At 44.0% G+C, this 72,089-nt stretch overlaps 1 protein-coding gene across 1 annotated transcript; it reads left to right on the top strand.

Moving 5' to 3' along the window:
- Window positions 1-24,261: 24,261 nt before the first annotated feature.
- Window positions 24,262-56,406, top strand: WSB1 (WD repeat and SOCS box containing 1). Its single transcript, XM_077482406.1, has 9 exons — window positions 24,262-24,459; window positions 29,373-29,541; window positions 32,037-32,305; window positions 40,690-40,821; window positions 48,724-48,824; window positions 51,263-51,435; window positions 52,951-53,064; window positions 53,544-53,651; window positions 55,430-56,406. Exons 1-9 carry the CDS (start codon window positions 24,420-24,422, stop codon window positions 55,590-55,592), a joined length of 1,269 nt encoding a protein of 422 aa, XP_077338532.1. The 5' UTR covers window positions 24,262-24,419; the 3' UTR covers window positions 55,593-56,406.
- Window positions 56,407-72,089: the final 15,683 nt, after the last annotated feature.

Raw genomic sequence — 72,089 nt, 5'->3', positions numbered from 1 at the left:
ATAACGTGTAAAAAAAATCTTTCCCTCTACCACCTTAAAGTTGATTTAAAGGCAAAAAGTTTTTTTTACCTTTTAAAAGCTGCCCAGCCCCCTTTTAAACACTTACCCGAGCCCAATCTTGATCCAGCGCTGTGCCCATCTGTAGCAGGCAGCGCTACTTCCCTCTGTCTTTACTCACAGGAGACTTGACAACAGCAAGGGGCCATTAGCTCTTGGTGCTGTTAGTCAATTCCAGAGGAAGCTGTCGCCATTAAAGGACCTAGCTACCGGAGACCTTGCTAACAGAGATCACAGTGAGTGAGCTGAGGCAAGTACCAGAGCAGACATCTTGCCAGCCGGGACAGTGCAGAAGTTTGAATACTTCAGCAAGTGCCAAGTCAGGGACCCAGCGGGACAGCAGAGTTGACACCTGTGGAATGCCAAGCCAGGGACCTAATGTATCAGCGGGGGTGAAGTTTGGAGAGTATCTGTGAGTGCAAAGCCAGGGACCCAGCAGTGAGGCATGGATGACGCTTGAGGAAGATACTGAGTGCCACAGTGACAGAGCTCAGGGGATCCAGTAGCTAGTGGATCTGAAGTCTAGTGAGAGAGACTGGGAGCTCATTGAGTGAAGACCCACAGAGAGTGAGTGTGTGGTAAAGAGAACTGTTTGTGTTTAAGATAGTTGAATACCTTTACCGTTAGTAACAGCTACAATATTGTTGCCATAGGAGACAGCAGTCCTACCTATACAGAAGTGGTGTCCAGCTGGAGGCCTTCACCTGCATAGTTGTCTACCTATAGAAGTCTCGGAGTCTGCAAGTTAACATTGCATCTACCTAAGGCTGTCCTGGCCCTAACCCTCTCTCCCACAGTTCTGTTTAAGAAACAATAAATCTCTTTGCATTCAAAAAGTGTCTGGCGCCCACCTGTTCCTCTTGCATTACACCCACCATGCCTTGTTACCCATTCTACACTGAAGGATGTCAGCTCTCCCTAACCCTGGAAACCAATCATCGCCTTCAGGCTTTATAAGGGCGTACATTTTTTATTTCACTCCTCATTGCCTATCACAGTTTTGGAGGCCATGAAATGCCCAGATAGCACTCTATTTGCTGAGAGGCATGTTGAGTGTTTTGCAGATCTCACTTTTTGTCACAAAGATTTGAAAATTAAAAAAAAAAAAAAAAAAATCTTTTCTTTCTTCATTTTCAAAAACAAATGAAAGCTGCAAAATACTCACAATGCCTCTTAGCAAATATCTTGGGGTGTCTAATTTCCAAAATGGGGTCATTGGGGGGATTGTGCTATCTGGACATTTCAGGACCTCCATAACTGTGATAGGTAGTGAGGAGTAAAATCACCATTTTACACCCTAATGACGCATACACACGATCAAACAATCGGGTGGAAAAGTCCGGCAAACTCAAGTCCGCCGGACAATGCCCCCGTGTGTAGCCTCCGGCAGACTTTTTTACCCAAAAGTACGGCGGACTTAGAAAGTAGTTTTGCACTCCAATCTTCCTGCCGGACTTGCATTTCGGCGGACAATCCGGCCGTGCGTATGCCAGTCCGCCGTACTTTTGAAATGAGCGGACTTTTCCCGCCCAGAGGAAAGTCCGCTCATTTCGAGCGCATCTCTAGGTAGGCGGGGCCCGCGAAGGAGACGTCGCTGGCCCCGCCACCTGGTATGGACTTAAAGGGGAACCCCAACGGCGAAAAAAATCGGCGTGGGGGTCCCCCCAGGGTCCACATCAGACCCTTGTCCGAGCACGCTACCCGGCCGGTCAGGAAAGGGGGGGACGAGCGAGCGGCGCCCCCCTCCTAAGCCGTACCAGGCCGCGTGCCCTCAACACAACATGGGGGGCGCCTTGGGGAAGGGGGGGCCGCGCGGCTCCCCCACCCCAAAGCATCTTGTCCCCATGTTGATGAGGACAAGGACCTCTTCCCGACAACCCTAGCCGTTGGTTGTCGGGGTCTGCGGGCGGGGGGCTTATGGGAATCCGGGAGCCCCCTTTAATAAGGGGGCCCCCGGATACCGGCCCCCCACCCTATGTGAATGAGTATGGGGTACAATGTACCCCTACCCATTCACCTGTGAAAAAAAGTACACAAAAAACACAACACAGGGTTAAAATAGTTTATTGCACAGCTCCGGGGGTCTTCTGTCTTCGGGGGGTCTTCTCGCCGGACTCCTCCACTATCTTCTGCTAGCTCTTTTACTAGCGGAGGAGCCCGGCTTTCTTCCTCGCCGCCGGCCTCTTCTTCCGACTTCGGGGGTCTTGTCCCCCTCTTCGGTTCTTCTGCCGGGCCACCGCGCCTTCTTCTAGCTCTTTTACAGGCGGTGGCCTGGTCTTCTGTCGCCGCCACCGCTGTCTTCTGTTCTTCTCTTCTTCTTTTCAGATGTTGCCTCGTCGCTCCCTCCGCTCACAATGACGGGGCCTGGGCGCGCGGCGACTTATATAGGGACATCACCGGATGATGTCCCCGCCTATTATGATGTCACAGTCCCAGAGGATGCTGGGACTGTGACATCATACTGGGCGGGGACATCATCCGGTGATGTCCCTATATAAGTCGCCGCGCGCCCAGGCCCCGTCATTGTGAGCGGAGGGAGCGACGAGGAAACATCTGCAGAGAAGAAGAGAAGAACAGAAGACAGCGGCAGTGGCGGCGGTGGCGACAGAAGACTGGGCCACCGCCTGTAAGGCTAGGTTCACATTGCTGCGATGCGGGAACGCCGCGAATCCGCGGCGTTTTCCCGCATCGCACACCTCCCGCCGGCAGTTCACACTGCCCTATGCGGACGGCTGGGGGTGTCAATGTTATGTTAATGACACCCCCAGATCCGTCGGCATATCGCAGTGCGATCTGCCGACTCGCACAGGAATCGGATCGCATGGTGTGAACCCCCATGCGATCCGATTCCGTTGCGGACCCAAAAAAGGGTCCCGTGCGAGTTTGCTGCGGGACCGCTGCGAGTTCAGCCATACTATCTGTATGGCTGAACTCGCAGCGCTACGGAGATCGGATGTGATTTGCTGTGCGAATCACATCCGGTTCTCCCCCCGCAGTGGTGTGAACCCAGCCTTAGGCCCCTTTCACACTAACGTCCCGTTCAGGCCCGCCTGTCAGTTTTTCAGGCGGACCTGAACGGGTGCTCCATAGAGCTCTATGGAGCGTCGGATGTCAGCGGTGACATGTCCGCTGACATCCGACCCGCTCCGATCCGAAAAAGTGTGACGGAGGAAAAAGCTATTTTTCCATCCGTCTGCGGATCGGATCGGGTGACGACGGGCACTGCGGTCCGTCGTCATCCGATCTCCCATAGGGGAGAGCGGCGCTGTGACAGGTCCGTCCCTGCACAGTGTGCGGAGACAGACCTGTCATCTCCCTGCTCAGCGGGGATCGGCGGAGTGATCCCCGCTGAGCAAACGGACATCCACGGGGCGGATCAGAACTGATCCGCCCCGTGTGAAAGGACCCTAAAAGAGATAGAACAAGGCGCAGTGGCCCGGCAGAAGAACCGAAGAGGGGGACAAGACCCCTGAAGTCGGAAGAAGAGGCCGGCGGCGAGGAAGAAAGCCGGGCTCCTCCGTTAGTAAAAGAGCTAGCAGAAGATAGCGGAGGAGTCCGGCGAGAAGACCCCCGAAGACAGAAGACCCCCGGAGCTGTGCAATAAACTATTTTAACCCTGTGTTGTGTTTTTTTTTGTACTTTTTTTCACAGGTGAATGGGTAGGGGTACATTGTACCACATAGGGTGGGGGGCCTGTATCTGGGGCTCCCAGATTCCCATAAGCCCCCCGCCCACAGACCCCGACAACCAACGGCCAGGGTTGTCGGGAAGAGACACTTGTCCTCATCAACATGGGGACAAGGTGCTTTGGGGTGGGGGGGCCCGCACCGCCCCCCTTCCCCAAGGCGCCCCCCATGTTGAGGGCACGCGGCCTGGTACGGCTTAGGAGGGGGGGCGCTCGCTCGTCCCCCCCTTTCCTGGCCGGCCGGGTAGCGTGCTCGGACAAGGGTCTGATGTGGACCTGGGGGGGACCCCCACGCTGATTTTTTTTGATGTTGGGGTTCCCCTTTAAGTCCATACCAGGTGGCGGGGCCAGCGACGTCTCCTTTGTGGGCCCTGCCTACCTGGAGACGTGCTCGAAATGAGCGGACTTTCCTCCGCGTGTGTGGGCGAGTCCGTTCATTTCAAAAGTACAGCGGATAGTACGGCAGACTTAGTACGCCGTATTAGTCCGCTGAAAAAGTGCCGTGTGTGGGCAAGTAGCCCGTTCGGAAAGTCCGGTGGGAAGTCCGCCGGATAGTCCGCTACGTGTATACGCGGCATAAGAAAGCCTGAAGGCGATGATTGGTTTTCGGGGTCCTGTACATCAGTGGTCATCAACCCTGTCCTCAGGGCCCACTAACAGGCCAGGTTTTATGTATAACCTTGGGGAGATGCATATCACTGCATAGCACTAATTATACTGCAATCACTGAGCAGCAAATATCACCTGTGATGTATTTCAGTTATCTTGCAAACCTGGCCTGTTAGTGGGCCCTGAGGACAGGGTTGATGACAACTGCTGTACATGGCTAGGCTCCCAAAAACTCTCACACATGTGGTATCCCCATACTCAGGAGAAGCAGCAGAATGTATTTTGGGGTGTAATTCCACATATAACCATGGCACGTGTGAGCAATATATCATTTAGTGACAACTTTGTGTATTTTTTTTGTCATTTTTCAATCACTTGTGATAAAAAAATAAAATATTCAATGGGCTCAACAAGCCTCTCAGCAATTTCTTAGGGGTATCTGCTTTCCAAAATGGGGTCATTTGGGGGGGGGGGGGGGGTTGTACTGCCATGCCATTTTAGCACCTCAAGAAATGACAGTCATAAACTAAAAGCTGCGTAAAATTCGAGAAAATGTACCCTAGTTTGTAGACGCAATAACTTTTGTGCAAACCAATAAATATACGCTTGACTTTTTTTTTTTTTTTTTTTTTTTTTTTTAAACCAAAGACAAAGACAAATGTGGCTAAATACATTTTGGCCTAAATGTATGACTAAAATTTAGTTTATTGGATTTTTCTTATAACAAAAAGTAGAAAATATATTTTATTACATTTTCGGTCTTTTTCCGTTTATATAGCAAAAAATAAACATCGCAGAGGCAATCAAACACCATCAAAAGAAAGCTGTGTTTGTGGGAAAAAAGGACGCAAATTTTGTTTGGGTACAACATTGCATGACCGCGCAATTACCAGTTAAAGCAGCGCAGTGCCAAGTTTTAAAAAGTGCTCTGGTCATTGAGCAGCCTAATCTTACGGGACTGAAGTGGTTAAAACACGTAAACATTTAAAAAAAAAAATGGGGCTTTAGTCACACCATATTACTATATGGTGCTTAAGCCCACTTACTGCAACAAAGTACCCATAATTAGTGGGTCCTACATTATCCACGGAATGGAAGCTCCTGCTTCTCTGAAGCATACACTCCTCCATATGGGAGAACTAAAGGACTCCACCTATGACATAGGTGGACACTAATGAGAGGCAATGATGAGGGAGTGGGGTGCTCTAGCCCAAAAGGATTCAGAATCCATACAATAGACAAAAAAGATATTTGTTTAAGTGTGGCCTTGCAGGAGGTAAATGTCTTTTTTGCATGTGTGTTGTAAAATTTTGTTCTGTTTTATGGTCTTATGGCTGCAACATCTTTAATGCATCTTTCAGGGTGTGACCCCCAAATATCTTGTTTATCTATTGTATGGATTCTGATCAAATCCTTTTTGGACTGGAGCACCCCACTCCCTTATCAGTGCCTCTCATTAGTATCCACCTGTATCATAGGTGGAGTCCTTTAGTTTTCACATATAGAGGAGTGTATGTCTCCCATGGTTTGGAGAAGCAGGATTGAGTTATGGCTAGGGAATGAGCCACTAAGTATGGAGTGCTTTGTTGCAGTAAGTGAGCTTAAGCACCATATAGCAATATGGTGTGACTAAATCCCCATGTTTTTGAAAATGTTTAGGTGGTTTGAATACCCTTGCAGGAGGTAAATGTCTTTTTGCATGTATGTGCTGTAATATTTTGTTCTGGTCTTATGGCTGCAGTATCTTTAATGCATCTTTTAGGGTGTGCCCCCCCCCCCCCCAAATATCTTGTTTGCCACCTGTATAGCTGTCTACCTAATAGAGGTCTTGGCATCTGCCAATTAACATTGCATCTACCTAAGGGTGTCCTGCCCCCTAACCGTCTCTCCCACAGTTCTGTTTAAGTGACAAATATAGCCCAAAGAACCCACCCTGGGGTAGGCCTCCTATGTGACCAACACTTGGCACCCAAAAAGTAAATGGGGAACATGGAGGAAGTGTCAGCTGTCTGCCCTACACACGTGCCAAATGTGGCTGTGGTGCAGTAGTTTAATGTAAAATCCCCAGGGGGATTGAAAATCGTAGGCATTCAGGAAGCAGCCGTATCCAGTCCATCTGTAAGCTGGCTCTGCATTTCAGAGGGGTAGTGGTACTTACTACTTGAATCCATAGTGCGAATGAGCCAGTAAGATAAAGTGTTTTTCTTTTCAGCTGGGGGGGGGGGGGCATTTCAATGCAACACATTAGGCCTCCTGCACAAATAAATATATATATATATATATAAATTTATTTTTTTTCAGCCTGGAAGATTTGGCTGCTCAGTGACCAGGCAATTTTTTATTTATTTTTTGCGATATGATGCTGCGTCGCTTTAACCACTGGGCACTTAAACCCCCTTCCTAATCAGACCAATTTTCAGCTTTGTGCTCTCACACTTTGAATAACAATTACTCAGTCATGTAACACTGTACCCATATGACACTCCCCCCCCCCCCCCCCCCCACACACACCAGTGGAGCTTTCTTTTGGTGGTATTTTCTGCGCTATAAAGCAAAAAATACTGCAAATTCTGAAAAAAAGTCTTTTGTTTCTGTTAGAATTTAGCAAATTATTAATCTTTTCATAAATTTTAGCGAACATTTATACTGCTACATATCTCTGGTAAAAAAAATTATCAAAATTGGCGTATATTTGGTTGTTGAGAAAGTTAGCGTTTGCGAGCTATGGTGCCCATCTCTGAAAATTGATCACACCTGAAGTACTATCTCATTACTTGAGACCCTAACATGCCAGGAAAGTACTAATAGCCCCCAAATGACCCCTTTTTGGAAAGTAGACATTCCAAGGTGTTTAGAAAGGGGCGAGGTGAGGATTTTGAAGTTGTAATTTATTTTTTCCCCACAATTCTTTGCAAAATCAAGTAATATTAAACTTTTTATTTATTTTTTTTATTTATTTTTTTCACAAAATTGTCATTATCAGGTTATTTCTCACATACAGCATATGCCTGCCACAAAATACATTCTGCTATTCCTCCTCAGTATGGCGATGCCACATGTGTGAGACTTTTACACAGCGTGGCGACATACAGATGTCCGACATGCAGGGAGCACTAGCAGGCGTTCTAAGGGCATAAATTTCAAGTCTAATTTGACTATCTAATTACACTTTGAGGCACTCTAGTAGCATGGATGCAAACTGATGTGGATGGCTGAGTATTGCAGAGTATGGATGTGGCTGGAATGGGCACTGAGCAGAGCTGTGGGCACTACACATTCAGCCCACAGCGCTGCTGCAAATGATCTCTCTCCCCCTCCCCTCACAGTGTACTGATCAGTACAGAGAGGGGAGGGAGGAACCGGACGTGACACTGGTCTGTTGTGATGGCTCCGTCATTTGACAGAGCGATCACATGGTAAACGGCCAATATCAGGGCCATTTACCATGATGCGCTGGGTCTTCCGGACCAAGATTCTGGGAGGACATCCATGGACGCCCTCCCAGAATAAGATGACTGCGCTGTAGCCGTCTTTCAGCTATGGCCCAGTCGGCATTTGCTTAATGGACAATTGCGCGTCATGCGACGCTGTGTCCAAACAAAATTGACACCCCCCCACAAATAGAGGTTTATTTTGGTGGTATTTGATCGCCTTTTTATTTCTTGCGCTATAAACAAAAGTGACTATATATATATATATATATATATATATATATATATATATATATATATATATATATATATATATATATATATATATATATATATATATATATATATATAATTTAAATAAATGCATATTTTTTTTCCCCTCAGTTTAGGCCGAAATATATTCTTTGACATACCTGGTAAAAAAACAAATCGCAATAAGTGTAGCTTGGTTTGCAGTGCTATAAAAATACACTGATTACTGTTTAACCACTTGACCACTGGGCACTTAAACATCCTTAATAACCAGACCAATTTTCAGCTTTTGGTGCTCTCTCACATTTTGAATGACAATTACTCAATCATGCAACACTGTACCCATATGAAATTTTTGTCCTTTTTTTTTTTCCACACAAATAGAGCTTTCTTTTGGTGGTATTTAATCACCTCCTCAGTTTTTTATTTTTTGTGCTATAAAAGAAAAAAGACCGAAAATTCTGTGAAAAAATGAATTTTTCTTCGTTTCTGTTATAAAATTTAGCAGATTAGTAATTTTTTTTTTCATACATTTTGACCAAAATTTATAATACTACATATCTTTGGTGAAAATAAGTACAAATTGGTGGATATTATTTGGTCTTTGTGAAAGTTATAGAGTCCACAAGCTATAGTGCCAATATCTGAAAATTGATCACACCTGAAGTACTGATGGCCTATTTCAATTCTTGAGACCCTAACATGCCAGAAAAGTACAAATACCCCCGAAATGACCCCTTTTTGGAAAGAAGACATTCCAAGGTATTTAGTAAGAGGCATGATGAGTTTTTTTGAAGTTTTCATTTTTTCCCACAATTCTTTGCAAAATCAAGATTTTTTTTTCCTATATTTTTTATTTTTTTTTCCCCACAAAATTGTCATATTATCAGGTTATTTCTCACACACAACATATGCATACCACAAATTACACCCCAAAACACATTCTGCTATTACTCCCGAGTACGGCGATACCACATTTGTGAGACTTTTACACAGCATGGCCACATACAGAGGCCCAAAATGCAGGGAGCGCCATCAGGCGTTCTGGAGCACCCAGGACAATTCTGACATTTCTCTCCTACATGTAAAAATCATCATTTATTTGCTAGAAAATTACACATAACCCCAAAACATTATATATATTTTTTTTAGCAAAGACCCTGGAGAATACAATGTTGGTTGTTGCAAATTTTTATCTCACACGGTATTTGCGCAGCAATTTTTCGAACACGTTTTTTTGGGGGGAAAAAACAGTTTTGTGCTTAAAAAAAAAAAAAAAAAAAAAAAAAAAAACAGTAAAGTTAGCCCAATTTTTGCATAATGTGAAAGATGAAGTTATGCTGAGTAAATAGATATCGAACATGTCACTCTTCAAAATTGCACATGGCCGTGGAATGGCGCCAAACGTCGCTACTTAAAAATCCCCATAGGCCACGCTTTAAATTTTTTTTTTTTTTTACTGGTTACATGTTTTGAGTTACAGAGGAGGTCTAGGGCTAGAATTATTGCTCTCGCTCTAACAATCACGGCGATACCTCACATGTGTGGTTTGAACACCGTTTTCATATGTGGGCGGGGCTTACATATGCGTTCACTCCTGCATGCGAGCACATGGGGACAGGGGCGCTTTAAAAAAATTTTTTTTTTTTATTGTTCATTTTACTTTATTTATTTTAGTTTGACATTTTTTTTTTTTCCCCAAAAAAAAAAATTTTGATCACTTTTATTCCTATTACAAGGAATGTAAACATCCCTTGTAATAGGAATATGGGATGACAGGTCCTCTTTACAGTGAAAATTGGGGGATTGGGTAACATCTCACCTCTAGGCTGGGAAGCCTGAAATAAAAAAAAAAAATAAAAAAAAAAAAGATTCTGGCTTTGATGGTATTGGCGAGTTGGTAGAAGCACCGGAGGGCGGTGAGGGGTGGGGGGGGGCGTCTATGGCTGGGTATTGCAGAGTATCACCGAGTATGGCTGGGTATCTCCAACTATGGCGGGGTATTGGCGGGGTATTGGGGGGTACTGCAGTGTAATGGCTGGTATTGCAGAGTATTTGCAGGGTATTGCAGTCTATTTGCAGGGAACTGAGGGGTTAAATTCGGTGAGCAGCGATGTGGGCACTGCAGATGCAGCCCATATCACTGCTTACACCGATCTCTTTCCCCTCCGCTGTACCGATCGGTACAGAGAGGGGGAGGGAGGAACCGGCGTCATAACATGACGCCGGTTTGTTTACAAGTGATCACTCCGTCATTTGACGGAGCGATCACGTGGTAAACGGCCGCGACGAGCGGCCGTTTACCACGATGCGCCGGGTCCAATGGACCCGGCGGTCACGGATGATCTCGTGTACGCGCCCCAAGGGGCGCGCGAGAGCAGAATTCTGGGAGGCTGTTAATTAATGGCCTCTCAGAGTTAAACAACCGCCCTGAAGCCGTTAATCGGCAATGGGCGGTTGTTAAGTGGTTAAATGTCACTGCCAGGGAAGGATTAATTAATTAATTAAATGTCACATTAGGGGCGATCAAGGGTTTAACTGTGTTTGCTAGGTGTGTTCCAACTGTAGGGGGGTGGGACTGTCTAGGAAGAGAGAGATTGTGTGTTCATACAAGGTATGAACACCCGATCTGTCTCTCTTCCCCCTGAAAGAACCCGGATCTGTGTGTTTACATACAGATCCCGGTTCTCGCTCTGTCACGAGTGATCACAAGAGCCCTGCATGCACACATGAGCATTTTACAGGCATAGTGAACGAGGAGCGTTTGGAGGCTGAACAAAAAATCACTTGCACGTTCAGGAGAGAAGCATTTAGGCAGGTAAAAATGCTGAATGTGCCCAAATGTTGGCTGTGTTTAGGTCTTGAGCAATTTTTCCAATGGCCAGAATAAATTAATATTCTGGCCAGTGAATGGAATGAGTGCTGAAACACTTGACCCACAAAAAAAAATAAAAAATCCTGTTCCCTTTATAGCGGGTTAAACAGCGCAGTGCTTGTGCTGTCTAATCTGTCCCAATCTATGCTGTAAAAAAAAAACCTGGTTGATCCTGCTGGTTCTTGTGTACCCCTTAATGTGCTGATCATGGCTGCTAATCCAGGTTATTTGCCTCAATCATCCTGCTGCTCTCCTCACCCTCCCTACCTGTCAGTTCCTGTGTGTGAGCCACCCCTCCTGCTATTAATACCTGGTAGTAAAGTTCTAGATTACTGCCAGCCTCTCTGTTCTATCAAGCCATCCTACAGTGTACAGGTTTGTGTACATCTATGCCTCTAAATACCTTATCTCAGATCTTTTCTGGCTACTCTCCTCCACCAATCTAAGGGCAACAGCGGAAGGGGCTGAGCAGACAGCACAGGGGTTACATGACTTCCCGGCTGATGTCAGAGTGGATCTCTGCCCCTCCTGCTGTAGCCCTTATTGGAGGAGGAGAGCGGCTGGAGGACATGTGACCGGCCAGAAAAGATCTGTACACTGTGTAGGATGGTTTGATAGAACAGAGGGGCTGGCAGTAATCTTTATGTGAGTTTACAACCACTTTACATGTCCCTATATACAGTGTCCCCTCTACAGGCCCCATCACCTCCTGCACCGGACGGATTTAGCACTTGAGCATTCATTCCAAGGGCCAGACTGAATCAATATTCCGGCCAATGGAATGAATGAATGGCCAAACACTTGACGCGCCTAAATGCATTTGAAAAACACAGCTTTAGACTGGCCATTGGACAATGAACAGTCTCTTAACCACTTTCAGACCGGACCAATTTGCTGGTCAAAGACCAGACCACTTTTTGCGATTCGGCACTGCGTCGCTTTAACTGACAATTGCGCGGTCGTGCGACATGGCTCCCAAACAAAATTGACGTCCTTTTTTTCCCACAAATAGAGCTTTCTTTTGGTGGTATTTGATCACCCCTGCGGTTTTTATTTTTTGCGCTATAAACAAAAATAGAGCGACAATTTTGAAAAAAACGCATTATTTTTTACTTTTTGTTATAATAAATATCCCCCAAAAATATATAAAAAAACCATTTTTTTCCCTCAATTTAGGCCGATACGTATTCTTCTACATATTTTTGGTAAAAAAAATCGCAATAAGTGATTATTGATTGGTTTGCGCAAAAGTTATAGCGTTTACAAAATAGGGATAGTTTTATAGCATTTTTATTAATAATTTTTTTTTTTTTTTTTTACTAGTAATGGCGGCGATCTGCGATTTTTATTGTGACTGCAACATTGTCGGGGACCCATCGGACATTTTTGACACATTTTTGGGACCATTGTCATTTATACAGTAATCACTGCTATATAAATGCAGTGATTCCTGTGTAAATGACACTGGCAGTGAAAGGGTTAACCAGTGGGTGGCAGTGTAGGGGTTAAGTGTTCCTAGGGGTGTGTTACTAACTGTGGGGGGGTTGGGCTTTCATTTAGTGTACACTGATCTCTGCTCCAATCACATGGAGCAGAGATCAGCGTCACTAGTTGCTAGGCAGAATGGAAAAATGTTGTTTATACAGCATTTCCTCCATTCGGCCGCTCCGTGAGACGATCGCGGGGATGCCCGCGGCGATCGAGTCCGCGGGTCCCGCGACCGGACTCACGGGGGTCCCGACCAGCGCGGGAGCGCGCCGCCGGCGGCGCGCTCCCGATGGCAGGGCGGCATTGAATATTGGACGTACATGTACGCCAATATGCCTGCCCGTGCCATTCTGTCGACGTACATCGTCGTGCGCTGGTCGGGAAGTGGTTAAAATAGTATCAGAGGGTTAGGAAGGAAGTTCAAGTACTTAGTGTCAAAGTCAACAATGAAGGACTTGCTTACTTTGACTAAATCCCCAGAGAATAGCCGTTCGCAACTGGATGTTCACTCAGGTTGGATAGTCCCTCTCTCACAAGGCCTAGCAGCCAACAAGGTGCTTTACTCAGGAACAAGGCTCTGCCACAGACGTTGTTGTAGAACTTGTAGCAATATGTCTCTGCCACAGACAGTGATGTAGAACTTCAGGAAACTAAAACTTGTGGAACACTTGTGATACCTGAATCTTTCAGCCAGCTTGGCGATACCCACAAGACTGGATTCACTTAGGTACTTCAGCCCCTCCAGGCTCTTCCTCAGAAGAAGGCCACGTATGGGTTGGCTTCTTAAGAGTCCTCCCCTCAATAGCTACGAAGTTACTGGGCCTCTCCAACTACCGGAGACGGCACCGGATCACCTTGGAATTCTTCTTTAGTTTCCTTGCCTCGGGCTAGCCAGCCCTGAGACAACAAGTCAGGTGGATCCACACCCCAGGCCATAGCCTTCCTGGGGGCTGGTCAGGAGGACCAGGACCATGGAGTCAGAACGTACTTCTGGACTGGAACCCTGAACCACGTGACATCCGCATCTTAAGTACCCTCTCCCAGAAAGCACAGCAAGAGTGACACTCCCACTGGGCGGACTCCGAGAGAGAGTAAACTTAACCACTTACAGACCGGACCATTTTGCTGGTCAAAGACCAGACCACTTTTTGCAATTCGGCACTGCGCCGCTTTAACTGACAATTGCGCGGTCGTGCGACGTGGCTCCCAAACAAAATTGATGCCCTTTTTTTCCCCCACAAATAGAGCTTTCTTTTGGTGGTATCTGATCACCCCTGCGGTTTTTATTTTTTGCGCTATAAACAAAAAATTTTGAGCGACAATTTTGAAAAAAAACGCATTATTTTTTTACTTTTTGTTATAATAAATATCCCCCAAAAATATATAAAAAAAATTTTTCCCTCAATTTAGGCCGATGCGATTTATTTTTTTTTTTTTACCAAAAATATGTAGAAGAATACGTAATAAGCGATTTTTGATTGGTTTGCGCAAAAGTTATAGCATTTACAAAATAGGGATAGTTTTATAGCATTTTTATTTATTTATTTATTTTTTTTTTCCCTGTGGGGGGGGGTTGGGCTTTCATTTAGTGAACACTGATCTCTGCTCCAATCACATAGAGCAGAGATCGGAGTCACTAGTTGCTAGGCAGAATTGAGAAATGCTGTTTACGCAGAATTGAGAAATGCTGTTTACACGGCATTTCCTCCATTCAGCCGTCCCGTGAGACGCTCGCGGGTATGCCCGTGGCGACCGAGTCCGCGGGTCCCGCGACCGGACTTACGGGGTCCCGACCAGCGCGGGAGCCCGCCGGCGGCGGCATGCTCCTAATGGCAGGGCGGCATTGAAGATTGGACGTACCTGTACGCCAATATGCCTGCCCGTGCCATTCTGTCGACGTACATCGGCGTGCGCTGGTTGGGAACCGGTTAAAGCACCCAACTAGACTATGGCTCTATGCCTGCCAGAGGAGACGGTGCCCCTTGTGGCCAGGCTGAACATCCTATAGTCCAGTCAGACTGATGCTGAGGTCCAAGTTTAGAACAATTGTACCCAAACCAAACTGCAGTTCAGGTGTAACCTTAACATTTCAAAACACAGCGCATGCTCTCCAGGAGCTGGCGCTACAGGTGCATAGTGTGTACTGCACATGGGCCCCGAGGTTTAGTGCTCCAACAGACACAGCACAAATGGATGATACATGTCAGGCATTACAGCTGCAGCATGGGTTAAATGTCCCTTCTACTGGCCCCTCCCTCTTAGCTTAGTCAGTCTCTCCCCAGTAGGGTGACCACATTTCCAGACTTCCATTCAGGGACAACCACCCCCCCCCCAAAAAAAGATCATTTTTGATACTTTTTTTTTGGCCAATTTTTGAGGCTGGGGCAGTGGCATATTATTAAATCAGTGGGACTGTGTGCAAGATCATAAGTGGGTGCTAGGATCACTTTTCATAGGTACTACCGCAGGGAGTACAGCAGGCCTATCCCCCCCTTACATCCTCCTCCAGGGTGCCCCCTTAGTACTACTGTACTAAGTGGCACTCCCAGGGTTGTAAGGGGACTCTCTGGAGGATGTAAGGGGGCACATTAGTGTGCCCCGCTTCTTACATTAGTGTGCCCCCTCCTTACATAAAAGCACCCCCACCTTACATTAGTGTGCCCCCTTTCTTACATAAGAGCGCCCCCTCCTTACATTAGTGTGCCCCGCTTCTTACATTAGTGTGCCCCGCTTCTTACATTAGTGTGCCCCGCTTCTTACATTAGTGTGCCTCTTCCTTACATAAAAGTGCCCCTCCTTACATAAGAGCGCCCCCTCCTTACATAAGAGCGCCCCCTCCTTACATAAGAGCGCCCCCTCCTTACATAAGAGCGCCCCCTCCTTACATAAGAGCGCCCCCTCCTTACATAAGAGCGCCCCCTCCTTACATAAGAGCGCCCCCTCCTTACATAAGAGCGCCCCCTCCTTACATAAGAGCGCCCCCTCCTTACATAAGAGCGCCCCCTCCTTACATAAAAGCACCCCCTCCTTGCATTAGTGTGCCCCCTCCTTGCATTAGTGTGCCCCCTTCTTACATAAAAGCACCCCCTCCTTACATTAGTGTGCCCCATCCTTACATTAGTGTGCCCCCTTCTTACATAAAAGCACCCCCTCCTTACATAAGAGCGCACCCTCCTTACATAAGAGCGCACCCTCCTTACATAAGAGCGCACCCTCCTTACATAAGAGCGCACCCTCCTTACATAAGAGCGCACCCTCCTTACATAAGAGCGCCCCCTCCTTACATAAGAGCGCCCCCTCCTTACATAAGAGCGCCCCCTCCTTACATAAGAGCGCCCCCTCCTTACATAAGAGCGCCCCCTCCTTACATAAGAGCGCCCCCTCCTTACATAAGAGCGCCCCCTCCTTACATAAGAGCGCCCCCTCCTTACATAAGAGCGCCCCCTCCTTACATAAGAGCGCCCCCTCCTTACATAAGAGCGCCCCCTCCTTACATAAGAGCGCCCCCTCCTTACATAAGAGCGCCCCCTCCTTACATAAGAGCGCCCCCTCCTTACATAAGAGCGCCCCCTCCTTACATAAGAGCGCCCCCTCCTTACATAAGAGCGCCCCCTCCTTACATAAGAGCGCCCCCTCCTTACATAAGAGCGCCCCCTCCTTACATAAGAGCGCCCCCTCCTTACATAAGAGCGCCCCCTCCTTACATAAGAGCGCCCCCTCCTTACATAAGAGCGCCCCCTCCTTACATAAGAGCGCCCCCTCCTTACATAAGAGCGCCCCCTCCTTACATAAGAGCGCCCCCTCCTTACATAAGAGCGCCCCCTCCTTACATAAGAGCGCACCCTCCTTACATAAGAGCGCACCCTCCTTACATAAGAGCGCACCCTCCTTACATAAGAGCGCACCCTCCTTACATAAGAGCGCACCCTCCTTACATAAGAGCGCACCCTCCTTACATTAGTGCGCCCTGCTTCTTACATTAGTGTGCCCCCTCTTTACATAAGAGTGCCCCCTCCTTACATTAGTTTGCCCCCCTCCTTCCCCTTTACATTAGTGTGCCCTCTACCTTAAGCACCATGGCTGTAGCTCACATTGGGAGATTGGATGAGGAGCAAGTGTGTAACATGGGAAGTTCTGCCCTCCTCTGGGAGCTGGGGGTTAGGACCCCACAGTGGACTTAGTATCCAATAACTGGAGGGAGAAGGGGGAGCACAGAGGTGTTCAGAATTTCAGAGCCCTCTCTTAGGCAGTGAATAGTGATTACAGAGAATGGATCTTTCAGCTGTTTTTGTCTGTCGGCTGATGCTAAAAGATCGGTTCTCTGTAATCACCATTCACTGCTCAGGACTCCAGGAGAGCTCAGCTATGATGGCATTCCTCCATGTGCAGTGTAGAAGCATACAGTGGGCATGGCACAGGCTACAGGAGACAGATTTATAACTGCACAGATAAGAGACTGAGAGATAAGAGTGAGGATCGTTACAGTGCCCAGAATGAGGGAGAACAACAGTCACTCCTGTCAATAAGGCAGGAGAACCATGGAAGCTCCCAATGCACCCCCCTCACTGCATATTGGAAAACAACCCAGGGCAGGTGCCCCTTCCATCCCCCTTGTACTGCCCCTGCCTGTGTGGCTTACTGCAGCTCCTTGTCGGTGCCACCTGCTCTCAGTCTTTGCGGTGAAGTGCAGGGAGGAGGAGTTCCGGGACTGGAGTCTGGATACATTTTGCTCCTCTGGGGTTAGCCTGGCAGCCTCTGCCACTCCTGCTTCCTGGCACTGTCATCACTGGTAACCAGACCCACCGCCTGCCACCCCATCAGTAGCAGCAGTGGGGCAGGCTGACACACAGCAGGTGGGCTGGTCAGGGACTCCGGAGACACTGTTCTGACTCCCTGCTGCATGCCGAAGAAGGAAGAAGTGCTGATTGCCGAGGTGGGTGGAAAGAGCAGGGCAGCATTAGGCGCAGGCGTCGCTCCCGACCTTACTGTGCTGACGTCACTGGTTACTAGACGCCAGGCGGGGCCAGCCCTAGCAACCAGTTCAGCAAATGAAGTTAATAGGGTGGCTGAACTGGCTGTGTTCACTACTTCATTCCGGGACACTATATTGTCCCGGAATGAAGGTGCCCGGGACCAGGGACAGAGATGTCCATTGCGGGACAATCCCGGGCAATCCGGGACACGTGGGCACCCTACTCCCCAGTCATGTGCTGTTCCCCCTCAGTGGGTGGTTGACAGGTGACTCTGCTCCTCCCAGTGAGTAACCAAAGCTCCCTGATTTCAAAGGGCTGTCCCTGATTTGGAACAAAGTCCCACTTTCTTCATTTGTGCCTCATTTTGGTCTGATCTATGTAGTTGTATATAAAATGCACTATTTATCTTTCAAAAAAGGTTTACCACTAGCAAACACTTCATCTGCATTCTAAAGTTCTGCATTTGGTAAATTTCAAAAGAAAGTATAAATGAATAGTAGTGGTTTAAAAAAGCACTTGTGGGTTTAACTAATCTTCCCTTACAAATAACCCCCCACCCCCAATCTCTCGACGCTAAACAAATACCCCTGTGCCTGCCTCTCCACCCTCAACAATAACTCTCCTTCTCTCCCCCCCCCCCCCCCCCCCCCCCAAACAAATAACCTCCTCCCTGCCTCTCCTTCCTCAACAAAAAAAAAAATCCTTGCCACTCTAGCAATATCCCTCCCACCTCTCCACCCTACCACCCTAAACAAATAACTCCCCTCCCTGCTTCTCTACCCTAAACAAATGGGGGTAGTATGGAGGAGGTGGAGGAGAGTCCTACGTAATGATGATGGGGGGGGGGGGGGTGTTGCAAAACAAAATGCATCATGTCCAGAAGGCCACCAAGGAGAGGCAGACACTCACTGGCCACTAAAAGAGGGCAAGCGGCCTCTGTGTCTACACTCAACAGTGGTGGTCGTGGACATGGTGGATCCTCTGCAGGTGGGCATGAACGCTTGTCGTTTATTTTTCTGCTGCTGGCTGTGTTATTGAGCCACAACATGCAGAAGCATTGGGGTGGATAATGAAGCCGTCCTTATCCTCCTCAACCTCTGTCACCCAGGCTCAGAGTATTTTTCCTTCCAATGCAGCTGCCAAAGCAGCCTATTCTACCGGCTCCTTGTGAAGTCACTCTTTCCGTAGTCCCACCATCATGCATGGAGGAGTCCCCAGAATTATTCAACCACAGGGTTGGGTACATGCTGCTGGAGGATGCACAATGATTTGATGGCTCCAATGTTTGTTTCCAGGTTGAGGAAGGGAGTAATGTGAGCCTAGAGGAAGGGGGTGCCAGACCAGGACAAGAAATTGGCAGCCATGTCTCCCCCCCCCCCCCCCCCCCCAGCTTCCGCATACTGCCAAGTTTTCTCCAGTGATAGGGAGGGGATGATGAAGTCACTGACTGTACTCGGGTGCCAGGGAGGAGGAGGCAGAATTCCAATGGGGCAGGATGTCCTTTAGGGGGGCAGCCACTCTATTGCAAAGTTCCGCAGGCACAGGGCACTGGTGACTCCCCGCTAACCTTTTAAAAGTTCCTTGGTGTGGGCCTTTTTCTATGTGTCCAGTAGATCACACTGTTTGCAACCTATGTCTGAGGAGGATCAAGCATGGCCAGAACAGCAGCCGCTTGGGCACCATTTGCTTGTCCAGACATGATGACCTGCCATGCAGTCCGTTGGCAACAGCACTTGACAGACCCACATCAAAGAAAAAAGTGGACTTCTCCTTGTTCCTCCATATGGGATCTCCAATGCCGCGTGCACACGATCAAACAATCTGGTGGAAAAGTCCGGCGGACTAAAAGTAGTTTTGCACCAAAATATGTCCGCCAGACTCTCAGTGAATGTTGGGACTGTGACATCATAATGGGCGGGGACATCACCTGGCGATGTGCTTATATGACGCTGCGTGCCTGTCATTGTGGCCAGAGACAGCGACGAGTCAACAGCTCAAGAAGAAAACGGAAGAATAGAAGGCCGGGCCACCGCTTGTAAAAGAGCTAGAAGAAGGCTCGGAGGCCCGGCAAGAAGAACCGAAGAGGGGGACAAGACCCCTGAAGTCGGAAGAAGAGGGCGGCAACAAAGAAGAAAGCTGGGCTCCTCCGCAGAAGCTAGCAGAAAAGTCCGGTGAGAATACCCCGAAAGACGGAAGAAGACCCCGAGCTGTGCAATAAACTATTTTTAACGTGTGTGTGTGTGTGTGTGTGTGTGTGTGTGTGTGTGTGTGTGTGGGGGGGGGGGGGGGGGGGGTTTCTTTTTCACAGGTGAATGGGTAGGGGTATTAAAGGGGGCTCACGGATTCCAATAAGCCACCCGCCCGCAGACCCTGACAACCAATGGCCAGGGTTGTCAGGAAGAGGCCCTTCTCCTCATCAACATGGGGACAAGGTGCTTTGGGGTGGAGGGGCATGCGGCCTGGTATAGCTCAGGAGGGGGGGGGGGGCGCTCGCTTGTCCCCACCCCCTTTCCTGACCGGCCGGGTTGTGTGCTCGGATAAGGGTCTGATATGGACCTAGGGGGGGACCCCCATGCCGTTTTCCTCCGTGTGTGTGTGGGCAAGTCCGTTCATTTCAAAAGTACGGCGGTAAAGTCACATGTGTGGGCAGGTCCGCTCGGACTTTACGGCGGTTTGTCCACCGGATAGTCTGATCATGTGTACGCGCCATAACCCTACTATACCTCCAGTCCTATTAAAAACCTGCAAGGAATGACTTTATAGCAATAGGTGTCCTGAGTACTTGCATCCAATCTGCTAGCAGTACACCACCAATTAATTTTTACAGGCAAATTTCCCTACCCCTAGTCACTGAACCGTAAAAAGAAATTTGGTCCCAGACATCCACATGTATTCCACCATACACTCCTGCTTGAGTAACTGTGAAGGGTTACAGTGTTCTGGTATCACCTAAGGCCCAGATTTTCTGCAAAGTATATAGGGCAGGCTGTATTTTTTTTTATATATTATTTACTCACACTGCTGTTCAGAGTATATAGTGCCTGGGGGACCCCCACGCCATCGTAAAATAAATTGCTGCGGGGTGCCTGGTATGGATTTTGGGGTGGCGACATCCACACCTTTTTTAAAAAGTATAATACATATCAGCCTAAACTGAAGAAAATAATTTTTTTGATATATGTGTGTGTGTGTGTGTGTGTGTGTGAAAAACCGCAGAGGTGAAATATCACCAAAAGAGAGCTCTGTTTGTGGGGGGAGGGGCGGGCAGGACATCAATTTTGTTTGGGTACAGCGTCACACAACTGCGCAATTGTCAGTCAAAGGGACGCAGTGCTGTATTGTAAAAAACAATGGCCTGATCATTGAGCAGCCAAATCTTCCGGGGCTGAGGAAATTAATCCGTAAAGGTTCAGAGTTGAAAGTCCAACTGCAAATTCCAAAAGGAAAGTGCTGTAACAGGTCTTCCACCAATAGCAATGCACACACTGACTCTTACCAGCAGTGGTGGACCACTCTACATAAAGCAATCAAATTCGCTCAATACAACTCTACTCCAAACCGCCATATCCACAAGGAAAATTGATGTCTAGTCTTCACAAACATAAGGAATTCCACCGAGAGGGGCCCATAATGGGCCAAATGCGTGCAGGTGGACCTGGGAGCTTGCTGATTGGACACAAAACCGCTAAACAGATTGGAGGATGAGTGACAAACTGCTGGAAACCAAGCCCTCTACTGGCAGTATGTATATGCACTCCTCTCCTGCACATTTTACACACCACCATGTACTCTGTATCTCTCTCCTGCACCTACTAACCACCGCTGTACATTCCAAACTCCTTCTGCACATTACCCACTGCCATATACTCCTCTCCTACACATACTACCCACTGCCATATACTCCACACTTCTCTCCTGTACAGAATACTTACTGCTATACACTCTGCACTTCTGCACTTCTGCACTTCACACTCCTCTCCTGTACATATCACCCACTGCCGTACATTCCCTACTTAACATTATCACATTCTGCACCATCTAGAGGAAAAAATACAGAGAGGTTTCTTCGCAGTAAGAGCTGTGAAGGTGTGGAATAGACTTCCTCCAGAGGTGGTTGTGGCCAGCTCAGTAGATTGCTTTAAGAAAGGCCTGGATTCTTTCCTAAATGTACATGCCATATTTATCGGCGTATAACATGCACTTTTTTTTTTCCCCCTTTTAAAATCAGGGGAAAATCGTGGGTGCATGTTATACGTCAATCCCTGCCGAACTCCTGCTGATTGTGGGGAAAGGAGCGAGCGGAACCAAGATGCACAAAGCCGAAGTACACTCGGCTTTACTTGGCTCCTTTCGCAGTCCCGCCCACCTCCACTGATTGCGAGAGGAGAGAGCGCCTCTGACATACAGAAAGCCGAGTGTACTTCGGCTAGTCTCCGCTCCCCTCCTCTCGCAATCCTACCTCTGACTGTGAGCAGAGCCGAGTCTAGCCGAAGTACACTCTGCTTTCTGTATGTCAGCGGCGCTTGCTCCTCTCACAATCAGTGGAATTGGGTGGGACTGCGAGAGAAGCCGAGTGCTTCGGCTTTGTGCATCTCGCCTCAGCTCGCTCCTCTCCGCTCAGTCAGTGGGGGGATCGGGGCAAAGCTGCAGATGGACACTGGGCAAGGGTGCACTGATGGACAAGGCTGCAGATGGACACTGATAAGGCTGCATTGATGGACATATAAATGTAAGATTTATTTATTTTCTCCTTAAAATTACCTCCTAAACTTGGGGTGAGTGTTATACGCCAATAAATACAGTAATGTAACTGGGTACTGAAGTTTTATAGGTAAAGTTGATCCAGGGAAAATCTGATTGCCTCTCAGGGGTTCGGGAAGGAATTTTTTTTTTTTTTTTTTCCTTCTCGATCTTTTCTGTCTCTTTTCAACCTGACTATAACCATATAAGTAATCTCAGCCTCTATTTAACCACACACCCAATATCTAGTACAATTTTACTTATGGGCAGCCTGTCTCTGTATTTTGGCTGTTTGAGGAGGAATACCTATCCCCTTCAACAGTGAGCAGTCCGCTTTCAGATAAAAGTGGTCTCAGTGGTGGATTCGCTGTGAGATCACTTTTATGGAGGTGGGAGAGGACCCCCCCTCCTCCCGCCACACTCCGGTTATCTCTGCCGCTTACCAGAGCCATCAGCAGCAGCGGAGGACTGGGTCCTCTCTCATCACAGGCTGGATGCTGAATGAGGGAAAGGTTGGGCCCCCACTCGGCTCCACACCAGTTCAACTGACAATTGCCCGATTGCAATGCTGTACCCAAACAAAATTGATGTCCCTTCTCCCCCACAAATAGCTTTCTTTTGGTGGTATTGATGTATTATTCTACATAGTTTTGGTAAAAAAAAAAGTCGCAATAAGCGTATGTTGATTGGTTTGCGCAAAGTTATAGCATCTACAATATAGGTGATCTTTAGTTTTATGGCATTAAAAAAAAAAAATTGGGACCGTGACATTATGGTGGACACCTTTTGACACTATTTTTGGGGCCATTGTCATTCATACAGTGATCAGTGCTATAAAAAATGCATTGATTACTGTGTAAATGGCAGTGTGTCTTAGGTAGTGATTCTAACTGTGGGGGTGAGGGGGTACAACACACATGACAGAGCAGTGATCTCTGTCCCGTTCACTAGGCAAAACGGGGAAATGCTTTGTTTACAAAGACCTCCTCTGTAACGCCAAACAGTGTCAAAGTTTGTCGCCATTCCACGAGTGGACGCAATTTTGAAGCGTGGCATATTCTATATTAATTTATTTGGCGTAACATTATCTTTCACAATATAAAAAATAATTGAGCTAACTTTACTGTTGTCTTCATTTTTTAATTAACAAAAAATGTTTTCCCCAAAAAATTGCTCTTGTAAGACCGCTGTGCAAATACAGTGTGACAAAGGATTGCAATGACTGCCATTTTATTCTCTAGGGTGTTTCTACTGCATCTATGACTTTTTTTTTTTTTGTACCACCACCCCCTCCCTTTAGAATGTAAGCTCGACGAGCAGGGCCCTCCTGTCCCTTCTGTATTGTACTGTAATTGTGCTGTCCCCCCTCCTACATTTTGTTAAAAAAATAAATAAATTATATTTTAAGTAATTTTCTAGCTGGAAAAAAAAAAAGTTTTAACTTGTAAACACAAAGTGTGAAAAAATAGGCACGGTCCTTTTAAGTGGTTAAACCATGTCCAGCTTTCTTTTTTCCCAAAGCCTAGGGCCCACTCTTGATCTTGCACATTCATGAGCCCACTGATTTCATGATGCCTCCCAACTTGTACTATGTAGTGAAAGGGCCTGTCTGATCACATAAACGTTGAAAGTGTTTCGATATTACCTCATATATTATATTGTTATGGTAAATCTAAAGGACAATTGTATAATATATGGCCAGCCTTGCATGCATTTTTAAAAGCTGCCTTTTCCTCCCCTTAAGCAAAAGGTGTCCAGAGGAGGAAAATGACATGGTGTGTCCTTGAGGGCTGTAACACTTATGTGCCCACTTATGCCTCTATCTCCTCATGCCTTTTGTTGCCACATCATCAACCAATTTATTTGACATACTGGTTCAAGTAGCGCACTAGGCCAGAGTGCATATGTGTTTCTATATGTTCCTTATTCTAATAAACCCTAATAACCTTTGGATATTGTGTGCTAAGCGCCCCTGCATTCCATACACATTACTCAAACGTCTTAGTTACTGGCAGCCTGCCCACAGAGAACATGGCGGCAGTCTTTACAACATTCCCCAGGGAGCGGCCAACGCCTCGGGCGCTTCTTGCATCCAATAGGAAGGAGACGTGCTTGCTCCGCCCAGTTGGCCGGGTTTTCCGGACTGTATGAGCCATTTTGCAATCAGTTGTTAGCGTGTGAGTTTGTGGAACGGCCGGGAGGGGGAAAGCATTTGCTTGGTGGAGATTGTATTGCGAGCGGTGTGTTTTGATATTATCAGGAATATTTCTCGAGACACCTTCTTCCCTCGACGTCTGGTTCCTATTTAGATGGCAAGCTTTCCCGACTTTGTAAACGAAAATGAAATAGGTGAGTAAAGCCTCGGCGTTTGAAAGCACCGTGTGACGTCACGCTAGAGGATTTCATTTATAATGTGTGAACTATGGTTTGTATTAGGATGGTATGTGCATGGTTTCCTCCATGTATGCTGCAATGCCATTGGACAGTGCTTCCACCCTGGGGGATTTACTAAGGCTCGAGTACAGAATCAAGGCTCACTTCTGCATAGAAACCAATCAGCGTCCAGGTTTCATTGACGAAGCAAGCTGAAGCTAGAAGCTGATTGGTTTCTATGCAGAAGTGAGCCTGATTTTTGTACTCCAGCTTTAGTAAATAAACCCCATACTGTCCATTTAATATAAATATACATTTTTTTTATTCTAGCCATAGATTTAGTGTCTGTTCTGTAATGTGATTAAAAAGATCGAAGAATGCATCATACTCTTAACAATTCAATTATTTACTTGCCTACTAATAAACTTTTCATCTAGGCTAATCGAAATCCTCTTGCTGAAATGGATCGCTGGCACAGTATGTCTATGATGATTCCTAGCTATGATCATATTACTCGATTGACCAGGTCCTCATGCGTATGGCCGACCTAACACACAGCTGTCGGTAACAACGATGAGCCTAGCTCCATGGTCAGTGCACGACTGGAGCAGCTGTGTGAGATCAGCTTCTGGTTTTTATCTTCAAAGCTAAAGATTGAAGATGATTGGTTAGATAGCACTGCTGCTCCATTCTTAAAGTGATTGTAAAGCTACTCTTATATTTATTTATTTTTAAATCACAAACCCATCATACTTTCCTCCACTGTGTAGTTTGTTTTGCACAGCGTGGCCCCGAACCTCATCTTCAGGGTCCCCTGGTGGTGCTCACAGCTCCTTGCATTGTATAACCCCCTAGGAGAAGTGCTTTCCCTTGGGGGGGGGGGGGGGGGGGTTACCTTGTGGGGATGCTCCCGAGTCCAGCATTTGCATGCATAGACGCAAAATGTTGGACTCGGCGCCTGCATTGTTGGATTTGATTGACAGCAGTGGGAGCCAATGGCTGTTCTGCTATCAATCTATCCAATCGAGAACCCCAGGCAGAGAGCTAGAGCACGTCTCTGCTGAAGGAACGAATGGGGGTCAGGTGAGTTAGACCAGTGGGGGTTTGGTCGGTGTTCTGTGCATTAAGGTGGAAAAAAAGGGGTTGTAAACCCTTGCGGTTAAGTCTGACTTTGACAGCAGCGGGAGCCAATGGTGCTTCACCGCTGCCTCAGCCAATGAGGGTGAAGCAGCTAAGTCTCTTGTGCAACCTCACTGGATCAAAATGTGGCTCAGGTAAGTATTAGGGGGGCCGCTGCACAGAAGACTTTTTATCTTAAGGCAAAAAATAAAAACTACCTTTACAATCATTTTAATGCATTCACCCACATCCATTTATTGAAGAGATGACCTACACATGCCCCTCCTGGCTCCATGTCACATATGTGTTTCACTCTATGTAGAAGAGGCAAGGAGCCAGACGGCAGATAGTAAATGGATACACGGGTTGATTTGCTATCAGTGCAAAACCTGGTGTAAGCTGTGCATACTTCAGCTTGTTCAATTAAGCTTTGAAAGGGGGGAGAAAAAAAAACTGGAAGCTGATTCGTTTCTTTGCACCAGATTTTTGCACTTTCCAGTTTTAGTAAATCGCTCAGTGACTTGCTGTATGTGGATAATAGCAAGACTCAGCGATCCTGTCTGTGCGTTTTGGCACGTCCATGGGTAGGTGGGGAAGATTAGATGTCAGAGTTGGTGAGCTGTCTGCTGGCTTTACTTTCTGACTTCCCTGAACTGTACACTTCAATAAATCGAAACACACTTTTTTTTTTTTTTTTTTTTTTTTTTTTTTTTTTTTATGGCCTTTGATTTTCTAATAAGGACAAATCAACCATCATTCATTGCCTGGACAACATGTGAAGGCATGGGATGAAAAATGATTGACGGAAAATCTGTTAATGTGGTCGCCAGTCAGGAAAAATCATTGGCTTTGTATACTGCTGTAAGAATTGCAAACCAAATGTTAAAGTTCTGTATGCTGGTATTGTCATATGATTGAATTTAGTTTCCTAAATTCTAACGGTTTACAGCGAGCTTAAGTTTCTCTTCATAAAGCTTTAACACACAAGTATGGATCTTTTATAACAGATAACTGTTATATATATATATATATATATATATATATATATATATATATATATAATATAAAAAAGAGCTTTTAATGTTCCGCTTTCTATCATTGGTACACTGACACAGTGCTTCATCTTATGGCTTTGTTTTTTCTATACACTGACCCTTAATTACAGTGATAATTACAATTCATTTTCAGGCTAATCACTTTATCACAAGGCTTTAGTTTTATTTTGTTTGCCGTAAAGATTACATTTTTGTATTTTTAGATGCTTGCATGAGTTGCATGTAATTTTAGGCATGACTGTAGCGCTTGTCATGGTCTGAGATGCCATTGTGTATGTTATGTTTCCCATGTCTCCACACTGTATGCTCCCCTCCCCCTCTTTTAAGTGGAATTTTTTTTTTCTTCACCTATTTCTGCTGCTTGACATTTGTCCAACCAAAGCCCTTTATTTCCACCCTTCCCCCTACCCTCCCTTCTCCCATCCCCCATATGACACACACGCACACACTCCCCTCCCTGAACACCACCCTTTTCAGAGCAGTAGTGCTAGCCTGCTGTATGGAGGATGGAAATTGCTACGTTGGTTATCGTGCCCTTTAGTTTGCCTTTTTTTTTTTTTTTTCCTTATACAATACACATTTTCTTAATGATTGTTCATTGAATCCTGTATTGCCACATTAATTAGCCATGATTGGAACTTATTAAGCTCCATACCTTACCTTGTTTGGATTTACCTTGTTGCTTTTGTTCCGTGTAATTAAAGTTCATCTCCCAGGTATGAAAAACAATGTATAATTTTTTATCTTTTTGTGCATGGTTACATTAGTCCAGCTTGGCACAATGTAAGTATGCGTAGCTCATACCTAAAGGGATCCCAGTGGAAAGTGGTCATCACTGTAGTAGATGGTACGTCTACAGTGATCGCTATCTTCTGGGTTCTGTGCCAGGTGGCTGCCCCACTTTGCACTAACAGGGGTTGCCCACTTGGGACTGTTGCCATTACCAGAATATTCTATTCTATTCTATTATATACACACATTATATATAAATAAAAAATTGTATTTTCTTACTGATTGTATGATGTGGGGATTGTGACGTCACTGCCCTATTTCTCCAAATCTGAGGATGCTTTGTATGTAAATGACTGCCAGATGTTATTCGCTTTAGGAATAAAGCCTGATTGAGCACAATGAATTAATTTTTATAATCTAATTGCCAATACCTTTGCCAGCAACTTGATGTCTGACAGTATGAATCAGGATTACTTGGATATTCTTACCAGGTTTCAATGAGACAATTACTGCTTCAGTCATGGATGGGGGGGGGGGGGGGGGGGGGTTGGTAGTTAGTGAACCTACCTCCATGCCAACTAACCAAAACCTCCTCCTCCTCACCCCTAAATCCCGCTACAAAGCAAAGGGAGAACGAAGATTTGCAGTTCAAGGACCATGGCTATGGAACGCTCTACCCACTAAAATCCTCATGGGGGGGGGGGGGCCTCAAGACCCACCTCCTTCTAAGGAACAGGAAGTGCACGATGGATCGAGTGCCTTGAGGCGATTTCAGTTTGTAGCACTATAAAAAATCATTCATATTTAAAGACATTCAGATTATATTGAAGAGATTTTATTGAAAAAGCGCTTATGTTCTTTGTACACGTGAGTTTGATAATTTTTTATTAAATTACTTGAAATGAAAAACGGAGTTACACTATTGTGGTCCCTGCTTTCTTCTTTTATATCTATCCCATTACCTATGATGATTTATGTGGATGGAGACATACTGTAGAGGAAATAGCCACACTTGAAATTCTTCCAGAAAAGGACAACACCGAAAAAGCCTATGTATATCTACAAGCATATATGATCCTCCAAATATAATTTTGAGTAGGATCCATTAAATCTGGTAAGCCCCCATTTTATGTGGTGGAGGGTCCACGCGGTGATTGTGCGATCATTCCTTGGAGAAGGTGTAGGACTGTTTTCACTTCATCGTATCATACACAGAAAATTTGGAGAATTTTTCACTTGTTTTCACGTTTTCCTATTTGATATATTTTTTTTATATATTTGTTTGGACATTCTAGCTTTAATTATCATATATAGCAAAGAGTGTTTAAATATATTTCTTTGTTTGCACAGTCTAATGTATGCACTGATTACATTGGTCACATTGTAATGTGGTAAAAACAAATAAGCGCTACACTGTTTTTCACAAAATTTATTTATGCCACATTTGTACACCTAGATGTTGTGTTAGCTGCTGTTTGTATACCGTCTACACATTTGAATAGCGCAGTGTTTTTGGTTCCTGCTTCAGGTCCCCCCCCCCCAAACACAGCTATTACCTTTTTGTATCAATTGACCCTCCCTCCTAGATTGTAAGCTCTAGTGAGCAGGGCCCTCAGATTCTTCTTATACCAGATTGTAACTCTAATGTCTGTGCAGTGCTTAATAAAATGAAAAAAAATTGCTTGTTCTGTGAATGGCAGCAGCGCCAAGCGAGTGTCCCCCCCCCCCCCCCCTTTTGGTTACTATGAAGAAAGGCAGCTGCTCGGCGTTGGAACAAGAAGATTGCGGTCATCATTTAGTAGCATTAACTACTGTAGTGATTTGTAAGCTTCACTGTAATCCCCCAGGTTGTGATGAGTAACACCATCATAGTTTTAATTTGTAGTAAAGGGAATCTTTAAGCATGCAAAGAGTGTATAGACTTCGTTTATTTCTTTGACTTCAAATTAAACATCTCTGATTTCACTAAATATCTCATTTCAGCAAGATCACGGGCCATTGGGGAACTTATATCACCAACTTCTCCGTTTGAACAGAAGTATGGCCGTGAAAACTGGACAGTGGCTTTTGCTCCAGATGGCTCCTATTTTGCTTGGTCTCAGGGTCAACGAATTGTGAAACTGGTTCCTTGGTCTCAGTGCCTTAAGAATTTGTAAGTTTTTCGTGTGTGTCCCATTTATTTATTATTATGCATGGAATCCCTTTTAAGTGGGTACCTTTTTTTTTTTTTTTTTTTTTTTTTTTTTTATAAAGCCTAATTCCAAGAAAATGAAAGCCCCCCCCCCCCCCCCCCGCATACCTCCCACTGCCCTACATGTCAAGGGTTAGATGCTTGCTTAGTCATGGGGCAGAGGACTTGGGCATACATACCGGTACTTGTCTTACACCTTGCTCCAACAGGCTCTTGAGTGCTGCAACCAGTTGCGGTTGACTCTAGCTTCCTTTAACCATTTTCACCCCCTTCCCACCCAAGCCAGCTTTCAGCACTGTCACACTTTGACCATTGTGCAGTCATGCAACGCTGTACCCAAATGATTACAATTTAACATTTGAGACTGCTTTCTTTTGGTGGTATTTAATTACCGCTGGATTTCTTTTTTGGTTAGGAAAAAAAAAAAAAAACCTGGAAAAAAAGTTGCTCTTAGTTTCTGTTTTATAAATAAGTTAAAGCAGAGTTTCTGCTTTAAAAAAAAAAAGTCAGCAACTACAGATACTGCAGCTGCTGTCTTTTAATAATCAGACACTTGCCTGTCCCAGGGTCCAACAATGCGGGTGAACGAAGCCCCACTCATCTCCCCCCTCCTCTGTGGAGCTGGCATTGTAATTGTGGGTAACCGGCTGTGGCTTTGGCATATGCGATCCGTGTTCCGTGACATCATCTGGGACGTGTGTTCCAGATGATTGCCGAGGGGGAGGGGGTAGAGGTGATCTCCCTTTCTGGTGCGCCAGAAGGGAGGAAGTAGGAGCTGGGACCCTCTGGCATATCGGGGGGGGGGGGGGGGGGGTCACCTCCCCCTTAAAGCGGAAGTTCTATTTTAGGGTGTAACTCCTTCACTGTTGAGGCAGCACTGATACATTTCCTGATTGAATACAGTGTTTACTGCTAGCAGCTGTTGCAGTGAAAGTGGGGTGGGTGTCACTGCAAGGGTGGAGTTTTTGGGTTGTGCTTTAAAGTATAAACTGAGTGAGTGGTATAAAAGTGCAGCCAAGCTGTCTGTCTGTCTCTTTTATCCCTTTACAGAAACTAGGGTAAGGCTAACCATACATTATACAAATTCCTTGTACAATTTTTAGATTTACCAAAATCATCTAATATGAGGGAAAACCTAAACTTTCAATTTGTAGGCAATCAGGCAGGCCCTTACAATACATAGTTGATGGTAAATTGAATAAGAAAATTGTATAATGTATGGCCAGCCTTAGTCAACGATAATGGCAGTTTCTAGTAGGTTTGGTGCTTAATGTGCTCAAATCACGGTTGGTCATTTTCATAAGCCATTCAATTGCTATTTGTAAACAAAAAAGGCCAAAAATTGTGGCCAATTGGTTGGATAAGTTCAGATTGTATGTTTAAAAAAAAAAAAAGCATGCAACAGTGGCAAATATTAAGTTTGTGTAACAGGAAATATGTGTTCTATGTACAGCAATTTGGTTATTTCCAGATGGGGAGTGGAGCAGCAGTCTAAACAGTTTTCCTTCTCGGGGACATTGACAGAAATGTTGTAATCCGTGAAGAGTGATCTCTCATATAAACCATTTCCTTAACCACTTCAGCCCCGGACCATTTGGCTGGCCAAAGACCAGAGTGCTTTTTGCGACTTCGGCACTGCGTCGCTTTAACTGACAATTGCGCAGTCGTGCGACGTGGCTTTCAAACAAAATTGACTCCTCACTCTAAGCGTATATTCATAGGTTTGCACAAAAGTTACAGGGGATGGTTGTATGGCATTTTTATTATCATACTCTGTATGAACAGACTGTCTGTTCTCCCCTCAGAGAACCGGAAACTGTTTACACACACAGATTCTGGTTCTCCGTGTGCCCCCGAGCGAACGCGGGAGCACGGCAGTGATCGCCGGGCACTCGCATCAACTCTGTGGGCGAGCAGGTGGTGCCCGTGGGCCCTCTACTGGCCATGCACATTACCGTCGTAACATAATGGTGATTTTCGCACAGCCGAGCAATGTTGCCACAGTACAACTGCAGCGGCTGGTGGGCATGTGGTTAAATGACTGAAAATACCATTTGAAATTGCCTTTTTCTTTTGCAGTCCTATATCAAATGGGTTTTTTTTTTTTTTTGAACTTGTTAAAGTTTTCAATAAAATGGAGGATTAAAACAAGTTTTGGCTATAATTGGGCAGATTAATGTAGGCTTGTCTAATGCAATAGATATGCTTCCATGATATGTTAATCCTACATTATGACAAGCTTATGTTGTGCACATAGAACAAATAGAACTACATCAGTTGACTCTCCCTGTTAAGAATGAGGGTGGTTCTCATAAACAAATTGCTTCCTTTCGTTTACATGGTGCAGTCGGGGGCAAAAAGCAGATTCTTGTAGATATTGTAGTATGACCTTTTTAACTGTGTGTTTTATTATTATTTAATAATAAATATTATTATTTTTTTATTTATTTTTTTAGTGCTGCTGGCAATACAAAAAATAGTGTTAACTTGACAAATGCAAGGTTGTCGCGACAGAACAGTGATGTAGCACAGAGGAACAAACCACGGGAGCATACAATAGACTGTGGGGATATCGTGTGGAGCCTGGCTTTTGGATCATCTGTGCCAGAAAAGCAGTCTCGTTGTGTGAATATAGAATGGCACCGCTTCAAATTCGGTCAGGACCAACTTCTCCTTGCCACAGGGCTGGGCAATGGGCGAATCAAGATCTGGGATGTTTATACAGGTAGCCTGAGTTCCTATTTTTTTTTTTTTTTTTTTTTTTTATCCTTCATAGATATGTTTTCATATACTGCAAGTTCAGTGGTAAAACTTTGAGTTCTGTATACGGTACTGTGCAAAAGTTTTAGCTAGGTTTTACAAAAGGCTGTAAAGTAAGAATGCTTTGAAAAATATTGTTTCCATCACTATGCAAAATGAGCGAACCAGAAGAAAAATGCAAATCAATATTTGGTGTGGCTACCCTTTTGGCTTCAAACCAGCATTTTTTCATTTGAACACTTTGTATAGGAAGTTGAGGATTTTGTAGGATTAGTCAGGTGTATGATCAATTATAACAAGCAATGCCGGTGATCATCATCAATCTTTTTATATGTAGGTTAAAACTGTTTTCAAACACAGCTGTGTAGGAGGCTTAAAACTGGGTGAGAAACAGCTAAATTTTGCTACTAAAATGAGGTTGTGGTAGACGGTTTCATGTCACAGGTCATACCCTATTACAAGACTGAGCACGGTAGCTATACTGCGTCAACAAGGTCTCTCTCAGGCAAAGATTTCAAAGCAGACTGGGGTTTTAGGATGTGCTGTTCAAGCTCTTTTGAAGAGGCGCATGGTAATGGGCAACACTAAGGACTGTAGATGCTGTGGTTTGCCAAGCAAAACAAATTCAGCAGATAAAACATATCCGTGCTTGCTTCGCTTCAGCATTGGAAGATGTCCAGCTGTGCCTCAGCATAGAACTGGCAGAACCCAGTGGAGCCCAGTATACCAATCTACTGTCGGGAGGAGTCAGGCCTGAAGTGGTCTTCATGGAAAATTTTGCTGTCAAAAGCCATACATCTGATGTGGGAACAAGGCTAAGTGACAGCAATTCACAAAATTGGGGGGGGGGGGGGGGGGGGGGTGCAGAGAAATGGCAGCAGGTGCTCTGGACTGATGAGTAAAAATTGCTTAAGACCTGGGAAGTGGTACAATGAGTGTCTGCAGGCAACTGTGAAGCATGGTGGAGGTTCCTTGCAAGTTTGGGGCTGCATTTCTGCAAATGAAGTTGGAGATTTGGTTCGGGAACAATAGTGTCCTCAATGCTGAGTAATACAGGCAGATACTTATCCACCAGGGAGGTGTGTGATTCACTGGCCCCAAATTTATTCTGCAGAATGACCCAAACAGCACGCCAATGTCCTTTTTTTAAAGTGGAGGTTCACACAAAAATTTAACCTCCGCTTTTCGGAACACAAACCTAAGACGGGTAATTGCACCCACTTCCAGGCATAGACTCCCATGGCAGTCTATGCCTCTTTATGCCCCCTCCCCACCCCACCGACCGCACTGTCTGCTGGGACAAACACTGGGCCCAGGAGATAGTGGGGACCAGTTTGGATGTGCAGCGTGACACACGCATGTGCGGTAGGGAACTGGGAAGTGAAGCCGCCATGCTTCGCTTCCTGGTTCTCTCACCGAGCATGGTGGCGGCATCTGCCGAGGGATTGATCGGCTTCGGCTGCCGACATCCCTGGGACAGGTAAGTGTCCATTTTATTTAAAGTCAGCAGCTGCAGCATTTGTAGCTGCTGGCTTTTTGGTGGACCACCTCTTTTAAAAACTATCTTCATTGTAAAGAACAAGTGGTGGTTTGGGCCCCCACAGAGCCCTGATCTCACAGTCTGCCTGGGATTACATGTAGATACAGAAGGATTTGAGGCAGCCTACAGCCACAGATCTGTGGTTAGTTCTCCAAGATGTTTGGGACAACCTACTTGTTTCTTCAAATACTGTGTGCAAGTGTACCTTTTAACGGATGCTGGTTTGCTGGCAAGAGGTCACACATTTATCCTCTGTTCAATTTACTTTCCAATTTTGTTAATTGATGATGAACCATGAACACCAGTTTTTTTTTTTTTTTTTTTTTTTTTAACAGTAGCGTACCTATGAGTGTCACAACATCCTTTCATGGCCTAGAGCAACAGCTAGCAACAGATGATTTACGGTGTTTCAGTCTTAAAGTGGAGGGCCACCCTGAAAAAAAAAAAAGCATTAAAAAAGAAAAAATCTGAAAAAAAAGAGGAATTTTTTTTTTTTTTTAAATTTACCAGAAATGCCTGTTGCTAGACATATCATCCTAATCTAATCTGCCTCTTCCTCCTCCGCTGAGATCTTCTGTCTTCTCTCCTCTGTGCGGCGTCTTCTGGGTAAATGGGTCGTGATGCGTGACTCACGCATGCGCAGTAGGAAACTGGCAGTGAAGCCGCAAGGCTCCACTGCCTGTTTCCCTTAGCCAAAATGGCGGCCCCGAGACCGAGGGACGGGTCAGCTTCGGGCGGCCGACATAGCGGGTGCCCTGGACAGGTAAGTGTGCTTATTAAAAGTCAGCAGCTACAGTCTTTGCAGCTGCTGACATTTTATTTATTTATTTTTTTTTTATTTTTTTTTTAAACCGGCCCTCCTCTTTAGGACTAGGAGGGATACACTATGAACTACAACATATTTGAGCTGTCCACTCCCTTCTCTTGTAGAACATATAAATTCTATAAATCACTTAATTGGTATGACACATATCTTAGCTGGCAGTAAATCCTGATTGTTGCTACTTCATAATTATTGAACAGGAAATCTGGATCATGTGACACAGTATGCCTGTGTTCAAGCCCCCTGTGACTCACTCGCCACAAGCATGTTGTCATGTTCTTGTGACCATTATGTCATACTGTTCAGTCACGTATGGATCTTCAGCTATAACTAATGTTCAATTGCAGCCCAAGCTTAAAAAAAGTTTGTAGAACTTCTTGGCTTTAAATTGCTGTCTGTGTTCTAATTTCTTGTTGGAGAGCTTCTTCCTTTTTGGTGAACATGTTGTCTTGAAGGTAGTAAGGTGAAATCTCTCTTCCTGGAAAGATCGATGTACAGTGTTAAAAGTAAAAAGGCAAAACAAGTTTTCTTAACCACTTTCAGACCGGACCAATTTGCTGGTCAAAGACCAGACCACTTTTTGCGATTCGGCACTGCGTCGCTTTAACTGACAATTGCACGGTCGTGCGACGTGGCTCCCAAACAAAATTGACGTCCTTTTTTTCCCACAAATAGAGCTTTCTTTTGGTGGTATTTGATCACCCCTGCGGTTTTTATTTTTTGCGCTATAAACAAAAATAGAGCGACAATTTTGAAAAAAACGCATTATTTTTTACTTTTTGTTATAATAAATATCCCCCAAAAATATCTAAAAAAAACATTTTTTTTTTTTCCCTCAATTTAGGCCGATGCGTATTCTTCTACATATTTTTGGTAAAAAAAATCGCAATAAGCGATTATTGATTGGTTTGCGCAAAAGTTATAGCATTTACAAAATAGGGATAGTTTTATAGCATTTTTATTAATTTTTTTTATTTTTACTAGTAATGGCGGCCATCTGCGATTTTTATTGTGACTGCGACATTGTCGGGGACCCATCGGACATTTTTGACACATTTTTGGGACCATTGTCATTTATACAGTAATCACTGCTATATAAATGCAGTAATTCCTGTGTAAATGACACTGGCAGTGAAAGGGTTAACCAGTGGGTGGCAGTGTAGGGGTTAAGTGTTCCTAGGGGTGTGTTACTAACTGTGGGGGGGTTGGGGCTTTCATTTAGTGTACACTGATCTCTGCTCCAATCACATGGAGCAGAGATCAGCGTCACTAGTTGCTAGGCAGAATGGAAAAATGTTTACACAGCATTTCCTCCATTCGGCCGCTCCGTGAGACCGTGGCGATCGGGTCCCGCGACCGGACTCACGGGGGTCCCGACCAGCGCGGGAGCGCGCCGCCGGCGGCGTGCTCCCGATGGCAGGGCGGCATCGAATATTGGACGTACCTGTACGCCAATATGCCTGCCCGTGCCATTCTGTCGACGTACATCGTCGTGCGCTGGTCGGGAAGTGGTTAAAGGGGTTGTAAAGGTAAATGCTTTTTCACCTTAATGCATTCTATGCATTAAGGTGAAAAAACATCTGACGGTGCCTGCGCTCGTCCCCCGTCGTCCTTTCCACCGTTCAGCCTGGCCGCTGATTGGCTGGAGTGGATGGATGGAAAGCGGCGCAGCCATTGGCTCATGCTGCTGTCAATCACATCCACTGACACGGGGGGCGGGGTCGTGTGATACAGCAAGCGGCTATAGCCGCCGGCTGTATCACGGGAGCGCGCCCGCAGATGCTTCTCACCATGCGAGGGAGCTTGCATGAATGTGAGAAGCACCTGCAGGAGGAAGCCAAGACACCCGCCGAGGGACCCCAGAAGACCAGGTTCGGGGCCACTCTGTGGAAAACTAACTGCACAGTGGAGGTAAGTATAACATGTTTTGTTGTTTAAAAAAAGTCACTTTACAATCCCTTTAAGTTTTGGGTAGTGGAGAGGGATTAGAACACCAAGTGTGTGGTGGTTTTATATATTTTTCTTTTCAGTGTACTTGTTGGAAATTCACCCTCTTTGTTTGCCCTGTTTTACTGTTATCGCCAAGAGTGACAGTAGAAGTAAAGCTCCAAATTTGCATTTTTTTTTTTTTTTTTTTTTTTTTTTTTACCCAACAGAACAGGAATTTTGGAGAGAGGGGGAGAGAGAGACTTCCAGTTAAGAGGTCCCTTCTGGTGATAACCAGGGATTTCCTAACTTTTGGAGCCATTTTCCTTTCACTTATAGCTATGGGACAAGAAGTAATGGGGAAACACAAGTGTGTGTCTCCCAACCCCCCCCCCCAACAGCATTTTGCATGTAATATATAGACCTGCGTTTTGCTTATAATGTGGGGTTGTGTTTTTATTTTTATTTATTTTTTTTTATTTTTTTGTCATTGTGACTCCAAAAATATAACACTTTAATGCTTTCTTGCTGCATTTCAATGCATTTAAACTGGGAAATGCGTGCGTTTGTTGCACCAATCTGGATTTTTAACATCACAATGGAAGCTAAATGGACCAGTGTGCAGACGTACATAGTATTTTTAAAGGGATACATTTTTCTTGAGCTTTTCTTGCGCTAAAGGTGCCAATAATAGCCAACAACAAATTCATATTTAACAACTTCAATACAGGGCACTTATACACCTTCCTGCCCAGACCAATGTTCCGCTTTCAGTACTGTCGTACTTTGACAATTGCTTGGTCATGCTACACTACACCCAAGCTACATTTTTATAATTTTGTTCCCATAAAGCACTTTCTTTTGGTGGTATTTGATCATGATCACCTCCTGGGACTTTTATTTTCTGCAAAAAAACGTATTTAAATTTTTTTTTTTTTTTTTTGTATGGGTGGCACTAATGGATGGTATTGATGGACATTACTGGCTGGCATACCCGGTGGTGGGCATCAATCGGCACAGACATAGGCTGTGATCTTCGAATTGCACTCATGTTATCCGTATGTTTTGTACTCCTGTAACCCGTATTCAGCGGAGAATGGTCTGAAGTCCACTGTATGCTGACGTCCCTGCCATCTGCCGGAAGTGGGGACGTGGCCTCAAGTCTTGACGGCAGTCTCAGCGAGCCATAGAGATGGCCGCTTCCTGTCCCTCCACAACTCAGCGCTCCAATGAGCATGGAGAAGCAGAGAGGAGACCTGCTGACTGTCAGCAGCTCTCCTCTCGGATCTGTGAGACCTGAGCCATTTGATGTTCAGTGAAGAGGGTGTAGAGACGGCGGGGGGCAGATGCAGCATCGGTCTGATGCTGCAGCCACCTAGGCAAGTATGAATCTTTAATAAAATTAAGACTAGTATAAAGTGTGTGTGTGTGTTCCCCCCCCCCCCCCCCCCCTTAAAGGTTTTGAAGCCAGTGGACCAGTAAGATAGATGGGCAGCTTTAATTATAGGCAGGGGGTAGGTAATGGCAGCCTTCTTCCTCCTTTCCCCCCATGAAGTAAATCTAGAATGGAGACCAAGTGATAGGGAACGTACTGTAGGCTCACTCATGACATTCTGCAGTTTTTATGAGGGGAAAATCCTGCAAAAGACCATCTGAAAGATGGAAAGAACTTCTTAAGTTTCAAGGTGATTCTCTTTGACTTAATTTTTAAGGTGAACCACAAAGTAACTGATAAATGTATTGTTTTTTAGTTTCATTGTATTCAAGGATTTCATGATAAACTTTTTTTGTGCCTACTGTTTGCAATTCAATCAGCCTGATAACCTGGAGGTATCTGAAAGTAAATAGTATGCGATGCACTTTGAGCTTTGGATTATTTGAATGTTTGACTACCGAAGTGGCTAAGAACTTTTGTTTCCTTTTTATTGAGGTTGGCCAGCATCTTTCTTCATATTGATTTGCTGTCTGCTACAATCTGTATTGGGGGACCAATCAACTCCATTATATAGTTATTTAAAAATGTTAGTTTTCTAGGGTACTTGGTTTGTGTTTAACTCCTGTAATCTTTGCTATTGAGAACCTTCTGGTTGGGGTCAACCACTTCAGCCGTCTGGAAGGATTTACCCCTTTCCTGACCAGAGCTTTTTTTTTTTTATTTTATTTTTTTTTTTTTGGGGGATTTAGCACTGTCGCTTTAGCTGAAAATTGCATGAGCGTGTGACATTGTACCCAAACAAATTTGACTTTATTTTTTTCTCTTTTCCCCCACAAATTGAGCTTCCTTTTTGGTGGTACACACTAAGTGTGTGTATATCTCTAAGGGCCTGGTAGCCCACTTTTTCTTTAAAAGAACAAGAAAAGTTTAGACATCGGTACCCACGCAGGAGGTTCCACCAATACTTTAGCCTCCTGGCTTGCATTCTTCCCATACGGCTGATTCGGGCCTTAGGTCTGCTCCTCGGACCCAAAAGTTTCCTAGAGTTAAGCTTTCTCCTAGCTCACTCCTGATCAGCATTTTGTTGCTCTGTCACCGCGTACATCTGCCTCCTGCAGACATGCATGCTCTGACTCCTCTCAGAGGAATGGGAGTCCATCTGACTCCCATGCACAGACTTCCTGTCAGGTGGAATCCTGAGCCATAGCCAAGTCACAACTAAATAGCCCAGCACACAGCTGTGCAATCAGCTGCCCCTGTCTCTCCAAAATCTGGGGTAAACCAGCAATCCTCCAGGTAGCACAGGGATATGTATGTATGATATTTTTTTTTTTTTTTATTACTGTTGATCGAAATGAATGCTGCAACTGTGGGTGACCAGAGAAACACACTGCACAAAAAAAAAAAAATGAGATCGCTGTACCTTCTTATGCCCAGCTCTCGGTAGATAAACCTCCCCTGGATCAGTTGTCTGTGTTTAATATTTCTGCTGGCATCTTGGGAGCTGCAACATGTAGTCGGGTGTTTTTTTATTTTTTATTTTTTTTCCTGTGTATAGCTTACACTGAACTTCTGCTATGATCTCTAACATCCATTGAAAAGACAGTAAAGTAACCATGTGACTTCAGCATGCCAAATCGTGCTGAGGTGTGGCACAGCCAATCCTTGCAGAGCTGCTGAAGAAAAGAGTAGCAGTGGTGGGAATAAAAAAAAAAATGCATGTCTCTTAGGCTCGGTTCACACAGGGGCGGCACGACTTGCAGCGCGACTCACAGACGCGACCTGCAAACGACTTCAGTGGCGACTTGCAAAACGACTTCTGTATAGAAGTCAATGCAAGTCGCCTGAAGTCGCCCCAAAAGTAGTACAGGAACCTTTTTCTAAGTCGGAGCGACTTGAGTCGCTCCTATTAGAACGGTTCCGTAGTACAGAACGGAGCGCGACTTGTCAGGCGGCTAAGTCGCCTGACAAGTCGCGGTAGTGTGAACCGGCACTCAGGCTAGTGCCAGACAAAAATAAAATAAAAATGTCGGGTTTACATCCACTTTAAGTTAAAATCAATATTTTTTGCTAGACAATTACTTAGACCCTAGGGAATAAAATGTCAATTGCTGCAATATTTTATGTCGCACTGTATTTGCCCAGCTGTCTTTCAAATGCAATTTTTTTGGGGGAAAAAAATACACTTCAATAAATCAAAGTGTGTATGTATGTATGTAATATATATAATGTATATGTGTGTATATTACGCTGAGAGAATCGTGAGCTATCTTCTAAGCAAAAAGAAAATTGATTCTCATCTTTGCCAGAATCGTGCAGCCCTACCATGCGTATGCTGCCTTGTTGGCACCAGCAAAATAAATTGCTCTCAGGCCTACAAATGTTCCCCAGTTTGGTAGTAGATGGCTAATTGGGTGAATGTTCTTATTTGTAGATGGTTTTTAATCCCAGCAGAGGGTCTTCTGCCCTCCATTGTATATCTTGGCCTACAGCAGACGGTCATGGCATGGTATTGATTTCAAATATGGAAGGAAAATGTCCTAGCATAAGTAATCACATGCTGATTGTTGCTATCGTTTTGAATTATTAATTTTTTTTTTTTTTTTGTTTACTTTTCTCCCTCAGGGAAGCTCCTCCTTAATCTGATGGATCATGCTGAAATTGTAAGAGATTTGACATTTGCCCCAGATGGCAGCCTTATACTTGTTTCTGCTTCCAGAGACAAAACGCTCAGGGTGTGGGACCTGAAAGATGATGGTAGGTTTCCAACACTTCTTTTTTTTTTTTTTTTTTTTTTTTTTCTTCTCTTCTTGCCAAAACAAATAGTTTGTAAATATTCTAAGAAGGCAAACTGAAGCAATTCCTAATTCCTTGGTAAATGCTTTGAGTTCTCCTAGACTAGCCTTTCTAAACAAAATTGAACTTTGATCTGTATGAGGCCTTACATTTTATAGTATAAAATAATTGGTTTCCAGTAAATTCTAAGCAGGCTAACAGGCCAGAGCTTATTTTAGCTGTATTATGTTTTGTTTATTATTTAATTTGATTTTGCTACCCAGCCTGATTAGCACTTGCTCCTTGGTCAAGCAATGCAGGTCCTATATTGCCTCCCTGACCAATAAATCGGTAACATTATCTTAACCACTTCAGCTCCGGACCAATAAATACCTTAAGGACCAGAGGTCTTTTTGCAATTTCGCACTGCGCTGCTTTAACTGGTAATTGCGCGGTCATGCAATATTGCACCCAAACGAAATTTGCGTCCTTTTCTTCCCACAAATAGAGCTTTCTTTTGATGGTATTTGATTGCCTCTGCGATTTTTATTTTTTGCGATATAAATGGAAAAAGAGCGAAAATTTTGAAAAAAAAAGATATTTTCTTCTTTTTGTTATAAGAAAAATCGAATAAACTAAATTTTAGTCATACATTGAGGGCAAAATTTATTCAGCCACATGTCTTTAGTAAAAAAAAATGTCAATAAGCGTATATTTTTTGGTTTGCGCAAAAGTTATAGCGTCTACAAACTAGAGTACATTTTCTGGAATTTACACAGCTTTTAATTTATGACTGCCGATCTCATTTCTTGAGGTGCTAAAATGGCAGGGCAGTACAAATCCCCCCCCAAATGACCCCATTTTGGAAAGTAGACACCCCAAGGAAATTGCTGATGGGTATGTTGAGCCCATTGAATATTTATTTTTTTTGTCCTAAGGGATTGAATAATGACAAAAAAAAAAAAAAAAAATTTTTTTTTACAAAAAGTTGTCACTAAATGATATATTGCTCACACATGCCATGGTTATATGTGGAATTGCACCCCAAAATATATTCCGCTACTTCTCCCGAGTATGGGGATACCACATGTGTGGGACTTTTTGGGAGTCTAGTCGCGCACGGCACCCCGAAAACCAATCACCACCTTCAAGATTTCTAAGGGTGCAAATTTTTGATTTAACTCCTCACTACCTATCACAGTTTCGAAGTCCATAAAATGCCAAAATAGCACAAAACCCCCCCCAAATGACCCCATTTTGGAAAGTAGACACCCCAAGCTATTTACTGAGAGGCATGTTGAGTCCATGGAATATTTTATATTTTGCCAAAAGTTGCGGGAATATTACAAACTTTTTTTTTTTTTTTGCACAAAGTTGTCACTAAATGATATATTGCTCACACATGCTATGGGCAGAAGTCAAATTACACCCCAAAATAAATTCTGCTGCTTCTCCCGAGTACGGGGATACCACATGTGGGGGACTTTTTGGGAGCCTAGCCACGTACGGGACCCCGAAAACCAAGCACTGCCTTCCGGATTTGAATATAAAATGCTACCAAAAAACCTGTTAGCGATGGCAGGGATCAGGCCTGACTCTGCGATCGCTGCAGTTATGTGTTTAGTGTTTTGTAAGTGACAGTGATCGATCGATACTGCACTTGGGTGGGCTGGGCAGAGGGGCAAAACGCAGGTGCCAGCAGGTATTTGGGCTGATCCCGCTAACAATGCGTTTTTTTGGAACCCTAAACTGCTGGGGACGCTAGTATAGATCTGATCAGATCAGATATTGATCTGTTCAGATTCTATACCACTACGGGAGGTGTATGCTTTGCGTGTGGGTGTTAGCGGTACTGGCACTAACCTAGCGCTGCCTGGGGCGACGCAGACCCTGACCCTAAAACCTAATTGATATCACCCGCCGGGTGATCAGGGGGTTAAACCTTTATTGGGTAATAAATGGTGGGTGCCCTGATGCTATAAAAAACAAACTAACCAGAGTCACCCGTAACACTTATACGGTGATCAGTGGTGAAAGGGTTAACTAGGAGCAATCAGGGGGTTCAAATTTTTATTAGGTAGTATATGGGGGTCCCTGGCGCTATATAAAAACCTGACGGGGAACCTAAATAACTAACTGGCTAACCAGCGTCACCAGTGACACTTATACTGTGATCGCTGGTGAAAGGGTTAACTAGCAGCAATCAGGGGGTTAAAACCATTATTGGGTAGTATATCGGGGTACCTAGCGCTATAAAAACCTGGCGGTGAACCTAAAAAAATAACTAGCTACCTAGCGACACTGATGCAGCGTTCAGAAAAATTATCGCTTAGTGACACTGGCAAAAGGGGGTGAAAGGGTTAACTAGCGGAAATCAGGGGGTTAAAACCATTATTGGGTAGTATATCGGGGTACCTAGCGCTATAAAAACCTGGCGGTGAACCTAAAAAAATAACTAGCTACCTAGCGACTGTAGCGACACTAATGCAGCGATCAGAAAAACGATCGCTTAGTGACACTGGCAAAAGGGGGTGAAAGGGTTAACTAGCGGCAATCAGGGGGTTAAACCCATTATTGGGTAGTATATCGGGGTACCTAGCGATATAAAAACCTGGCGGTGAACCTAAAAAAATAACTAGCTACCTAGCGACACATGCAGCGATCAGAAAAATGATCGCTTAGTGACACTGGCAAAAGGGGGTGAAAGGGTTAACTCTAGGGGCAATCAGGGGGTTAAATCTTTATTGGGGGGTGATAGGGGGCTACCCTGGACCTAACACTAACTGTCCTGACAGTTTTTACTGTCACAACTGACACTGAATGCATTGATCAGTAAAGAAATGATCAATGCAATCAGTGACACTGTGACTGGGGGGGGCGGGGGGGGGGATCGGGGGGGGGGGTTTGTGTGCCTGTGTGTACCTACATGTCAGTGTAGTGTTGGTGCACACTTACTTTTACTCTTCTCCTCGTAGTCCGGTCAAAAAGACCGCCCCGAGGAGAATGACATCACTTCCTCCTTCCTGTGTAAACAATACACAGGGGAGGAAGCTTCTCATTGGCCAGGAGCGATCCAGAGGGGGTGGCCGAAAACCAACGGCCATCCCCCTCATCACGGAGCGCTCCTGGACCGAATCGGACCGCCGTAACCAGCGGGAGGGGGTCCGATCGGACCCCCCACCCGCTGGAAGGCAATCACGTAGATGTACGTGATTGTGCCTGCCTGTGCCATTGTGCTGACGTACATTGGCAATACGGCGGTCCTGAAGTGGTTAAGTTAGAACAAAGGGGAATCCAGTAAGTGTGAAAACTGACTCGGGAAGTAGCGGCGATCTTTCTTTCTGGCTGTGTAGTGTGACGGTTGTGTAAAATTTGCTAAATAACATTCCATGTCATTTAGCAAATTTTACACAACTGTCACTACACAGCCCCCTGGTGACTCTTGCTAAAGCACAGGAAAGGGTGTGGCACATAGACAATCATGCTCACGCCTGAAGAAGCTTAAATTTGATACTCTGGGAAACTGATGGCGCATGTAAGGGGTTTACACAGGCATTTGTAGTACAGGAAAACATTTTATGTAGCATTGGATCATTCTATGCTACCACTGTTTTTCCCAATATTATTCAAATACAACAGTTCTTAGGGCTGCAACTAACGATTATTTTCATAATCGATTAGTTGGCCGATTGTTTCGGTTAATAACGTAAAGAAAAGTGGGTCAAATTGATCATTTTCAACCAGTGATGGGAAAATTTGGAAATATTAACTTCCTAGTCAAAGGACTTTTCTGTGTGTGTGTGTGTGTGTGTGTGTGTGTGGTTTTCATTCAGATATTACATTAATTTTAAAACCAAGTGAAAATTTCAAACAAAATTCTTTCATTCAGCGAATGTACAAAGATTTTTTATTTTTTGTCTGAATATTCTCATCCAAAAACTGATCTGTGTGACCAGCATAAGGCTCGGTGCACACCTATGCTGTTTGCTTTTGATCTGTCTCTGCAGTGCCTTTTTTTTTTTTTTTTTTTTTTTTTTGTTTTTGCTGTTCGTTTTGATTTCTGCGCACGTGATTTTACTGCAATTTGCATTTCCATTTTTATTTTTTGTTTTCAGATTAAAAAACACAAATTGCTGCAAAAACGCATTACATGTTTTTCTGCAGCTTCTCCATTGAAGTATATTGAACCAATAAAGCACCATTTTGCATTAAAAGTCCCTGACCCTTTCAGATGTGAACGTGTCCCATAGGAAACCATGTAAATGAACTGTAGTGCATTTCTGCAAAAAGCACCAATAAACACACAGATGTGAACCAGGTCTAAGACGTTTAGTAACATAATGGGGTTTAAAAAAACAAAAATTGGCCCTTTTTATAGTAGAAAAAGCAGATAATCACTACTGTAAGGGGTAAAAAAAATTTACTGTAGAACAGTGAAAGTAATATTTACAGTAGCGATTATTTGCTCTTTTTTTTCCATTATAAAGGGCTCCTTTTTAGTTTTTTATTTATTTTTTTTCCCATTATGTTACTGCTAGTTCGATTACTATTTTCATAATCGTTTAGTTGTCAATTTAATCGATTAGTTGTTTCAGCCCTAGTTCTTAGTACACTTTTTTTTTTTTTTTTTTTTTTTTTTTTGTGAAACTTCAACTGTTTGAGGTACGAATCTCTACAGACATGGTTCGCTCCACCTATATGCTGCCCCTAACAGTCAGCTGAAAGTCTTGGTTCTTCTTTGGGTTCTTTGAAGCCTTCACAACTAGTCCATGCGTTTCCAGTCCCCACATTACTAGAGAAGCTTATTTATACTGAATGGATTCATCCAGATAAGCATTTTCTCCCTCCATAGAGATTCTCGGTCCTTTATCCTATGGAGGAAAAATAAACAAAAAATTGTAAGTTCCAACAGTAGATGCTGCGTTTTTTAGTGTGGAGGAGGAGGAGAAGACTTCTGCATTTTGCGGAAGTCTGGCAGAGGGAAACTTGGGGACAGATGGGCTCTCTCCACAGTGACTCTAGGATACGAACTAGAGTTTCAGGAGTTTCCACCATCTCACTTTCTGAGATCAAGGATTCAGGGAAAAGACAATCCCTCTTCCAAGCATTAGACCGATTTATTGATTCAAGGGGTTATCATACAGAGCCCCAAAGAACAAGGTTTAGGTTTCTATTCAAACCTGTTTACAGTACCAAAACCCAATGCAGATGTCAGGCCTATTTTGGATCTAAAAAAAAAATCTAAATCGGTTCCTAAAAATTTTGTTCATTTCTAATGGAGTGGATCATGCCAGTGGTCTCCATTCTGCAAGGCGGAGATCTTCTGGCATCCATCAGCATCAGGGGCGCATATCTGCATGTCCCTATATATCCCGCTCACCAAATGTTTCTGCGCTTTAGAAGTGGAACAACGGCACTTTCAGTTTGCGGTCTTACCCTTCGGGCCAGCCACAGCACCATGAGTATTCAGAAAAATGCTGGTCCCACCTCAAGCCAGGTTGAGGGCACAGAGCAAAACAGTGTTGGCGTACCTAGACGATCTATTAATAGACCAGTGAGTGACTCGCTTAAGGCAAAGTGTACGCATTACAACCTGTTACCTGGAAATTCTTGGTTGGATCCTCAACCTAGAGAAGTCTTCCTTTTTAAAACCAGTAAGAGGGCTGGATTACTTGGACCTGATCATAGGTACAGCCCAGAAAAGGGTGCTCTTGCCTCCAGCAAAGATCCGCTCCATACAAGAACTGGTACTGATGGTCAGGTCAAAAGCAAATCCTTCAATTCGCCTTTGCATGAGGTTGTTGGGAAAGATGGTAGTTTCATTCGATGCAGTCCCTATGCCCAGTTCATTCAAGACTGTTGCAAAACAGAATCCTCTCTGCTTGGAACAAGATGAGACACTTTTGGGGACAGCTGCATTGGCAAGTCCAAAGATTGGATTAAAGTCTTAGTTGGTTACGAAGCCAGAATTTGCTGAAGGGGAAAATCCTTCAGACCAATCTGGAAAGTAGTATTGATAAATGTCAGCCTCTCAGGCAGGGGTGCAGTACTAGAGGAGAGCCAAAACTCCTGGTCAAAATTTGGAAGAGCCCTGCCCATAAACATCCTTGAGATTCGGGCAGTGTATCTGGCTTTGAAAACCTGGACCTTCAGGTTAAAGAATTACCCAGTGTGGATTCAATCCGACAATGACACGGCTGTGGCCTATATCAGTCACCAAGGGGGCACCAAGAGTCTCTCAGCTCAGAGAGGTGAACCATATCCTAACTTGGGCAGAAAGGAATGTCCCATCCCTATTGGCATTTTTCATTCCAGGAGTAGAAAATTGGCAGGCGGACTATCTAAGTTGCCAGCAGTTATTCCCAAGGGAATGGTCTCTTCACCCTGAAGTGTTTTGGGCTGTTTGCCAAAGATGGACTCCAGACGCAGATCTTCTAGCGTCCAGATTAAACATGAAGTTGATCTTTGTGTCCAAAACAAGGGATCCACTCGCATACGGAACAGATGCGCTGGTAACCCCATGGGAACAGTTTTTTACTGATCTACGCCTTCCCCTGATTCAGTTGCCGCCTCGACTTCTTTGCAGGATCAAGCTGTAAAGAAAGCCGGTAATTTTGGTAGCACCAACATGGCCCAGAAGGTCATAGTGCGCAGAGATCGTAAAGATGACAGTGGAGGGACCTTAGCCTCTCATACTTGGGCTAGACCTGCTATCGCAGAGGCTGATATTCCATCCTACTTTTATGAATGCTAAATTTTAACGGCTTGGCTATTGAAACCCACATTCTGAAGAAACGTGGGCTTTCCAGGTCTGTTATCTCAACTTTAATCCATGCAAGGAAACCAGTTTCCAGAGCTGTATATTGGACTTTAAAAAGCTTGTGTGAGTTATTTATTTATATATATATATATATATATATATATATATATATATATATATATATATATATATATATATATATATATATTATAATATAATATTTATTTTGTGAATCCAAAGGTTGGCTCTAAGATTATAGGCAGAATCCTTGCCTTTCTACAATTGGGTGTAGAGATGAAGTTAGCCTTAAGTACTGTTAAGGGCCAGGTCTCAGCCTTATCAGTTTTATTTCAAAGACCGTTTGCTACGCATTCTTTAGTCCGGGGTTTTATGCAAGGGATGATGTGGATTAATCCGCCAGTTAAATCAACTTTTAACCCCCCTTGGGACTTGCATTTACTTTTGTCAGTATTCCAAAAACCACCATTTGAACCATTACGGCATGTTCCCTTAGTCCTTCTGACTAGGAAGCTTATATGTAAGAAGGAATAAGGATATCGCTTTCTGGCGCAGTGTTGCAGGCAGCAGTAAAAGTCCTCAAGGTCTGGGGGTGCCCTACGGGTTGTCTCCCTCCCCTCACGTAGCATTGCTATGGGACGCCCCACTTTGTAAATACTCAAAGCTCGGTGTCCTAAAGAAAACGGCTTACCTGTAAAATCCTTTTCTTGGATTTTATCATAGGACGCAGAGGTCCCGCCCCTCTTTTATGGGGTTGAGTATATTGGCTACAAAAAACTGAAGTACTCATGGAAGGAGGAGGGGGTTATATAGGGGAGTCAACTTCCTGTAGTGTGTGTGTGTGTGTGCGCGCCAGTGTCAATACCTGAAGGTAGCTTTAACCCACCAAGTAAATAAGGCTCTGTCCTATGATGTACTCCAAGAAAAGTATTTTACAGGTAAGCTGTTATAAAAATCGTATTTTTCTCTAATACGTAAATCTCATGAGACTAAGCTCCCTGCTTCCCATTCTCACATCCACAAATGGAATATCAGTTGGTCTTTTTTGCCATATGTTTCTTTTTATTGGAGACTAAATTGTATTTTGCTTTTTATATTTTTTGCAGGGAACATGATGAAAGTGTTAAGGGGACACCCAAACTGGGTATATTGCTGTGCATTCTCCCCTGATTCCTCCATTTTATGTTCCGTCGGAGCTGGTAAAGCAGTAAGTGTCAAAGTACCTTTATTTTGTATTTATGCATCATTTAAAGTTAGATTTACAATCCTAGCATAAGTCTTTGCTCAGTGTCCTTTTGTAATCTAGCACTTTGATGTGAAGCATTTAAATGCATGATTAAACTTTGATGAGAATATAAAAATGGCATAAATCCATGAATTGCATTGCTTTTGGCAAGCTGATCCATTTCAGATATCTTAGTCAAAATGGCAGTATCCATTCCCTGTGTTATGAGACTCATCCTTGCTTTGCACATGCTAATATGGTTAAAGAATATCTAAAGCCAACTTTTTAAGTTTTGGGTAGCGTAGAAGTTGCACATGTCAGGGTTTGTATTGCTGTTTGTCTCCCTACTGGGAAGATTTGCCTTCTCCAAGTATCCTGCTGATCGTTGTAAGGGAATATCCCAAATTTGAGTTGTCACCAGAACAAGAGAGGGGAAACCTAGTAGTGGAGTACTTGGTACTGGGACAACTGAGGGGATTTTCCTCCTTTTTTGGAGAGAGATTTCCTTTTACTTCCAATCGAGTCTACTGGATGGCAAGTGAACGGAAATCTTCTTCACAGTTGGAGACACATGAGGGGGGGGGGGGAGCTTGGAGAAAGTGTTGCCAATCTCCTACTCTATCCAAGGTTGAAAGAGAAAATTTTGGCTTTAGATTTACTTTTAATGTGTATCAAAGCCAATAAATAGTTCTGGAAATGCACATTCCTTCTAAATCCTGTTGGTAATGAAATTTTAATAGCAGCTGCCAGAAATGATATAATGAAGAATCTAAATATAGTGCAGGCTACTGCTCCTTTTTTAGCCCATATGGCACAATTGAACTGATGCACGCTAGTTAATGTGTATTTTGTTCTGTAATATAGGCATTTTGTTTTATGAAAAAATTGCGTTTTAGTTAGACTAATGTGAAACTCCCAACCACCCCCCCCCCCCCCCCCCCCCCCAAAAGGAGCAGTACAGTTGTAGGCTATAATGTATTTGATAATTGATGTGCATAATTTTTTGTTAACGTTTTTACTATTATAGGCTGTGTGTTTTCCATAAGCTTCTTGCTTTCCCTGTCACAGGTGGTGGCAGCAATGTGGGTGTGATTGAGGTTAAGTTGGCACCACACACAGGAGAGCACAGTGGTGTTAGCTGGGCAGAGAGTGGCATCTCTGGCTACCAGGCTGGGGACGACCAATGCCATAGGACGAAGTAACCTTGCTTGCGACTGCAAGGTGTACTGTACGTACACAGGTGCTGGTTGATGTCCACTTTCTGCTTTTCTTTTCTTTCTTTTCATTATTTGTACTTTAGATTGTATTTACATTCATTGTCCAAGGCTCCATGCACACTGAAGCTCAAACAGCTGTTTTTGGGAGTTTGGGCACTTTTTTTTTTTTTTTTTTTTTTTTTTTTTTTTAATATATGGCCCATAAACTCCCCTTTTTGTTATCCTATGTGTCCATGCACACATGACTGTTTATCAGCAGTGGCGTTTATGGGCTGTTTTCTGAACGCCATAAAATTGTGTTCAGGAGTCTTTTTTGCTAACCACAAAACGCCAAATGTATAAACACTCAAATGTGGGGTGGGAAAATTGCTAATAAACGCTATTGCAAAAAAAGTTAAATGTTGAAAGACTCAAAGCTACTGGTGTTTTTATAACATTTTAACGTCCAGTGTGCATGGAGCCTAATACTCCAGTTAAATGGAAGTTTATAGTTGTAAGCAGTTTCCTAGTTATAAATTGCATTTATATGAAAAGTATAGTCTGCTTTCACTGTATTACTAATAGTCTGACTTGTGAAGGCCTTGCATGATATGTCACAATAGAAATATATAAAAATGTGACTGAGGCTATACATTTTTGATTTTATAAAAATGTTTGTTAAAGTAAGGCGTTAGTCTGTATTGTCTTTGTCTTGTTTGCCAAAAGTGATTTCTTTTGGCTGTCAATTCTCTCTTTTCTTGCAGTATCTGTTTGTCTTCCTGGGCTCACGTTGGTGATGCAAGCCTTTTGTAACAAGTGAACTTATTCTCTCAAAGGGAGTACAACTGGAGTAACCATATAATTAATTTTTTTTTATACTATGTTCGTACAAATAGATTTATTATTGTAAAACAATGAAAACAGGGGTTGTAAAGAACCTATCTGTTCCTATGTTAGCCATAAAGCCAAATTCTGTTTTTATCTTATATTGTGCATTTAATAGAACTTGCTTTTAGCAGTAACCTGTTTAACTTGAGCTGATTTTTAGTTCTTGCATGCTTAACTTTTTAATGTTATACCATTTAATCTATTGGGTATGACACTGAGCAGTTACAGTATTTTGGTTAATTAATAATCTGATTATTAAATAGTGTTAGCTTCGTAGATCTGTCAGCTAGTGTGCTTCCCATTTCATGTCTATAACAACTGTGTTTTCCTTTTCAGGTGTTTCTGTGGGACATGGATAAATACATTATGATTCGTAAGCTAGAAGGGCACTACAATGATGTGGTAGCATGTGAGTTCTCCCCTGATGGAGCTTTGCTGGCTACTGCATCCTATGATACCCGGGTTTATGTTTGGGATCCCCATATTGGGTCTATTCTTTTTGAACTTGGGTAAGATATGACTTTATTTTTTTATTTATTATTTTATTTTTTATATCGTCTATTTGGGCTGCTTTAGAGCCATGAAATCCTACAGTCTACTCTGTAGACCACCTATTTAAATTCAGAATTATGCCGTGCTGCTCAGCTTGCACCAGGCCAGTGAATTTATATTTGATTTGGGTTTTAAGGGCATTCACTTATGCAGGGTTAAAGATGAGGGGAACAATCTTGTTGGGGTCACTATTGGTCACTGCAGTTTTATTCTGACGGGTACCCAACTTTCCTCCTTGTTTTTTTTTTTTTTTTCCAAAAGCTGTTGTAAACATTCTATTTGCTCTGTATTGGCCTAATAGGTGGTGCTTCTGCTGCGCTGTACCAATTCCATTGAATTATTTGCTGGATACTTTATATCCATTGCTTACAGATTCCTGAAAATTTCTATACCATTTAACTGCTTACACCTTACTACCTCTTAGCCCTTGTACACGCAGTCGGAGAATCCGTCGGAATGTGTCCTATTGGACCGTGTCATCAGATAATCCGACTGTGTGTGGTATGCATCGGACTGATTCCGTCGGACCCAATTTTCCAACATGTTGGAAATATTTCCCGACCAACTGGTTCGATCGGACATACTCCGCTCATGTGTAGAGAATTTTGATCAGACCAAGTGCCACGCATGCTCAGATCAAATTCCTACATCAAAACTATTGGCTACTAGCCTGAACGTAGTCCCATCGTAACGAAATTACGTCATCACGTTCTGAAAGATCGGAGTTTTCGACAACTTAGTCCGACCGTGTGTATGCAACAGTTTCGGACAAGATCCGACGGACAAAATCTGACAGATTTGGTTGTGGAAATCTCCGACCGTGTGTACAGGGGCTTATACTTCTATAGAGCTGGATCACTGCTTATTAACTTGCTTTAGACAAGTCAGACAAATTGCCTAGTTGTGCATAAATAGAAACTATCTTGCCTTCCGAAGGTTCCTGAGATTTATCTACAGCTATACCATTTAGGAAACTCGTGGTTAAACTGTTCAGTACAGTAGATGCTCCTCCTTCTTCTTCCCTCCCTCTTCCTCCTTTTTACATTTTTATTCTGTACCATATTACATGCTCTATTGGACACGTTTCCCTTCTGACAAATTTTCGTTATGGAGTAGACTGATCCAAGAGTTCGACAAAGTAAATTGGGGAAACTTGTACAAATGCGACTCAATATAAAAATCTGAAACCATAGGACCTATCCATTTCTAAGTTACTTCTGGCTATCAGTTCATGTCTTAATTTCTTAATGAGTTGCTCACTTAGAGCAGGCATGTAGTTAGTTATTAGTCAGAAGTACTAAAATTAAAAGTGCATATTTACGATTCCTGTGTGGTGGCGGTTTTTATTTTTTTGTTTTTTAATGTGTGCGTTAGGTTCTGTCATTTTTTTAGAGCAAATGTAAAATGCATTGAAGCCTGCAACATGCCCATGAGACAAATTTAACTGTTTTAATTTTTATATATTTTTACAGGCACTTATTTCCTCCGCCCACACCTATATTTGCAGGAGGAGATAATGGTCGATGGGTGAGATCTGTCTCGTTTAGTCATGACGGAGTACACATTGCCAGTCTTGCTGACGACAGGTATGTGTCCATAATATTCTTCAGATTATATATAACATGCTCTATGGATGCACGTTTGTAGTAATGGCATTAACCTGATAAGCCCAATTATACTGTTCTGGGATTTCTGGCGACATAAGTAAGAGAGGAGTATTCTTACATGTCTGTCCATATCATCATGTGCCCTGACACTCCACTGCCTACATGCTTGTTCCACATCACTGATTTAAAAGTGGAGGTAGGCTTAAGGATGGCAGGCACGATGTTGAGAGTACACTTTTACAAAACAAGTCCATATTTGTATCCAAAATGCTTCCCTTTTTTAAACTGGATTGTATTTATAAAAAAAAAAAAAAAATTGCAGGCAGTTGTATTCAACCTCTATGTAAGCTGGTTGTGAGTTGGTGTGCAGCGTTAATACAATCATTTGAAAAAATTGGTTGTTTGATATTTACATATCTGTGCAGCTTATTTAGTAAAATTTGTGTCTGCTGTTCTAGGTTGGTGAGATTTTGGCGCATTGATCGTACATACCCAACTGAAGTTGCACCTCTAAATAAAGGTCTTTGCTGTGCCTTTTCTACTGATGGCAGTGTTCTAGCTGCTGGGTAAGATTGCTGTAACTCTATTTTCTATCTTTGGTCAGTCATTGCTGACTTTGCCTTACCACTTTCACTGTTACAATGTCTATCGCCTACCTTTACTGCTGCAACACCTCCTTACCTGCATAATCTTCTCAGAGTGTATGTGTCCAGTCAGCTCTGAAATCTTCCAGGATCCCCCCTGTTGCAGCAAGCCTGCTAGTAAAATTGGCGTGCATGCTTTTGGTACTGATAGGTGTCACTAATGTGGGCGTGTGCTTTTCCCTCGGAAAGTATGCAGATTTTAGTTTAGTGAAAGTATAAACCTTTTATTAAACAGTCAATTGGCAACTCGTGTGAAATAAAGAGAGCTATGCTCATGGTTCTCAAAGCTTTCTAGCTGGGGAGGACACCAAAAAACTGTCAGTGTATACACTTGCATGGGTGGCACCTGCATTAGCCAAGAGACAGCAAGGGGACACCAATCTAAGTGTAGTAAGGTAGCGACAACACACAAATTGGCAACAGTGTATGGATATTCTCATGCGCTAGTTATTGGTGCATCTGCAGCTGGAAGGAGGAAGCCTCCAAGATGGCGCTGTTGCAAGGGGGGGTAGTGTGGTAGCTGGGGTCATCGGGCAGCCTCAGAACAGGAAGCAGTATTTGTGATCAGTGGAACACGGGTGAGGACAGGATGTGATCAAACAGGAGGTGATGTCACGGAGCTTGGTAACATGTTTCCAGGCCACGCCTCTTTCAAATTGACTTCTTCTTATGGGGGCTCATGTCAAGACCCTCTGCATCCATAGACACACTGGGGGGGCTCGCCCTTGTCACTGGCTTTGATTGACTGCAGCGGGAGCCAATGGCTTCCACTGCCTCGGCTAAGCCTGTGAGTCCAGAAAGTGATGGTCGAGTGATGTGCCTGTCTGCAGCAGCTCTGTCCCAATATAAATAGAAAAAAACTGTGCCCGTAATGAGTCCAACCAGGTCTGGCAGACCGGAGGGTAAAAGTCATCCAAATTGGGTATTAAACAGTGAATTGAACCATTACAGTCTCTGGATAAAGCTTATGTCCAAATATATGGCTGAATAAAAACACCTCTGTGATCCACAATTTGAGCGTGAGTCACCACCACTGCATGGAAAGCCGCTTACCAGAGAGCTAACCTACACCAGCATTCGGCTATAACCCAGCCACGGCTTCTCAGATACTGCAGGGTGCTGGGCTCCTTCCATAGAAGGGCGTGCAGTGACGTCACGTGTTCTATGGAAGGAGCCCAGCACCCTGCAGTATCTGAGAAGCATTCCTGGGGTCTTTTTATTCTGTCAGAGGCTGTGGCTGGGTTCTAGCTGAATGCTGGTGTGGGTTGGCCCCCTGGTAAGGGCTTTCCATGTGATGGTGATTCCTCACACTAATTGTGGATCAGAGGTGTTTTTTCCACCATATATTTGGACATGTGCTTCATCCAGAGACTGTAATGGTTCAATTCATTGTTTAATAGCTAATTTGGATAGCGCAGTTTTCTATATTCCACATTGCTGGACCGAATGAAGGCTCAGTTATGTGTAAGGGGTCATGTGGGGTGATGTAAATACCTAAACATTTCCCTTATGCAAGGAAAGTGTTAAGATGTTTTAGGCTCTCTAGCCATTTTAAAATGCAGCTACTTTCTCAACCCCCCCCCTCAATTACTGTTGTATACCGCCAATATTTTAGACTTTCTTTAGTGAGCACATACCTGTAAAAAGAGGTGCCAGTGACCCGCAGATGTTAAATTCGTTTCTTTTCTTTCAAATTGCAGAACTCAGGATGGAAATGCATATTTCTGGGCGACTCCCACGTATGTTTCCAGCCTTCAGCACTTATGTCGTATGGCAATAAGAAGAGTGATGACTACAAGTCAAGTCCAGAATCTGCCGGTGCCTCCAAAAATCATGGAGTTTCTTACGTACCAGATGGTATAAGGAACTTTATTCCATCAACTGGTTCCATTTGTTGAAACCGGCAACACACTCAAATGCATTACACCATTTATGCTTTAAATGTTACAACCTATTTTGTATATTTAAAGTACAGTATTTAAATGATGCATTTCTGATCACGCTGAGCTTTAAATGTGATTTTAGGGGTGTTTTACATCCCTCCAAGGTGAAATTGGAATGTGGACTCACAATCTGTACAACTGTGAAACTGTAAATACATGTGTAAGCTGCTATATGTGCATTTCTGTTGCTTAAATATTTAGAACTTTTTTTTTTTTTTTTTTTTTTTTTTTTTTATTCTATTCTACCTTTGTATGATGAACTAGGGTCTTCTAGGTGCGTGCTGCAAAATGTGCACTGGGATCCATTCAGTGGTGCTGTAGGCAAGAGGTGACCTAAGTGAGTCCGCGCCCCCCCCCCCCCCCCCCTTTTTTTTTTTATTTTATTTTTTGTGTGACTGACTGTTGTCAAAGTACAGATTTAGTCACTCGCTTTGAGTTTTGACTTTAGGTTTTGTTTCAATTTCTCCAGTCTTCATGTTTTTTTTCATGTACCTGATTTTAATGAGTTTTTGGGGTTAGATTGTATTGCAATAGTCTACACGTGAGCCCTCATGAAAATCTTTTAAGGGGCTTATTTTGGTTGGCTGCCAAAGATGAGCAAAGTGTTCTCTACTGCCTTCTGCTGTTTGCACTTGCAAGTTAAACGAATGTATGCAGTGCACCTAATGCTAACCATATATTTTTGTTGAATTATGCCAAAAGGTCTATAAATAAACTTTTTTTTTTTTTTGTAATTGTGTGGTTATTCAGTTATTCATGTGTGCTTGTATTTACACATTTTGGGCATTCATCATCTTCTAGTCACTTTATGAAGAGCACATGAGAACTTCTGACAATTCAAGAATAACTTATTTTTTTCTTCTAGAAGTCTTGATATGATCCTCTTATCTTTTAAAGTGACATTAAACCCCAAGACAAGAATGCAATATATCGTAGCTTATCGATCCCTGAAAAGGGACTTCAACCCCCATACCCCCCCCCCCTCCCCCTTTAATATTTCCCCCTGCTTGCCTTATATGGTGGTCTGCACAGTAAGAATACTCTGGTAGCCAGTGGCTTCAGCATTGTGGTGCTGGGATCTCTTCTCTGAAGCCACTGCATGTGTCTGGTGCCACTATGTTTCCGCCTGCCAGCTCCCCAGGGTGTAGGCGTGCTAGGCTAGGCTATCTGTGCTGCGGAAGGTCCACTTTAAATGTGGTGAATGCAAAAAAAAATCTCCATCTATATCCCCTTCCTTCTAAGCGTACACATATATGTGACCTCGGCTTTAGGGGGTTATACCAGGATGATGCCTGCAGATGCAGGCGTCATCCCTGTACAGGTGAGTCATCCTGTGGTGCTGATTTTAAAACTGTGTGTGTATGTCCTCCCTCCATAAAGAGTACCTGTCAATAAAAGTGATCCCAATGCATTTAAATAAAATTTAAAGTGCCCTGCGAGCTAGCGCAGCAATGAAAACCGAGGTCTTGCCGGCATATGTAAACTGTGTTCAAATCACACGTGTGGTATCGCTGTGATTTGTCAGAATGTGGGCAATAATTCTAGCACTAGACCTCCACTGTAACTCTAACCTGGTAACTTTTTATTTTTTTTTCCCCCCCCCAAAAAAGTTGCGTTTAAAAGACCACTGCACAAATACCATGTTACATAAAATATTGCAACAATTGCTGTTTTATTCTCTGCTAAAAGAATATACATAATGTTTGGGGGATTCTAAGTAATTTTTGAGCAAAAAAAAAATACAGATTTTAACTTGTAAACACCAAATGTAAGAAATGGGCGTAGTCATGAAAGGGTTAAAAAAATTGGAGATGTGTGTCTCTCTCTTTACTTCACTTGGTGATCCAGCCACAAATACATTTCTTGTCTTGCGGTGTTTACATTCATTTAGTAAAACGGACCCCTGGGAGATTGCATGCTCTGTAGGTTTCTCAACCACCAACTTGTCCCAGTCCATCTTCAATTCTTACTGTCTGCAATAGCGACGGGAAAATTTTCAGTAAAGGGGAATATCCATCCTCCTGATGGTCAAAGGTGCTTTGGGAGCCAAGTCTCTTTTCAGCTGAACAGTGCCAGAATATTCTTGGTTCTTCATAACTGACCAATTGTTTTCAGATGGAACATTACGAATCAGACCCCAGCCAGAGAGGCTGGGGGATGCATTTCAAATAGCAGGCTTCTCAAGGTCATGGGATGCTCAGCTTACAAGGCATAGGATTGAATGCTCTCGAACAGAGAGTAGTGTTCAAATCCCTTCTAGTGTTATCATCTCTGTGTCTTAAACAGACACATCCTAAAGAGGTGGCCCTCCATTCCCTGGATGTGGTCCGGGCTCTGAGGGTGTATTTGTCTGCCGCGGCTCCCTTTCGGAAGTCAGACTCCTTGTTTTTGTTTCGGTGGCTGGTCTGAAAAGTCATGGCGGTCTCGTCTACCACCATTTCCAGGTGAATCAGACAGATTGTAGTACAGGCCTACGCCTTGAGGGAGATAGTATTTTTTTTTTTTTTTTTTTATACTCACCGTAAAATCCTTCAAGACCTCGGTGGCAGACAACAATGCCACCAACCCTGTGGCCAGATTTGAAAACCTGGGCATTCACCTTGCAGGGGAAACGGCTCCAAACAAGAACAGTATGTTACGGGCCAAAAGCAGAAAAGGGGAACAATGTTGGGCCAAACAATAGATTGGTAAAACTGGCACAACGCTGAGCAATACCATGCACATCTTTAGGCCAGTAATGCACTATATTGTTGCCCCATACATGAATAATAAAAATGAAGGGGCCTAAAACATATTGTCTCAGGTAATACCAGCAGCCAGTGTAGGCCATAAAACTGCAACAACAAATTGTGCCGACTGCAAAGAAAAATTCTCCCCGCAGTGTCAAAATTCATCATGGAAAGAGGTCCAATAAACAAAAGAATCAACAATGATACAAAGTAATTCTGGGGAGAAACATGAAATCAGAACAAAAGTGAGTTGAAAGCCATCTCTCTCATCTGAAAAAAAACATTCCCATGGGCAGCTATGGCTGTGCAATGGGAAAAGAGTAAATTCATTAGGAGGCAAGACCCAAAAACATTCTAATTTGTTGAGGTTGGAAGAATAAGCGGGAGATAAAAACAAAGGATTCTGTGATCAGCACATCCTCCGAGTTACCATAAACTAGCCTGGGTTCACACTACAACACGCTGTGTAACGCACAGGAGCACTGTGCGTCCCTGTTCCCCATTTCAGGGACAAATCGGGGGGCCAATTCTATGCCTGAATTTGGCCCTGAAACAGAGCCAAAAACGCACGTGGTTTTTCTGCAGTGACTTTGCAGCGCCACACAGACATGCCAAATCTGACATCTGCCCAATGTGAATGGGGGGGGCTTAGACCTGGTTCACACACTAGTGCAGTTTTAAAATAGATCTACTTCAGCAGATCAGCGCGACCTGCACTTCCGATCTCATTGCTACTTCCTTTAACAGAAGTCTATGCAAGTCTGAGGGGGGAGTAGTCCAGGAACCTTTTGTCAAATTCGCTGCTACCTGAACGATTCCATTGCTAGCAGTGGGGTGTGACTTGTAATGCTGTTTGGAACTGTCAAATTGCCTGACAAATCACACCAATTTGAACAAGGGCTGATGACCCGTTCACACTGGTGCACTTCTGCTGCACTAAACACACATTCTTGGTGCTTTAAAAGCACGTGGGGAAAAGTCACCTTTTAAATCATATCTTACTGTTCATGTCTGTGCACTGCATTTTTAAAAAGGGTTGCTTGCTGCAGCTTTAGGCCTCATGAACACAGGATTCTGCTAAAGGTACGTTCAGAGGCAGTTGGATGCTTTTTTATTTTCCCAAGGCGTCTTTCAGGACAGCACCTAAGAGATAGCGACTCCTCCCTCCTCGTTAGGAAACACCTTCTTCCTCCAGACTTTAAAGGGAGGCGCCTCCCTACCACACCTCAGTTATTGTGTTTCCTCCGGCCCGGAGGGAACATCTTCTGGGAGGGAGTCAGTTTCTCTCAGGTGTTCCTGAGGGACTAGGCTTCTTTCCCTTTTTTTCCTCCTTTAGAGACCCGCTGTCCTCCCGACCTACCCAGGCCTCGGCAGCGGTAGCAAGCGGGCTCCTCTTCCCCTCTTGTGCTCGGAGAGAGCCGAAGACTCGGTGGCCCGCACGTTCGTAGGCGCGGCGGCGCGAGTGTGCCGCCGCCATATTTTTTCTGGCGGTCGCGCCGGAAGTGACAGAGCGGGTCATCGGGTCGGCTGAAACGTCGTTTCCGGCGTGGACGCAGGGGGGAGGAGGGAGGACAGGTGCTGGTGCCTTTTTTCCGCTTCTGGTCCGGTGCAGCTGCATTATTGGAGTCCGGAGGCGGCGTGTAGCCACAAGTGGATTTCTGCACACCTGTAATGGAAGATTCAGCGTCTGCAGCGGTGGGGACAGGCACAGGCACCAGCAAAGCCCAGGTAAGAGGCAGCGGTTAAAGTCTGCCTTCTTTTATTTCCTGGCGTTTGGTCTCGCTCTCTTTTTTCTTTCCCCCCTGGTGGCAAGGGGCCTGTCTGGGCACTAGAAGCTGACTGGTTTCTTCTCAGTGCACCTGTGTGGTGATCCCTATCAAGGCTGAGACTGGGTCTCACTAGGGGTTCCCTGTTTTTTTTCCCTTTTTTGTCTTTTTTCTTCATAGGCTAAGAGCTCTGACCCAAAGAAAAGATGTCCTTCTTGCAGGGCCAAGCTGGGAGAAAATTGGCAGAAAACCCTATGCAGTCCCTGCATTACTTCTTTAGTTAAGGAGGAATCAGCCTCTGTATGTGAGGATCTGGTGGCCTCTGTAAAGAAGGAGCTATACGCCACGATTCAGAATTTTCGTGACTCACTAGCAAACCCGGCTGCTAGTCAGCCTTCCACTTCAGAGTCTTCCCAGGGGTCTCTCTCAATCCCGGTGTTGGAATCTCTGCCTGAAGACCCTTCAGATAGGGAAAAGCAGTCCGCTGCTCTTTCCATTAAAGAAGAGGAGTTGGAGGATTCTGAGGTAGCCCCCTCTAAATTCAAACTGTCCCTTGAAGAGGTCGATGGGCTCCTTAAAGCCATTCATGCTACGCTTGGTTTAAGTGAGGAGAAAAAGGAATTATCACTCCATGACCGCATGTATGCTGGGTTGGATGTGCCTAAGGGCCGAACGTTCCCAGTTCATCCGGTCATCTCTGAGGCCATTAGGAAAGAATGGCAGGATCCAGAGAAAAGGCCCTTTTTCTCCAAAGCCCACAAAAGGCGTTTTCCTTTTGAGGAGGACCCTGCAGCAGTGTGGAACAAGGTGCCCAGACTGGATGCCGCCTTTTCCTAGGTTTCAAGGTCCACGGATCTGTCCTTTGAGGACATGGGAGTTTTGAAAGATCCGATGGACAAACGCATGGATCTTTTGCTCAAGAGATCATGGCAATCAGTTATGAGCAATTTAAAACCAGCAATGGCCACAACGTGTGTAGCCAGAAATTTAGAATGCTGGAGTAAGCAGTTAAAGTCACATATAGCTGCAGATTCCCCCAAATAGGAAATCTTAGATTCTTTTCCTACCCTGATTACGGCAGTGGCTTATGTTGCAGATGCCTCAGCTGAGGCAATTAAGATATCAGCCAGGTCAGCAGCTGTAACTAATGCTGCAAGAAGAGCCTTATGGCTTAAAACCTGGCCTGGTGACTCGGCTTCAAAGAATAAGCTGTGTGGGTTACCCTTTTCAGGGGACTTGCTCTTCGGCCCTGACCTCGATAATATTCTTGACAGGACAGCCGATAAAAGAAAAGATCCTTTCCGGTCAAAAAGAAAAAGCAGGTACCAAAACGTCTTTTTCGACCTCAAAAAACTCATGATCAGGTCAGCAAGTTGCAGGGGAGAAGGAAAAGTTGGTCCGCCCCGAAGCCGAAGGGTAGAGGCGGAATTCTCTTCCGTCCTCCTACACAGGCCGAAAAATCGCAATGACTTGTCTCTGCGGGTGAGCGGAAGACTACAAGAATTTCTGCCGCGGTGGTCAGGGATAACTTCAAATCAGTTTATCCTGACCACTCTCGTGCAGGGTTACTCACTCGAGTTTGTCAACAACCCCCCAAAGAGGTTCCTGATTACCAACACCCCGCGGGACCCGGTAAGGGCCCTGGCCATGAAGTCCTCTCTAGAGGAACTGATGCAACAGGGTGTAGTAGTACAGGTACCCCTGCAAGAACAGCAGGAGGGGTTTTATTCCCATGTTTTCCTAGTAAAGAAACCGACAGGAAAATTTCGGTTGATTCTCAACCTAAAACCGTTAAACGAGTCCATAAGGTACAGGAAGTTCAAAATGGACTCAATTTTTTCGGTCAGAAATCTGTTGATGCCAGGATGTTTTATGGCGTCGGTAGATTTAAAAGATGCATACCTACATGTTCCGATCTCTCCCCAGGCTCAGAAGTTCCTGAGGTTGGGGGGTGTTGTCATCATTGTAAGGGTTAATCCTGTGTCTAGGGTGGTCCCTTCAACCTCTCAGACCTTAGATCCAATGTATTGTATAAATTCAGATATATCTGGAATCAATTCTCAAAGGACAAATAAAACCACACACACACCATGGCGTCCTTCGAGAACTAATTGTATTGAGTTGTTACAAAGCAATTGATATAGTATATTTTACGTCATACAGAATAAGACATGCGCAGTAGACATCAAGACGATTACAGCTGGTCAAGACAAAAACGCTATTGTTCTTTGTTCTAAGCTAGCTGAATTAATATAAGAAAAGATACATAATTCCTTCTGTAGCTAAAAGATGCTGAGAAACGGTGTGAAGGTTATAGATAAGTGTGTGAGAACACACGAGTTAGAAGAATCTCATGTTGAGACAGTTATCTGAGAAGTTAAAGGGGTGTTCAAACTGTACATATTATTGAAATGGAAGTTTGTGAATATTAAGATGGCTGACAGAAACAAGATGGATGCTTAACATAACCTTTCAACCCCCTCTTAAGTCATGGAATGACTTCTACAGATCCGCAGCCTCCTGAAATCTACGGTTCTTGCTACGTTTGTTATATTCTTTTACATAAAGCTGCAGATATTGTGTATATGCGTGAGAAGGTTGGTCTGGTGTAGTACACTTGCTAATACAAAGTAGAATAAGCTTGAAAATCAGGTAGCCTATCAATCCTAACAATAGTACTATGATAATCATAATCACTATGTCCTTTAACCATGAAAACATTCCACCTAAACCCAAACTAGAAAAGGGGTTCCATCCATAATTACCTATGTCCCTTGCTTGTTTCATTAATTCATTTACCTGTGTTCGGTGTTGATTAATAACATCATAGTAGTCTGGGATTTCCAGGCTGGTATTGTGAAACCATGTACAACATTCATAATCTTGGGTCATTTCGCATAAACCTGTCAGAGCTGCACTCATGCTTTCAATAGCTAATTCGTGTAACTCTAGTTGTCTTCTAATTGCTTTGAGCTCGACATTGAGTAGTCCTATATCTTGGGAGTTTTTTTCCATAACATCATTTATTAAACTAGTGTAGTTATTTAATTTGTCCATCATGGTTATGCCCCATCCTGTCCAGGATGGAAACCATGTCCATGACTTATCTGAAGTAGAAAACATAGGTGGGGTTTCTCTCTTGTATTTATAAGTTAACCTATGTACTGGACTTGAAGTAACTTGTATGTGATGTTCCTGATTCTGGCCTAGGGCTGACATGACTGGTACCAACTGTGCTAAATAACACCATCCTTTCACTCCTGCGGGGATCCATGGGTAACAAATTTTAGCACAGCATACATATGTATTGTTTCCCAATGAAAAACTTCTTAGAGAACTACGTTGGGGCTCAGTTCCAGCCTCAAATGCAGCACTAACAAGTTTACTCACAAGTATCCCAGAGGTTGTGTTCCTGTATGTAGTAAGTTCACTAATGGTGTTGTTAAGGGATTGATTTTTGTAACTACACATATGACCTATGATAATGTTACTGGTGTGGAAGGGAATACCCTTTGAAATGTTAAATACAGACTTGGAACACATACCTATTCCGTTGGATGTATTGCCTAACTGAACACACCACTCAGGTTCATGTGTCTTTCCTAAAGTGTAAAACATAATACTCTGATTGCGGTACCCTTCCGAGACATTCTTAATACTTAAGACTAGAGTATTTTCCAATAATGACTTGAGGTTCAGAGGGACAGCTAAGAGTGGGATTTTAGCAGTTTCTGGGTGCAACTTACTACAAATCCAGCATTTTTCATATCCTGACTTTCTAGCGTAAGCATATTTAAATTTTAACAGTAACATTTTTCCAGAAAAACTTGTTTCTTTGATCAATTCATTAGAGACATCTCTTTTACTGCGATTTCTGAGGTGAAAGTCAGTATGGTTGGTGTGTATTTCGCTTTTACCACATATGAGTTTCAAGGCACCTAAGTCTTCAGGATGAAAAATACAGTTAGTTATTATCCACACTGGGACAAAGATCAGAAGTAGAAACATCACCAGAAGGCAAAAGGCCTTCCCAGAAGTCTGTGGTGAAATGAGTGACATCACTGTCCTTTAGGTCTGTGCTTGTCTTTTGAGGACTTAAAACACCTGCTTCACCTCTTTTCAGCCTTTCTTGAATTCCTGGGCTTAGATCAACCTTCTTTACTCTGCTGGCATGGATCCAAGTAGGACTTTCCTCTGTAAGGATGGCGGTCCTGGTGACGGCTACCACTTTGGTCACTGGTCCGAATGGAACCTCTTGCGGCTTTCGACCTTTCTGAAGCCTCTGGACCACAACTTGATCACCGACCTGGAACGGGTGGGTTGGTACCTGTGAAGAAGAAGGAGAGGTGCGAGCAACTCTTCTTTCGACAATATCAAGAGTTTCAATCAGTTTTTTTACATATTCCTCCTGTATTTGTTCCAAATCACCTTTCTCTACCATCAAGGGATGATTAGCCCACGGTGTGGGGAATGGCCTACCCATGAGCACCTCAAAGGGGGAATAACCCGTCACACTGTGAGGGGTCATTCTGATTTCAGCTAATACAGCTGGGAGAACTTTTTTCCACTTGCCAAAATTCCCACCCGTAGCTTTCCTTATCCTGTCTTTAATTGTTCTATTCATTCTTTCTACAATTCCTGAACTTTGTGGATGGTAGGGGAGGTGAAATTTCCAGTCTATTTTTAGTACTTTTACAAGATCTTGGCATATTTTAGCTGTGAAAGCTGGGCCATTGTCTGAATTTATTTGCAATGGACACCCCCATCTAGGAATAATTTCCTGTGTGAGGATCTTCACTACAGTTTGTGCGTTTTCATTGTTGGTGACAAAAATTTTGGGCCAGCGTGACATTATGTCCACGATAACCAAAAGATATTGTTGTTTCTTTCCTTCTTTGGGCATATGTGTAAAGTCTATCTGTAAATGGGTAAACGGTGTTGTTGGGTATTCAAGATGTTCATGCTTTGATTTCTTTGGGTTTGTTGGATTGTTCCTAATGCAAGTGACACATCTCCTTACAAAAGCTTTGACTAGATTAGGTAATCCTGCAATGAAAAATCTGCATCTAGAAGTTCACATGTGGCATGCCATCCCTTGTGACCCAGTCCATGGTATTGTGCAATGAACAGGGGGGCGCTAGCAACAGGAATACACGGCTTCCCCTCTTTGCAGATTAATCCTGTTTTAGGATCCTTTTGTACCATCCCATCACAGTTCCATTGCGCAATATCATCAGGGGTGGCAAAAGCCTGTAGTTCCGTGAGCCAATGTGTCTCTTTCAGGGAACATGGCTGAGGTGTTAGCATGGGCATTTGAATGTTTGCCTTTTGTGTAGATGCAGCTTCTTTAGCTATTCTGTCAGCTAGTGCATTACCTTTGGCTATATCAGTCATTTGGCCTGTATGTGCCTTACAGTGCATGATAGCTAGTTTTGAAGGCAACTGAATTGCATCTAGTAATGCTGTGACTAGGTCAGAGTGTGAGATGCTCTTTCCATCTGCTGCCACATATCCTCTGCGAAGCCATATTACACCATGGTCCCAAACCACACCATGAGCATACCTGGAATCAGTGTAAATGTTTACCTCTTTTCCTGCAAACAGCTGGCATGCACGGGTTAATGCTATCAATTCAGCAGCTTGTGCAGACTGATAGGGTATTGGATTGGCCTCGAGGACAGTATCCGGCAGTTGGACAACAGCATATCCTGCATGATAGACATTATCACTTGGTCTGCTGCAAGAGCCATCAACAAAAACTGTTTGTGCAGTAGGAATTGGTACTGAAAGCATATCTGCTCTAGGTGAAGTGTCCTGATGTATTGATTGTGTACAGTCATGACGTGGTGGTAAGTCATCCTGTTCTCCTTTAAGACCTAATAAGGCATTCAAAATTGGAGCTGGGCCAGAGTTTATGTTTGAACTTTTTATTTTCAGGTTTGGATTAGACAGGAGGATGACTTCATACCCACTCAATCTTTGTGCTGACATATGCTGAGTATGTAAAGTTTTGAGGAGTGTGGTAACGTTGTGTGAGGTGTGTAAAGTAGTGTTATGGCCCAAGGTAAATGGTGCTGTCAACTCTACAACCATAGAACAAAAAGCCAACGCTCTGAGACAAGCAGGCATGCCTTGCACCTGTACTGGAACCACCTTTGAGAAAAAAACTACTGGGCACAGTCTCCCACCATGTTCCTGGGCCAGTACTCCTGCCATGGTTCTGCAATTTTCCCTAGCAAACAAGTGAAACATTTTGCTAAAATCAGGGAGGCCGAGGCTCGGGCTGGTAACCATTGCACTTTTCAACATGGTAAAAGCATTTAACATTTCATCAGACCATTTTACAATATCAGACATTTCAGAGAGGGTTGCTTGTCTCAATATATTGTCATAGAAAGAACAGTCAGGTATCCATTGGCGGCAATAACCAATCATTCCAAGAAAGGTTAGCAGGTCTTTCTTGGTAAGTGGGCGGGGCAGACACACTATAGCAACAGTTCTTTTGTGACTGACTTTCCTAACTCCCGGAGACCGCACAAACTCTAGGTACTCAACCTCCTGTTTACACCATTGTAATTTTTTCTTAGACACTTTGTGACCACACGTATGTAACCATTTCAATAAGGATAGGCTATCAGCTCGGCAGTCCTCCTCTGAAGAACTACAAATCAAAAGATCATCAACATATTGCAACAGTACAGAACCATGAGGGGCAGTCCAAGGCCTGAGGGTGGCTTGGAGTACTATAGAATAGACCACAGGGGAGTCTATATATCCCTGGGGCATTCTACACCAGGTAAACTGGCGATTGTGTTGGTCAATCGACACAGTAAAAGCAAAGAGTGGCCTCGTCTCCTTGTCTACAAGGACAGAGAAAAAAAGCATTCTTTAAATCAATCACAGTAAAACATTTGGCTGTTGCTGGAATGGAGGACAGTAGAGATGGAACATCAGGTACAATGGGTGCTATTGGGACTATGAGGTCATTTATGGCCCTCAAGTCCTGTACAAATCTGAAGGAGCCATCCGGCTTCTTTACAGGGTTAACAGGTGTGTTGTATGGAGAAATAATTTCCTCCAGGATTCCATCCTGCAGAAACTTTTTCACCATTGGCACTATGCCATCCATCTTTTCTTTAGAGAGTGGATACTGTTTGTGATAGATAGGAAATGCACCTTCTTTGAGAGTGGCCTTGTATGGTGTGCATGAAACAAGTCCTACATCCAGATCTGATGTAGACCAGACCTGGGGGTCTATATCCTCAAAATCTTCTTCACTATTTTGTTGTGACAGCATCAATGAACCTGGTTTGCATGCTACTATAGTGATTTTATCTGAGGAAATGTCTAGACCTCCTTCTGAGTTGGTTCTAATTGTGATTCCTAGTGGCCCAAACAAGTCTCTTCCCAACAAATTTACAGGACACCTTGGTATTATCCTGAAAGAATGTGTGCATATGGTGTACCCTTCATCATCTTCTATTGGTAGGGGTGGAGTCCTATATGTTTTTGTCAGTATCCCATTAATTCCCAAAGAGGGTTCCGCTGGTTCCCACTTGCCTCTGAAATGATCTTCACAAATAGTACTCCTAGTGGCCCCGCTATCAACGAGATAGGGGAGGAGTATCCCATTTATTGAAATAGCAACCATTGGACTGTCAGTGAAATCATCTGAGACAAAAGGAAAAGCTGGGACACTACCCTCCGGACCCCATCATTGTTGTTGATTTCCCCATTTGATTGGAAATGTTGGACCTTGTTGGATGGATGCCTGTGGTTGTTGTGTCTGGTTAGGGACAGAGCTGGAATCGGGAGTCTGAGTAGCGGTGGGGTGAGGACACTGACTCACCCAGTGATCCTCAGCGCCGCAATTGAAACATCCATTGTTTCTAGAGCGACTCATCCCTCTTCCATTTCTGCCTTTAAATCTGCCTCTAAAATTTCCTCTGCCTCTAAAGTTTCCTTTCGTATGGGATTTGAGATTACTCAGGAAAGTCTGGATCAATAATGGATCCAAAATTGTCAGAATACCCAAACCGGCTTTCTGTCCATCCTGCCATATGATCCATCCAAGGGTTAACTAGGTATTGCTCCGCACATTTAATTTTCCTATGAAAACAAAACAATTTATCATGCTTGACTGCCACCTAACGGTGCAGACAATCAGACAACGGTGTGAATCAGACAATTAGACAATACCTCAACCTAGATTCCTTTACCAAAAAGAAATCAGTACTGTCCGTGATACTTTTTCTATACCAATACAGCTACAATCACTTCAAGACTGTAACAGAATAAATTTGGAACAAGTTCAAGAGTATTTCAGACATACAATAAACACACAATCTTGCTCATGGACCTGCTGTTTTGTTTCAGACAAATTTAAACCACAGATGAATTTAACTTGCAATGTACATTAATCTGTTTACCTTTCACAAAATAACTTTACCCAAATTATAACTTTATAACCTCCGGGAATACTACTCACCAAGTATGCCTTTTGGTTCTGGAAACAAAATAGCAGTCCACATATACACACTCAACGCAATTCATTCAGCGTGATACTTTTAAAGCAAAAGCAGTTATACAATCATACACAAAGATTACACAATACATTGATCATCAGTCACCAGTTCTGTCCCGAACAGAACTAAAACTCTAGAGTACTCTGTAAATTTTTCTAGGTCACCAAAACCTATTCTTCTAAGATTACCAAAATCTTTTCTTTTAAGGTCACCAAAACCTTTACAAGTGTCCCCAAAACACTATATGACCTCCAAGGTCATGACCGGTCAACTTATGTATACTTATGAGAGGTTCTATAACCCAACAGCAATCTCTGTGGGATGGAAGCCAAGTCACACACCTGACACCTGGACTCCGGCAAGTCAATTTCACTCAATAAGAATAGAATTCACTTACCGAGCCGTTAAAAGTAGCAGCTTTCCACGTCCATTAAGGGTAAATAAACATCCATCCCGGGACGAGCTCCCAGTTCTGTAAGGGTTAATCCTGTGTCTAGGGTGGTCCCTTCAACCTCTCAGACCTTAGATCCAATGTATTGTATAAATTCAGATATATCTGGAATCAATTCTCAAAGGACAAATAAAACCACACACACACCATGGCGTCCTTCGAGAACTAATTGTATTGAGTTGTTACAAAGCAATTGATATAGTATATTTTACGTCATACAGAATAAGACATGCGCAGTAGACATCAAGACGATTACAGCTGGTCAAGACAAAAACGCTATTGTTCTTTGTTCTAAGCTAGCTGAATTAATATAAGAAAAGATACATAATTCCTTCTGTAGCTAAAAGATGCTGAGAAACAGTGTGAAGGTTATAGATAAGTGTGTGAGAACACACGAGTTAGAAGAATCTCATGTTGAGACAGTTATCTGAGAAGTTAAAGGGGTGTTCAAACTGTACATATTATTGAAATGGAAGTTTGTGAATATTAAGATGGCTGACAGAAACAAGATGGATGCTTAACATAACCTTTCAATCATCTCCCTGAATTTTTACCAAAGTAATGGCAGAAGCTTTAGCGCCGCTGCGACTTCAGGGAATCGCAGTTATTCCTTATTTAGACGATCTGCTGTTTTTCGCCCCATCCAGCGAGGAATTGCAGATCAATCTAGGCAGGGCTCGCAGCCATCTGGAGACGTTGGGGTGGATTTTGAACCTCCAAAAGTCGTCCCTAAACCCATCTCAGGAGATTCGGTTTTTAGGGTATCTAATAAATTCGGTGGGTCAAAAAATCTTCCTTCCCTTAGACAAAAAGGACAGGATTTCCGGTGCAGTGTCTTTATTACAGACCAGCCAAAATCTGACAGTAAGACAGGTTATGTCAGCTTTGGGGGTTCTAACTTCAACAATGCCAGCAGTCCAGTGGGCAAGAATGCATTTCAGGTGTCTGCAGGCTTTCCTTCTCAAATCTCGGGAGCACACAGTGGCATCCCTAGAGGCAGAGGTAAGAGTGTCAACCCAGGTAAAAAGGTCCCTATGGTGGTGGAAAAGACAGGATGTCTTATCGGAGGGGTTAGTCTGGGCTTTTCCAGTCGAGAAAAGACTAACAACCGACGCCAGTTCCTGGGGGTGGGGAGCCCATCTAGGAACACGTTTCACTCAGGGGTCCTGGGCCAAAGAGGAGGCAATAAGGTCCTCAAACTGGAGGGAGCTCAAGGCGATTGCCTTGGCTCTGGAGTTGTTTGTTCAGGAACTTCAGTCCCATCACCTCCAGGTCCTAACAGACAATGCCACGGCGGTGGCTTATTTAAACAGACAGGGGGGTACAAGAAGCAGGTCGCTTCAGGTACTGGCCATGGAGATTCTTCGGTGGGCGGAAAGACGTTTGTTATCCCTATCAGCAGTCCACCTAAAAGGGGATCTAAACAGGTTAGCGGACTTCCTAAGCGGAAACGCTATTCAGGAAGCGGAATGGTCTCTAAACCCCGGAGGTATTCGCAATGATTGCCGGGAAATGGGGTTTACCAGAGGTGGACCTGTTCGCCTCAAGGGTGAACGCCCAGGTTCCCCAGTTCTTTTCCCTGGACAGTCGCGATGGCTCGCTGGGCACAGATGCGCTAGCTTATCCATGGGAATTTCGTCTTTGCTACGCTTTCCCCCCATTTCAGTTAATCCCGTTAATTTTAAGAAAATTCAGAGGGAGAAGGTGCCGGTTATTCTAATCACGCCCTTTTGGCCAAAAAGGGCCTGGTTTTCGACAGTTCTAGGTCTGGCAATCAAGCCTTGTTGGCATCTGCCCCTCAGGCACGATCTGTTGTTGCAGGGCCCAGTAAACCATCCAGGAGTGGCCAGCCTGGCCCTCACGGCCTGGTTTCTGAAAGGCAGCTCCTTAGGAGCAAGGGGTTCTCCAACCGTTTGGTCTCTACCCTTTTGGCAAGTAGGAAAAGGGTTACGGGGGGCCATCCATTTTAAGGTTTGGAAGCGTTATAAAACTTGGTGTTTTTCAGCCGCCCAGGTGCCAGGGAGCCTTGTCTCCATCTTGGAGTTTTTACAAGATGGAGCAGACAAGGGACTGGCAGTTAGTACCCTGAGGGTGCAGGTAGCAGCTCTGACAGTGTTCTTAGAGAAATCTGTGGCCTCAGATCCGCTGGTGATCAGATTATTTAGAGCCCTTAAAAGATCTAGGCCAGTTCCGATTAAGGTTTTTCCTAGATGGGATTTGTCGTTAGTCCTACAGTCTCTAACAAAGGGGCCTTTTGAGCCTCTTGTGGAGGCTTCCCTTAGGTTTCTCACATTAAAAACCGTTTTTCTGATTGCCATTGTCTCTGCACGCAGGTTCAGTGAGCTAAATGCTCTGTCAGTTAAAGAACCATATCTTTCCATTTTTCCTGACAGAGTTATTCTTAGAACAGATGCAAAATTCTTACCGAAGGTAGCTTCAGTTCAGAACCGTATACAGGACATAGTACTGCCAACCTTTTGTGTTAACCCCAAAGGAAATAAGGAGACTTTTTTCCATACTTTGGACGTCAGGAGGACTCTGCTGAGTTATCTAGAAAGGACGGAGTCCTTCAGACATTCAGATTCACTGTTTGTACTTTTCTCAGGAAGAAAAAAGGGTTTTCAAGCTTCTAAAGTTACTTTAGCTAGATGGCTGAAATTAGCTATCTCGGAGGCATATTCCCAGGCAGGATTATCCCCTCCAGCAGGAATTTGTGCACACTCAACCAGGGCTCTGGCGTCTACGTAGGCAGAGAGAGCTGGTGCCACCCCTGAGAAGATCTGCAAGGCGGCGACATGGTCGAGTTTTCACACATTTGTGAAACATTATAGACTGGACCTCACTTCGGCCAGCGATCAGGCATTTGGCAGAAAGGTCCTGCAAGCTGTTGTCCCGCCCTAAGGGGTAAATCTCTGTTATCCTCTCAGGTGCTATCCTGAAAGACGC

Source organism: Lithobates pipiens, unplaced genomic scaffold (assembly GCF_037356315.1).
Source record: "Lithobates pipiens isolate NorthernLeopardFrog02 unplaced genomic scaffold, aLitPip1_a1.2 Scaffold_16, whole genome shotgun sequence".
Taxonomy (NCBI): Eukaryota; Metazoa; Chordata; class Amphibia; order Anura; family Ranidae; genus Lithobates; species Lithobates pipiens.
This window is presented reverse-complemented; position numbering and strand designations above follow the sequence as displayed.

Coding starts and splice junctions, on each gene's coding strand:
- WSB1 (XM_077482406.1), top strand. CDS start 24,420: ATGGCAAGCTTTCCCGACTTTGTAAACGAAAATGAAATAG. Junction 32,306..40,689: donor GATCTGGGATGTTTATACAG/GTAGCCTGAGTT, acceptor TTTCTCCCTCAG/GGAAGCTCCTCCTTAATCTG. Junction 40,822..48,723: donor GTGGGACCTGAAAGATGATG/GTAGGTTTCCAA, acceptor TATTTTTTGCAG/GGAACATGATGAAAGTGTTA.